General features: G+C 32.9%; 5 protein-coding genes and 3 pseudogenes across 7 annotated transcripts in view; 5 read left to right on the top strand and 3 right to left on the bottom strand.

The window, feature by feature from the left end:
• The window catches only part of LOC11415529 (protein PIN-LIKES 7), a 6,065-nt gene extending 3,234 nt beyond the window's left edge, over nt 1–2,831 (top strand). The window contains exons 3-10 of one of the 2 annotated variants that reach the window (XM_039834117.1): nt 1–78; nt 169–293; nt 459–580; nt 802–1,014; nt 1,193–1,312; nt 1,408–1,508; nt 1,607–1,845; nt 2,178–2,831. The exon at nt 1–78 is cut by the window's left edge and continues 2 nt beyond it. In XM_039834117.1, coding sequence (XP_039690051.1) covers nt 1–78; nt 169–293; nt 459–580; nt 802–1,014; nt 1,193–1,312; nt 1,408–1,508; nt 1,607–1,845; nt 2,178–2,305 — 1,126 coding nt within the window. In that variant the 3' untranslated portion in view covers nt 2,306–2,831. The remainder of the gene's footprint in view (nt 79–168; nt 294–458; nt 581–801; nt 1,015–1,192; nt 1,313–1,407; nt 1,509–1,606; nt 1,846–2,177) is intronic. The other variant, XM_003612354.4, reaches the window with a different exon arrangement.
• Nucleotides 2,832–3,806: 975 nt separating this feature from the next.
• On the bottom strand, nt 3,807–4,207 carry LOC11413465 (histone H3.2-like; annotated as a pseudogene).
• Nucleotides 4,208–19,475: 15,268 nt separating this feature from the next.
• Nucleotides 19,476–28,189, top strand: LOC11405800 (protein PIN-LIKES 7). The gene is made up of 9 exons (XM_024783652.2): nt 19,476–19,792; nt 19,935–20,014; nt 20,105–20,229; nt 20,305–20,426; nt 26,446–26,658; nt 26,827–26,946; nt 27,040–27,140; nt 27,237–27,475; nt 27,676–28,189. Exons 1-9 carry the CDS (start codon nt 19,655–19,657, stop codon nt 27,801–27,803), a joined length of 1,266 nt encoding a protein of 421 aa, XP_024639420.1. The 5' UTR covers nt 19,476–19,654; the 3' UTR covers nt 27,804–28,189.
• A 3,368-nt stretch (nt 28,190–31,557) lies between these two features.
• Nucleotides 31,558–31,975, top strand: LOC11408590 (histone H3.2-like; annotated as a pseudogene).
• Nucleotides 31,976–32,869: 894 nt separating this feature from the next.
• On the bottom strand, nt 32,870–35,586 carry LOC11409909 (protein PIN-LIKES 7-like; annotated as a pseudogene).
• A 1,167-nt stretch (nt 35,587–36,753) lies between these two features.
• On the top strand, nt 36,754–43,438 carry LOC11410940 (serine/threonine-protein kinase/endoribonuclease IRE1a). Its single transcript, XM_003612342.4, has 6 exons — nt 36,754–37,309; nt 38,135–39,600; nt 40,348–40,520; nt 41,048–41,294; nt 42,347–42,650; nt 42,961–43,438. Exons 1-6 carry the CDS (start codon nt 36,929–36,931, stop codon nt 43,102–43,104), a joined length of 2,715 nt encoding a protein of 904 aa, XP_003612390.1. The 5' UTR covers nt 36,754–36,928; the 3' UTR covers nt 43,105–43,438.
• Nucleotides 43,439–43,991: 553 nt separating this feature from the next.
• On the bottom strand, nt 43,992–45,278 carry LOC11409908 (increased DNA methylation 1). The gene has a single exon (XM_003612341.1). The coding sequence runs from the start codon at nt 45,276–45,278 to the stop codon at nt 43,992–43,994; it is 1,287 nt and encodes a 428-aa protein (XP_003612389.1).
• Nucleotides 45,279–59,600: 14,322 nt separating this feature from the next.
• Nucleotides 59,601–71,799, top strand: LOC11426285 (probable LRR receptor-like serine/threonine-protein kinase At3g47570). Of its 2 annotated transcripts, XM_024783291.2 has the most exons (4): nt 59,601–62,443; nt 62,557–62,584; nt 70,952–71,292; nt 71,400–71,799. In XM_024783291.2, exons 1-4 carry the CDS (start codon nt 59,728–59,730, stop codon nt 71,456–71,458), a joined length of 3,144 nt encoding a protein of 1,047 aa, XP_024639059.1. In that variant the 5' UTR covers nt 59,601–59,727; the 3' UTR covers nt 71,459–71,799. The 2 variants fall into 2 exon arrangements, with proteins under 2 accessions (XP_024639059.1, XP_003612385.2); XM_003612337.4 differs by lacking the exons at nt 70,952–71,292; nt 71,400–71,799 and adding an exon at nt 63,033–63,432 and having other exon boundaries at nt 59,607–62,443; nt 62,557–62,925.
• Nucleotides 71,800–72,089: the final 290 nt, after the last annotated feature.

Genomic DNA, 72,089 nt, shown 5'->3' with positions numbered 1-72,089 from the left:
TGTATTCTTTATATTCACTCCTTCTCTTATATTTTCAAGTTTTGCCAAAAGTGTTTCACTTCAAGATATGATATCATGGTACATATGGCTTTTAAGTTTTCGACTCTCAGAAAATAGCTCTGATTTTGCTATCACGGTAATCAATTTGTTTATTTCTGATTGATACAGGTGGTTTATGCCTGTTAATGTTGGACTCACCTTCTTAATTGGAGGGATTTTAGGATGGTTATTAGTAAAATTACTAAGACCTAACTTGAAAGTAGAAGGTCTTATTATTGCTGCTTGTTCATCAGGTATTGTGAGAGATATTTCTAAAATATATTTTTGGAAAGTTGCATTTGTTGAATAGATAAATAATTGTAACTGTTACAATATAACATAATATAGCATTAAAGTTACTGTATGAAAAACTTTATCTAAAATTATCTGATTTCATGAATTATGCTTTAATTAACCAGGAAACATGGGAAACTTGCCAATTGTAATCATCCCAGCAATATGTGATGAGAAAGGAGGTCCATTTGGTGCACGTGATGTTTGTCGCAGTAATGCACTCTCATATGCATCTTTCTCTATGGCAGTAAGGCATCATCATCCTATTCACATTTTTATACTTTACTCTATGAAGCACTGATATAGACACCGGACACGGCACTCACACATCGACACCAATAATAATTTGAGAATATGATTAATTGAATATAATCGCCTGCGTCAGTGTCATGTCGGACACTAGACGTGACTTCTATCAGAAGTATGTGTATCTTATTGTATTGTCTTGTGATAATTTTTCGATTGTAGCTTGGTGGTATTTTCGTATGGACCTATACTTTTCAAACTATAAGAAGCAGCTCATTGAGATTTAAGGCACTTGAGGCTGCTGAGATCCTAAAGGCACCAAACAAAGATCTTGAAGGAAATGTAGAAACTCCCCTTCTAAAGGGAAAAGACGATGAAAACGCCGTGATAGAAGTGTTACCGTCGAGTTATATTGAAGACTCTGAAAGCCAAATTGTAAGACCTTGGGAGCTAAATTATGCTATAATTTTTTTTTGAATTGGCAAATGTAGCTTATTAGTTGTTATGTTAAATTTTTCTATTTCACCAGGTTTGAATCCTGGTCCTTTAATTCCTTTAACTCTTATTTCAGACGGTGATAATTTGAAATGTCCTCAACTATATTGATTTTTAGGTTAATGAACAAGATCAGTCTCATGAGTCGAAGAAGGAGAAACAATCATTTTTTAAAAGAATAATAGAAGTTGTAACTCATCTTCTAGCAGAACTAATATCACCTCCAGCAATTTCTATAGTGAGTTCCCCTTTTTTTATCTTCTTTCTTGCTTGCTTTCTTCTCTGCTTTGTTACATTTGTTTCAAATTTAACATTTACTTATTCCATGATCAGTTTTTCGGTTTCCTCTTTGGAGCGGTTGCATGGTTAAGGAAGTTAATAATTGGAGACAATGCTCCATTTAGAGTAATCCAAAGCACTCTTGAATTACTTGGGTATCTGCCTTAATTTCTTCATAAAAATCAAATAGTCCGTAAAGTCTCTACTTCTTTTTTAACCACACAATTATGTGTTTAAACTTAATTCTTTGCAGGAACGGAACAATTCCTTGCATCACGCTTTTGCTTGGTGGTAACCTCACGGCAGGCTTGAAATCATCAAGTGTAAAACCATTGACACTCATCTGCATCATCATAACCCGGCTTTTCCTGCTACCTGTTATTGGATTGTTTATTGTGAAAGCCGCGGCTAGTTACGGCTTTCTCCCAGTGGATCCTTTGTTTCAGTATACATTGGTGATGCAGTATGCAATGCCACCAGCAATGAATATTAGTAAGTGATTAGATTACATATTTGCATAGAAGTTGTTTTGATTGAAGTACATTAGTTGTTATTTCATTAGCCATAGATACGTTACATGAGATTAATTTTGATGCACCCTAAGTGTAAAACTTTTTACACTGTCAATGGATCACAAACCATCTTTTGTATGAATATAAAGGTATACATATATAACTGAAATCAAATATTTTTTAATGATCCCAAAGTTATGATTGATTGACAGTGTAAAAATCTATATATTAGACTGTCGGTGCATATCAATTAAATCCTATATTATATTGTTGTTCCTAACTTCAAAATTAATTTGATGATACATTATGTAGGTACAATGGCTCAGCTGTTTGATGTAGGAAATGAAGAGTGTTCAGTTATTCTGTTGTGGACATATAGTGCTGCAGCCATAGCTCTCACTGCTTGGTCAACATTTCTCCTGTGGCTGTTATCTTATTGAGTTGCATTCAGCTTCTGACTTTTTATACTCTGCCGCCACCGATGGCGCGCGGCAGAATGAAAAAGATGCAGTCAGCAGTATACTATCAAAAACCACTCTTCAAGAGATCTAAGACTTGTTTGGTGTCATGGTCATTATATGTTGACTGTTAATCACAATAATATCACTTTGTTTTTATTTCCCAGTTTTCTATAGACAACATTGAAAATAATAAAATGTTTATTTCAATGTTTCTATACTAAACTTTGAAAAAGGAAATTTTTTTAAAAACAAGATGATATTATCATATTTAAAAGTGGAAAACAGAAAATATTTGCCACAAGAGCTTAAGTCTCTTTAAGGTTCTGTGGATAATGGCTGTGTGACTAACTACTGAAAACAGTACACAGCATGCAGATTTTGTTAACCTCTTTTGTTCCAATCAAGATAAGAAAATGTACTCATATATATATATAATTTTTTTTTTCATTTTGAATTCTTGTAAAAAAAGTTATCTTGGTTCCTTTTGAATACCATTTTCATGAAAGTCTTTAATTGTATTTATGTTTTATTTTTTTATTAATTTTGCATATTTATGAATGCTAATTTTATGTTAAAATTGATAAGCATGAATGAAAATTAAAATAAGAATCACAGTTAGACGGTTGAATTTTATAAGTTATTATTTAGTTAAAAAAAATTATTAGTGCAAATACTATTCTTTAGAACCAAAAAAAGTGCCTTCCCCTTTGTTTGTATATATAGAATCTAAGATAAAGTTTTGAATTTGATTCTACTTTGTTTGTCGACACTAAAGACGCGTTAGACACACCTTCAATTCAAAGTACCATAGTATTAGTATCACATTGACTTCCACAACTCAAAGCAGCCATTACATTATCAATGATAGTTTCAGGTGGAACTATGAAAACAAATGAATGCACATCAGATAAAATTGATCAGGTCTTGATATCTACATTGGTGTACAGAAGAAATCTATAACTGAATATTGTTGTCCACAATCGACTAAAAGGAAATGAATGCGTAAATTGTGTTTCAATCATCGTAGTACCAACACCTCTCATCAAAAGAATGTCTAATGTCTAACAACAACAAGCCACCAACACATGTGATTACGTTCAAATAATTTATTTTCTCAAATTATTACTGGTGTCCACACGTCACTGTCAATTTCATGTCCATTGTCTACATTTGTGTAATAAGTTTCAATGCGACTTTTCAATCTTAATCATATCCTTGTAGTCCTAGAAAAGTGACAATCATTAACAAATAAGTATCTTACTAAAATAATATTCGACTCATATGCAAAGTTACAGAAACAAAAGACTACAAAACTTTTAATAAATAATCATACCAAATCAAAGCTATGCATAATGATAAAACTATGAAAATTGAAAATCATAGCACTGTTACAAGATAATAACAAGCTAACCATTTAAACAGAATAAAAAACACATAAATCAGAAACCCTAAACCCTAACTTGAAACATCTTAATCAAATCTAAGCCCTCTCGCCTCTGATTCTGCGAGCAAGTTCAATATCCTTGCCATAATAGTAACTCACTTAGCATGAATAGCGCAAATATTAGTATCTTCAAACAAACTAACAAAACAAGCTTCAACAACTTCTTGAACAGCAGAAACAGCACTACTCTGGAACCTCAGACCAGTCTTGAATCCTGAGCAATTTCCCTCACAAGTCTCTGAAACGGAAGCTTCCTTATTAGAAGTGCTCCTCTGGTAATTACGGATCTCACGAAGAGCAACCGTTCCATGACAAAAATGGTGTGGCTTCTTCACTGTTCCGGCTGCCAGAGCTGATTTTCGAGCGGCTTTGGTGGCAAGCTGCTTTCGTGGTGCTTTGCCGCCAGTATTGCGTGCTGTTTGCTTGGTACCTGCCATGGTGATTGATTGTGTTTGGATGGGGGAATGTTTTGAGGGAATGTAATGTTACCAGGGAATTCAAATACTTTGAGGTGAATTCCATTGTTTGGATAATAATTTGAAGAATTTTCAAAATGATGGGAATTTATGAAGTATTTTGTTCAAGTTAAATTCAGAGAAATTCAAATGACACCTAAAAGGTAAGAATTTCAAAATTCTTCATTGTTATAATCTTTCAAATTTTGCATTTTGGTCCTCAATTTTTTCAAAATTTTCAATTTGACCCCAATAAAGAATTTTCAAAATGATGGGAATTTATGAAGTATTTTGTTCAAGTTAAATTTATAGAAATTCAAAATTCTTCATTGTTATAATCTTTCAAATTTTGCATTTTGGTCCTTAATTTTTTCAAAATTTTCAATTTGACCCCAATAAATTTCCAAAAAATTATAAATTGACCTCTCAATTTTTTAAAAATTATAATTTGACCCCTCAAATTTTTTGAAATTTACAAATTGGCCCATAATTTCAATTTTCAAATTTGGCCCAAAAAAAATTAAAATTTATGAAAGTTTCCCAAAAATGATGATGACATTGAAATTTTTTATTACTCCACCCAAACAAAAGTATTGAAAAATGAAAGAAATTTAATTGAATCATTTAAATTGTTTAAAATTTGTCCTCGCGAGCTTAGCTCAGTTGATATAGATAATGCATAAAATATGCAAGGTCTGGGGTTCAAACCCCAGCCACCACAAAAAAAAAAAAATTGCCTAAAATTTTAATTTCTTTAAAATTTCCCAATCCAAACACACACTCTAACGGTTCATGAGAAATAATCTCAACATGTATTTTGATAAAAAAAAATCCCAACATATTTATATTCGAATTTAATTACTAACTTAACTTTTTGCACAAAGAAAAAGTAAGATTTGATTTTTTTTTTTTTTCTGTGGGGAATAATATCGTTAAAAAGGTAACTTCTTACCAAAGAAATTCTCTGGCATGAATGCAGAAACAGTTTGACTGTTTCTTTTCAATAAAATTTAAGTGAGCAACTTTTTTCTTTTGACACAAATTTAAGAGAAAACCCTGTCTGATATGATTTACCAAAAATAATACCATCGTTTAATTATTATAATCAGCCAATATATATATGGTCAAAGTTAATGTTGATTGATTTTATATAAAAAAATTAATGTCTATTGACTAGTTTTTTTATTTTTTATTTAGGGAATATTGACTAGTCTTATTTTCACAAACAAAAGAAGCACAGCCCAAATTTCATATATATAATAGAATGAAATGGTAGAGAAAACAGAAAAAAGCAATTGTCAAAAATCCCTTGTCAACAAAATGTCTATTTCAATTCATAAATCTTTCTCGTTATTACTTGTGATTGTTATGTCTTTCAATAATTCAACTTTTGGTAGTAGAGTCTCTATTCAATCTTATGAACGACCTCCTGCAGAAAAAGTACTTTCCCTCTTTGTTGAAAATGATTTGCCTGAAAATTCAGAAGAGTTACATTTCATCATTGTGAATGAAAAACCTAATTATGTTTTGAAACAAGGAGTACCTTTGAATTTCTTGACCAACTTTTTGCCAAAACAAGGTCAATTGACATGGATACGTAAACAACCATTACATGCAACATTCAACTTGTATGATCCTAACACAGAAGGAGACCATAAAAAAATATTTTGGTCAGTGAGGCAAGATGGTGTATATCATAGCTGGGATAATGTCAATTGGAATAAAAATACAAAATGGAGCACTTGAATACTAGTATGTTATTGATCCTGCTAGTTTCAACAATTAAATAAAGTGTACTTAAAAAACAAACAATTAAATAAAGTGATTTACAAAATACTCCAATATATTTCATGTTTTCAGTTTTTGAAATTTGATGCCATTATATTTTTCCCATCTCATGTCAAGCCAAAAATAAAAGTGTTTTGCGTTTAAAATACAATTATTTTATCTGTAAAATTGTTTTGCCATTATATTATGATTATGATGTGTGTTTTAATTTTATGAAAAATGTATTTCCTTTCTTTTAGTTTTATGACTATGAACGAGAACGATATGCGATCTAAGTTTTTTTTTTGTTGTTGTTGTTCTTGATGATGTGGTTGTTGTAAATTAAATTCAATACAAATAATTGTCAACATTCATTCTCTAATTTCCCTTGATGAGAATAAACGAAATGATATACGAATAGGAACAAATTTCACCACTTGATGAGAAGTAAGAGCCCTTCACAAAGAATCGCAATTCCATACAATCATATCAAGCACAAATAGATGTAATGATTCATCATTAATCACAGCTAAACATGGAAGAACTCATTCTTGTGATTTTAGAAATATTCTCACATTTCAAATCCATTTTAGAAATATTCTCACATTATGATGAATGTTTTGGCGACTTGAGACTTTTCACGATTAGAGACGTTAGGACTAGTGAGAAGTGTAAATTGCAATGATTATAATCATTATTTTTGGTTTTCTTGTTGTAGCTGTATGCTTGAATACATTATTTAGGACTAGTGAGAAGTATAAGTTTTTCTTTCGTTACTCCCTACCAAAGATGCTGTAAGAACTTCCATATTAGCAAAGAACTGGAGGTACTTGTGGGCCTACTTATCTGCCTTTGATTTTGAAACTTTTTGTCGTCTGAATGAGTCAAGCCTCCAAAATCAGAAAAACAGGGAAAATTGCCTCTTAGATCTAGTTGAAAGATTACCGCACAAATCTAATTGCGTAGAAAGGCTTAGTGTTATAATATTTAGAATTGCCTCTTTTATATATCTTTTGATAAATTGTTTTCTTTTTGATTTTACTTTGGTTGTGGGGACATATTGGAGTATTTGGAAGATGTGTATGTTATTATAGAGAGGGGTTGGGATTTTGACCTGAAATTATGCTGAGCTGCTCGTTCGTATATATTTGTTTTCATTGTTTCAGTTCCAGCTATGAATCTGATGAGGATGAAGTGAGTAAGAATACTTTTCATTATAGGGTAAAACTAGTGAACATCTCCTAGTTATTAGTGGCTGTTTCATTGTTAGGTGGAACACCTAGAATGCCTTTGTCTAATTTTCGTCATTGTTTTCAGGCTGCGAATTCTTAGGTGCTTCCTGCTGCAGGTAAGAATGGACATGCTCTGATTGATAAATTGTTTTCTCAATGATTACATCCTCTCCTTATTGTTAGTTCTTTTAATTAAGGACTCAGGCTATAGTGAACCTATTATGCTATTTCCCTTTCTTAATCGAGATATGAGATGTTGTGGATTCTAAAACATGATAAACTCAATCTTCTAATCTCAGAGGCATGTTGGAGGACAAGTTGTGAAAGGACAGATGTTGTGCTATGGCACGTCTCCATGGTTTAGTTGTCTTCGATTATCTTCTGCTACGTTGTTATGTATTATAGCGGATTGAAAAATATATGTTAGTTCTAAGAACATGTGTCGTATCTTTATTTCCGTTGTTACATTTCTTGTAATAAACTCAATTGTTTAGAAGCACCAAATCAATATATGGAGAAGAAGGGATATATCTCAGTAAATGATTTTAATTGAGTTTTTTTTTTTGGCTAGGATAGTGCAAGCGTACACTGATAATCAATGATTGTGAATGAATGACTATTTATCGACATTTTAAGTATATATATTTTTTCACAATTTAGCTTAATCCCTTTTTGATTAGATACTATAAAAAGAAAATTATAATAATATAAATAGCTAGGAGGAAACTACAAAATTGCTAGGAACTTGAGGCTAGAGATTTACTTTAAAATTATTGTGTCAATATCCCAGCCAAATAGTTAGGAAAAATAAATTTTGAATAGTATTAGTTTGAAAATAGCTAGGAATTTCTAAATATTAGTTTCCAGTTAGCTAGGAAATATTTTCTATGTAATTTGCCGCCCAATCCATGCTAGATCATGACAGCTAAATCACAACTAAAAAATGGTAGGTAAATGAGTTTTGCTAGATATTAGCTGCGCGTTAGCTACGATTTAATTCGTAGCAAATCTGTGATTTTCTTGCAGTGAGAACTCATTTTTGTGATTTGAATATTTCATATCTATTTGATCCTATCATTTTAGAAATATTCTCACATTATGGTGAATGTCTGTTTCTTCTGGCTGAATAGATGCAATCACGTTTCCAATACCTATGGTTGAACATTCAAAGGTCCATGGCATAGTAATTAAGCTCAACAAAACTAATAGTATTTTTTTTCCTCAAATAAACAACTAATAGTTATTTTTATTTATTTCCAAATATCTGTTGTAATACTAACGTGTGTTAATAATACTAATGCGATGCCATGACATAAAATGGTTGATTTGTTCTTGGTATCCAACGTAAAAAACTTGACAGAAGTTATTTATAACCAAGAAATGATACAAAAAATAATGTACAACTTCCCTAAAAATTTTTTTTGAACTATATTTGATTGTTTGGTATTTGGTATCCTATAAAACTAAGCTCACACTCCTCTGTAGCATATGTTGATGGAAGATAGCTACTAAGCTTTCAAAGCAACTAAAATCAAATTAGAACAGTTGGAAGTGAAATGTAAAAACTTGACACACTCCAATGGATATTTCGTGAGAAAAGTTTTAGAATATTATATGGCCAAAAACACAACACCTGGTCACATTTATTAGTACTGACCCCATATAATACGTTACATCCACCTTTGACAAAGTAAAAACATAAGTTTCACATGTCAACAAAAAGAAAAAAAGCTTCACAAAATTGTTACACATAAACTCAATAGAGCGAAAAATAATTTCACACACAATCGAGTATGAGGATTTGCCAATTTAATTTCAAACACCTAACTTATAATTAAACATCAAATGTGATTTAAATTTTTTTTTTCTTTTTTTACTGTCAAGCAAACTCAAGACATTTCATTAAAAGGACTGCAAAAAGCATGCGATAAAGCCGTCTTTGTAAGAGCATGAATGTTTCTGTTTGCTTGACGCCTAGTAAACACGTCTAGGGGTGTACATGGGTCGATTTGGGTTGGGTTTGGCCAAACCCGAGACCCGAACCATATAGGGTACTCCGGTTTGGGTTAGGTAAAATATCCACCCGTTAAATTAATGGGTGGGTTTGGGCAAACCCACTAATTTCCGGTTTGGTTTGGGTTGGGTAGTGGGTTACCCTTTTTTTTTTTGTTAGTATGAAATGACTAAACGACGAGTCCTTGTATTTTTTTCATAAAAATTTCTCAACTTTTTATTTTTTTAAAATAATTATGTAACCTATTTTCACTATATTTTAGCATCATAAAATAATAAATTTTAATATTAAATAAAAAATTTAATCATCGAATACTTAAAATAAATTAAAGTTGGATGACGTAAAATTGCTTTAGCATAAAAGTAACTATAAATTGCAACATCATAATTTGTAACTCTAATATTTTTTTATTTTCAATATAGAGGATGTGTTGTGTCAATTTTAGAAATTAAACTAAATTTATGATCAAAACATTTGTTATTCTTCTTCCTCCCTATGAAAATGAAATTAAAATTTGGAAATTATTGGATAAGTTGGTTTATTGGATATGGGTCCGGTTTTACCCAAAACCCATTATTTTTTATGGATTTTTCATTTTTAAAACCATATCCACCCAATCACCCAACCCAACCTACTTTTTTGGGTGGATTTGACGGGATCTTTAAACCACCCAATCACCCCTAAACACGTCTACATGGCTATTTTAAGTATGAAGTATAGTTTTACAATTTTTCACCATTATATCATACTCCAAATGATTCATCTTGTTGGAGTGCATATAATCAAGCAACATCTTCCAGTCTGATTAAAAAATGACCTTTTGATGACCCAAAGTTAAGATCCAATTAAGGCCTTGAAGCAGCCCCAACGTATCACTGTCTAAAGGTGTCATCGAAGTCCTCAAAACATCACTCACCGCCGCTACAAATTGTCCATCACCATCCAGTAAGACTGCTCACATGCTAATTTTCTGATCACCTGTGAAAATTACTGTGTCAACATTACACTTTTAACCAATTTCCAAGGTTGATAATGATGATGATAATAAAGCCCCAATCTTATTTCCAAGGTTGATCTTCAGTTTGAATTGTTTAGAAATCGCATTCCTCATATTTCTTTTCATAAAAAAATTGAACCCTAAACGAGTGTTGTTTCTTGCCTCATATAGGAAATCGTGACCCACCAGTTCAATAACATAACTGCAAAATGTGCAAACCTCCTCTGCACAATGGGCATGAGACAGTGGCATGTCCATGACTTTCTTCGCAGCTTGTATGATGCGTAGCTGAAAGTAGTTGGTTAATTTATTTTCTTCAATTTTTGTCTCATTTCTCTTTACTAATACATCTGTAGTGATTATATCTCAAAAGATCACTTAATACATTTTGTACAAAATACGCCATGATCATAAAGTTGTCTGGTTTGGGTTAATTGATATGGTTTAAAGATCTTTAGTGCAATTCTTTTATTTATTGATCATTTCTTCAAATTAGTACAAAACTTCCCTAAAATAATAAAATACATTCCTAAAAGACTACAAAATTAATCATAAATGACACTAAAATATTTATTATGTCAAGGTGTCATCACTAATTATTAATGTACTAAATAATAGAAGTTTTTTAATGTGGCAACAATGTTAGTATAACCTGTATTTCTATAGTTGTCCATAATCAAGTAAAGAATGAAGGCACATTTTTTTAATGTATTGAAACTCTTCAACTATGATATACGAACGCTTACACAAATTTCGGACATAACACTTGTACGAATACATCGATATGGAAAACAACTAGAAAATAAGTAATCACATGTCTTAGTATTGAACACTAACAAGTATCAAACACCCGAGATACCTACAAACAAAAGTGGCAATGTGTGATTTCTGAATTTCCAACACAAATAAACACAATTTGGTTAGCAAACATATATATATCAAGCAAAGCAGAGAATAATCCAACTGCACAACTTTTGGATTTGGGAAATTTTATAGTGATAAATTGACATGTTTTTGTGGCAGAGATGTGATTACCCATCTTATACACTAGTGCAATAATGAAGTTTGGATGAGATTTTCACAAACATGTTCAACGGAAAAGAAGTGTACTATGAGTACTCAATCTAAAACCTGAAATAAACGTTTATTTTTCATGAAATGTGAGACTCTTCCTCACGCTTATATATAACAACAAGAAGGTATTTCAAATTCATCATCATTACCCAACAAGAATAATCCAACTGCACAACTTTTGGATTTGGGAAATTTTATAGTGATAAATTGACATGTTTTTGTGGCAGAGATGTGATTACCCATCTTATACACTAGTGCAATAATGAAGTTTGGATGAGATTTTCACAAACATGTTCAACGGAAAAGACTCACGCTTATATATAACAACAAGAAGGTATTTCAAATTCATCATCATTACAAAGTAAAAGATGATAGAAAATCTTTTGTAATAAAAGATATCACATAAAAAAAAGGTGATCACATAAGTAACAATATAAAAAAGAGAGGTAGACACAATTAATATATAAGTGATTTTTTGTAACTCACTTAGCATGCAACTAACTCAAACGGCACGGTAGAATATATAATGTTTTGAATGTCGTTCAATCATGTAAACCCAATTTTATAATATAAAAAGTGTTCAATAATTGAAAAAAAGAAAAACCAATATAGGCTAATTATCCATCTACGCTTTCGTCCTCATCTTCATCAACTTCTAGCGCTGTCTGCTTGCAGATTGGACAGACATTCTTCAACTCCAACCATTGTTTGATGCAGTCAAGATGAAAGATATGCACACGATCAAGTCTAATAACTCTCTCAACTTCCACATTGTCCTCCTAATACACATGAAAAAATACGGTTGCGAGACTTGAAATTTCTCATGTTTTTGGATTTTAATATTTAGTTCAACTATTCTTACGAAATCAGCTTGTTAGAATATAAGAGTCACTTCGTCAAAAACAAAAGAATATAAGTGACTTTTAATAATAAAAAAAAAATTATTATTTTTTTCAATGTGGGACTTTGATTTTCTCAATATGATATTTCCCTGGAGAGTTTCATGTGCTATTAGAAAAAGTTAAATCACAAACTACCTAAAGAGTTTCATGTGCTATTACAAAAATCACAAACTAAATTAATTACTAACAAATAAATGTGAAATCAAATTTTGAGGTACTAGAAATGACATTTCAAAAAGAAAGAAACAAAGTAAATCAAAGTTTTTGCATCTGTCACTAAAAAAGAGAAAAACAATCTCTTATACATGCTATTGTAAAAAGTTGAATCACATACAAAAATAAGAAATATCTATAAAATAAAACGAGTCTTTAATTTTACCATGTCTAAACACTTAGGAGTGACAAAATAAGAGATGAATTTTTTTTTAATGAAGTAAATTGTGTTGACCTAATCTTGAAATTTCATGTGTTTGATTACACTCAATTAATTAATGAATGAAACATGCAGTTGGCCTCACCTCACCTAGCATATAGTACAAGTTTGATTATGAGTACTTGTTTCCTCAGGATTGATCTGATAAGTTTCCTGTTGAATGTACCTGAAGATTTCTTGTTCTATCAATCCTGTCTCGACACTTTCCCATTGATCACTCTCAAGTGCCGAAATTGATCACTCTCCCATTGAATGTTCCTCAAGATTGATCAATGGGAGAGTGTCGAGACAGGACTGACAGAACAAGAAATCTTTATGTACATTCAACAGGAAACTTATCGGATAAATCCTGAGGAAACAAGTACTCATAATCAAACATGTATCATATGCTAGGTGAGGCCAACTACATGTTTCATTCATTAATTAATTGAGTGTAACCAAACACATGAAATTTCAAGATTATGTCAACACAATTTACTTCGTAAAAAAAAAAATCCATCTCTTATTTTTGTCATTCCTAAGTGTTTAGACATGGTAAAATTAAAAACTCGTTTTATTTTATAGATATATTTCTTATTTTTGTATCTGTTTCAACTTTTTACAATAGCATGTATAAGAGATTGTTTTTCTCTTTTTTAGTGATAATAGATGGGAAAACATTGATTTACTTGTTTCTTTCTTTTTGAAATGTCATTTCTATTACCTCAAAATTTAATTTCACATTTATTTGTTTGTAATTAATTTAGTTTGTGATTTTTCTAATGGCACATGAAACTCTTTAGGTAGTTTGTGATTTAACTTTTTCTAATAGCACATGAAACTCTTTAGGGAACAATATGATATTGAGAAAATCAAAGTCCCGCGTTGAAATAAAATCTTAATTATTTTTTTTTTATAAAAAGAAACACCTATATTCTTTTGTTTTTGACAAAGTTACTATGATATTCGAACAAGTTTATTTTGTAAGAATAGTTGAACTAAATATTAAAATCCAAAAACATTAGATTGTGCGAGTCTCGTAGTCGTCATTTTTCATGTTTATTAGGAGGACTATGTGGAGGGCGAGAGAGTTGGTAACTTGATTGTGTGCATATCTTTCATCTTGACTGCATCAAACAATGGTTGGAGTTGAAGAATTTATGTCCAATCCGCAAGCAGACAGCGCTAGGAATTGAGGAAGATGAGGACGAAAACGTAGATGGATAATTTCTTACTTTACAAGTTATCTCAAAACTCTTCTGTTATGTGTATTAAGCAGGTCTCTTGGGCTAGTGTTTTTTAGCCTATTTTTGGTTTTTCCTTTTTTTCAATTATAGAACACTTTTTATATTATGCAATTTGGTTTACGTGATTGAACAACATTCAAAACATTATATATTCTACCGTTCCGTTTGAATTAGTTGCATGCTAAGTGAATTACAAAAAATCACTTATATATTAATATTGTTATCTTATGTGATCACCTCTTTTTTTTTTTATGTGATAACTTTTATTACAAAAGTTTTTCGATCATCTTTTACTTTGTAATGAATTTGAAATACCTTCTTGTTGCTATATAAGCGTGAGGAAGAGTCTCACATTTCATGAAAAATAAACGTTTATTGCAGGTTTTAGATTGATTACTCATAGTACACTTCTTTTTCATTGAACATGTTTGTGAAAATACCATCCAAGCTTCATTATTGTCACCAGTGTATAAAATCGGTAATCATAACTTTGCCACAAAAACATGTCAACTTATCACTATAAAATTTCCCGAATCGTAAAGTTGTGCAGTTGGATTATTCTCTGTTTTGCTTGATATATATATATATATATATATATATATATATATATATATATATATATGTTTGCTAACCAAATTGTGTTTATTGTGCTAGAAATTCAGAAATCACGCATGGAGGTTGACCCCACACCTCATTAAAATCTGCAGGAAAGAATCTCCCTGACTTGGTGATGAATCTGTGTTATGAGCTTTCTTTTTGAAAGGTCTTCTAGCAGTAGTAGTTACAGTTGAATTTGAATCACCATCAGTAAGATGCACTTCATAATTGTCATCCTTGTCGTATGAGCCTATACCTTCTACACGTTTTTTTTACAACTTTTACACGTTTTTTGACTACATTTATGGTACTTATAACCTATGTTACCATTCATACCTATAAATACCCCTCCAAACTTCCCCATTTTCTCACACCATCTCACATTCTCACTCTCCTCCTCACTATCTCCCCCTATGAATCTCTTTCTTTTCTTTCTTATTTTAGCTTTATTTTGGTGTATTTTTCTTCTTTTTTTAGTCTTTATTTAGGTGTAAACAGAGGTCAATCTTGGGGTAAAAAAGTTATTGGTGAGCAGCCTTCTTGGGGTAAAACGAAGCAGATTTAGTTTTACCTCAAGGGTAAACCTAAATGTGTAGATTTAGTTTTACCCCAAGAAGGCTGGTTTTCTTGTGGATTTCTTTTAGTTTTACCACAACAAGCTAGGTTTTATGGTGGTTTTTTTTTTAGTTTTACCCCAGATAGGTAGGTTTTCCGGTGGTTTTTTTTCCGCAAATTTAGTTTTACCCCATTGTAAATGTAATAAGAATTATATTAATAAAATGATATTTTATATCTATTATTTTTGTTAATTGTTGCATTTATTTTATGATTGCGTATTCAATAAATAAATTCGAATATAAATTTGAATAAAGTAAATAAATAAATTAGAATAAAGTAAATAAATAAATTAGTATAATGTAAATAAATAAATTAGAATAGCGTGGATAAATAAATTAGAATAACTATGCGCAACTTAACTCATGTTGCGTGACTTAAGTTGCGCAGATTTTAACACTTGCATTAGTTAAGTAACATATGAATATTTTTGATATTTCAATTGGGCGCGAGCAAAATGAGTTAGGAGAAGAGAAGAATTCTTATAAAATTGGGAAAATCAATACGGAGTCATAAATCATCCAAAGTCCAAGGACCAATGTTGCTACCATGTGAAAACTTAAACACAACGGGATCAAAACCAAATATCATGGCTTCAGACGCTCTATCTCTCAATTTAAACAAATTTAATAAATTGAGATATAGTGAGCCCTAAGAAATGAGACTTGATCCCTCAAAAAAAAAAATGAGACTTGATTTTGATCCAGTTGTTGGTAAGTTTCCACATGTTATTAACAGTGCTATTTGGACTTTAGATGGTTTTTGGGCCCTGTATTGATTCTCAATTTTATAATTTATTGTTATGTAGTAGCAATATGTCATATTTTTAGATCTTTTCATCTATTAGAGATCCCAAAATGGAGTAATATATCATCAAATGGTAAAAGGATTTATTGCAAGATTGAGAGTGTAAAGGAATGAAACTCGAGACTAGTGAGATCTTGTGTGTTTCTGTGCATATAACTTTCATATGGATGAGTAATAAATTCAGTAACAATATGATGTGTCTGTATTACCTGCGGATCTCACGAAGTGCAATGATTTTGAGGCTGAAACGATGTTGCATCTTCACTCCTCCGGTTGTCGGATCTAATTTCCAAGCTCCTTTAATGGCTATTTGTTTGCACGGTTCTTTGCCTCCAATGGATTTGCGACTTGTTTCCTTGGTACGTGCCATGGCGGTTGACTGGATTGAAATACGAATGAAATTAGGGTTTGGGATTTGGGATTCATTGAGAGGAAACTGGGACTTGGTGTGATATATAAAGGGTGAGATTATGAAGGTAAGGGTAAACACAGGAATTATGAAAATTTGGAAAATATTTAGGATGGTGAAAAGGGATGATATGAACCGTTGATGTAGATTTTATCGACGGTTGTTTGCATTTGAATGGAACATCATACGGATAGCCAATTCCAAACGAATTTTTGAAATTGTAATAAATTTTTACAACTACAAGATATTTTCTTCTAAATATAACAAATAAATAAATTGAAATAGTTTTTTACTTTCTTAATTGCAGTTTTGATCCTTAATTTTCAATATTTTGCAGTTTTCGTCCCTGTATTTTAAAATTTAACAGTTTTGGCCCCTTCTTATTTTTTAACTAAAAATTGGAGATATGATATGTTTTTAAAAAAAAATAGTTTAGGATTTGAAGATGAGAAAATATCAACACCACATTGAGCTTAAATGATTAATAAGCCTCCACAAAATACAAATTATTCTTAGAAAAAAATACAACTCATTTGGAAGAAAATGATTTCGAATCCTGGCTGGAACAATCTTTAGCCTGACTTAGTTTACCGACCGCCTAAACTCTAGATTACTAAGTGGACATTTCCTTATGAATTATTGGATTAGTAAAAGTAATTTCAAATGATTACTAGAGGAGAACGCTTCGTTCTCTTTCCTTCGATATGGTGTTCTAACTAACGCCGGCGATAGTTACCGGTGTTCGTCAGTGGTTCATACAGTGGTTCTCTACAGTTTTCCAATGTGCCTCCGGATCTTCTTCAAGGTTCTTCTCCTTTGTTGAAGATTCGGTGTTGCTTCTATGGTTTTCCATTCATTCCTTTCTATGAATAGTTACTCATCAGTGCTACAATCGGTTGTCCTTTCTACTTCTCTGGTACGTCTTTCTGCTTACGAAGCTATTTCTTGGTAGATATTGGTGTTCTTATTCTAGAACATTTTGGTTTTCTGAAGTTTTTGTTACATGCTATGTCGCTCGTCAGTGTTGGTATTGGTTTCACACTTTATTTCGTTGTTTATATTGTTGAATCAATTAGCTTAATTTTGCCAATGGAATTTCCTAGCTCCGCCGCGGCCCCAGAGGAAAAAATCCTTTTCTCAGGCAGTTTCAAATACTTGCGATTTGCCTCTATGCCAGCTTCCCCCAAGAACGGTTAAAGGGGGCTCTGTTAGTGTGAAAATGTCCTCTCTATCGCCAAATTTGAAAATGTCCTCTGCCAGTAGAGGATGGTCATTGAAGCTTACACGCTAGGTTAACTCTTCAAAAGGGGGATTCTCCCCTAACCACATGCGATCTCTACAAGAAAATGTCCTCTCTATGGCCAAATTTGAAAAATTCGAATATTGTGCCCCTTTGCAAAGGATTCTTTGCACTTCTATTCAACACAGTTAAAGAGATGCAAAAATTATGGTCTTTAAGGTTGTTGAATCTCAAACTAGGCATCTTGAGGTTTTCGTGTTGGACAAAGGACTTCCATCCTTCCAAGCAAAAACTTTTACATGCACAAGTTTGGATTCAAATTATGAACCTCCCCCAAGAGCATTGGAGACCAACATTTCTTTTTGAAATTACTTCTAGTTTGGGCACCCCTCTCTTTCCATTGATGAATCCACAAAAAAACCGTCTATTTGTCCATTATGCACGTGTTTTGGTTGATATATGCCTCTATGTGGGGATTGTGTTTGAGAAATATCCTTTATACTGTAAAAATTGTGGAGTCATTGGCCCCTCTATTCAGAAATGCAAGAGACTTGCAACTGACCAAGTGGAGGTGAATAAAACTGCTATGAAACTATTGAGGATGCTAAGATAGCAGATGGTTGTAGAGGAAAAGCTACAACAGTTGATTATAGCATTGGAAATGTGACAGACAATATTATGATGATTCAAAGTAATCTTGCGAATATAGCCAATGAACCAATCACTTTCAACTTAAATGATCGTGAACTGTCTGCAATGGCTTCTAGCTCTCTTCTCTCTAAGGATGGGATGAATTCCTATAATTCTGATAATCCCATTTGTTTTACTATCTCTGGTGCTATCCCAAACCAGGATGTCTTGGTCTCTAGTCCTAAGTCAGCTCCTTTTACAAGAAGCTAAAATAGGATCTAATTCATAAGATATTAAAGGAAACTTATCTGCCATGGTGGTGGACCATAACCAAGAGACTTCAATACTACATCCCCCACCCAACTCATATTTAACTCAACAATATAAGCCCGAATTATTGAATTGAAAATAAAATGCATATAACAGGCTAATAAGAGATCATACAATAAAAAAATAATAGTAGTAATTATAATAATAAATAATACAGTTGCAGTACAACTTTAAATCACCTTTGAATTTGGGGGAGGTGGGATTTGATTTGTCTGGGACGTGATAAAGATTGATTCATGTGGACACTGTAGCAACAATTAGACAAAAAAAATTGTGCTAAGAATCACCATGTATATATAAAACTTGTCTCTATTAATTATGCTTAATTGTCCCCATTCCAAGCATTTTTGGACTACTAATTCTTTTGGATTCTCATATAGTACTAAAGTTTCAAACCAATTGTTATTTCTAAATCCACTAATAATGAATAAACCATCAAATTAGAGTACACTAGTTTTATGTGAGTGACTTTAGGTTTATTTTTGAATAATAATAAATCAAATGTCGATAAAAACCAATTGTATTACTTCTTTTAACATAGCAATTTGCAATTGGAAGGATCTTTCGGTGTTTGAAGAATTATAACAATTAATCAATTATTATGTTAAAAAATACGAGTCAAATAGTATTTGAAAATGTGTTTATAAATGTTTTAAACGGTTTCGTAAAAAAAAATAAGTGTTACAAAGTCGATGCAATAATTTTTAATATCAAGTTTTAATATTTTTATCTTTTTTATTTACCTAAGATGCTTTTAGCCGGTAAAATCTAATGAAAAATAATTTTTTTGTTGTTAATAGACCTAAAATGAGAGTTTTAGTAGTCTTACTCTTATGCCGACCCATAACTTATCCAATCTGCTACCATGCCACTTAGATCACACTTCATATATCTAATACTGACTATGAAGGGTATGTTAAAGAATTTCACATGGGGATAAATATAAGATGTAGTGACTATACATTGTCATGCATGTGCCATATTATGTCATGTCACCATTGGTCCTTACCCCTACATCTCAGTAAGTAAGCATTGGTTGTTAATCATTCATCTTTCTCACCTACAGAAATAAATTCAAAGTGTTCAGATTAAGCAGCAACCATATGAAGTGTGTATAGTATAGTTCAGTTGCAGCACAAGAAAATCAAAAGCAAAGATGGGTTTTGTACAACTTTTGGAAGTGGCTTCTATGCCAGTTATTCAAGTCTTACTTGTTAGTGCATTGGGGGCTTTTATGGCTACTCAGTATTTCAACAATCTTCTTTCACCAGATTTTAGGAAATCCTTGAACAAGGTATGTGCTTCAAGGTAAATTAAATATAGTATTAATCAATTTAAATAAATATAAGTAAAACTTATAGTATTATATATGTACATAACACATTTTCAATGTGAAAAGCAAATACTGTTTTGTTTTTTTGGTTTACCTTTTGCAGGTTGCATTCTTTATATTCACTCCTTCACTTATATTTTCAAGTTTTGCTAAAAGTGTTTCACTTCAAGATATGATATCATGGTACATATGGCTTTTAAGTTTTCGACTCTCAGAAAATAACTCTGATTTTGCTATCACGGTAATCAATTTGTTTATTTCTGATTGATACAGGTGGTTTATGCCTGTTAATGTTGGACTCACCTTCTTAATTGGAGGGATTTTAGGATGGTTATTAGTAAAATTACTAAGACCTAACTTGAAAGTAGAAGGTCTTATTATTGCTGCTTGTTCATCAGGTATTGTGAGAGATAAATAATTGTAACTGTTATCTAAAATGGTCTGATTTCATGAATTATGCTTTAATTAACCAGGAAACATGGGAGGCTTGCCAGTTGTAATTATCCCAGCAATATGTAATGAGAAAGGAGGTCCATTTGGTGCACGCGATGTATGCCACAGCAATGCACTCTCATATGCATCTTTCTCTATGGCAGTAAGGCATCATCATCCTATCACATTTTTATACTTTGCTCTATGAAGCACTGACACATAGACACCGAACAAGACACTGACACGTCGACACCAATAATAATTTGAGAATATGAATTAATTGAATGTAATCACTTGTGTCAGTGCCATGTCGGACACTAGACATGTCTTCTATAAGAAGTATATGGTGCTACATAGATTTTGTTATATATCTTGTTTGTTGGGAAGAGGCTGCTGCACTTGAAACCTGAAATGTTTAATGATCATGCATGTAAAACTCAAAGTGTATGGGGTTGCCACACTAACCTTTAGGTTCGATTCGCCCCCACCAATAAATGTATATTGGATGCAATAGGAATGACCGGCGAATCCCCTTCAGGATACTATGAGTTCCTTGACGTGTATTGCACAACCACACCAAGCGTATCTCCTAACAGTATTTTACAGATTTATGGTTCCAGCAATTCACTCATGCATTAGAGAATTGATGGATGATTTAGAATAATAGAATGGTGAAGAATTATGTTGTTAATGTAACAAAATTCTGTCCAAATTGTGTGTAGTTGTGTGGTTTTTGTATATTCAACTAATGCCCAAATGTCAAGCATTTATAGTGCATTATATGACTCTTCACATGAGAGAAAGCACCTATTTAACTTGAATCAATGCCATGATTCATTAAGCACCCTTTTGCCAAAGGTTATAACCATATATACTTGAATCAATGTCATGGTTCATTATTAATAATAAATAATAATGTTCCAATGTATATGAATGGTTCCCATGAAGAGTTACAACTTTTGGTTCTAAAGTGATTCCATTATTTTGGAAATCACCAACAATCCCCCACCATTTTCAAAATACTAAATCACATAAATCCGGAAATTCATGCCTTTAGATAATGGTATCTCGCGATTTGAACCATTACTTAGTAAGTTAAGTTTTCGTTCATTCCCAAATAGTATGGTAGGCAAGCTTTGAACCAACTATCCATTAGAACAAGTGTGCATAACTTACACATAGAATCTCGGTACCATTGATAAAGAGACTTGTAAGATGACACATTAAGAAGGCCTTGTGTCATATATCCCTTTTCATGAGAATTTAAGAGTCAAGCCCTTGAACTCCGTGAAGCGGCCAAACTTCATTCTCACATAGGTAGACTATATCGGGAATGCCCCATAAGTATGCATTCCAGCAAATATATGCTATATGTCCATTAAGAGGAAAACCTCATCCTACCTTTTTTCTTCTTATGGTCCAAGTACTTTTACCTTTGGGATGTATCTATTGTCAAGTACTACAATTACTCTAATAGTGTACTTTCACCATTGAACCCAAGACTTGATGCTACTCAAGTGTGGGTTGAGTTTCCACTATTGGTAATCAATTAGATATGGGCTTGAGTCCCATCCCCAATGATGTCTTCAACACCATATCCTTTGTCAGACCTTTCGTCAAAGGATCTGCAAGATTCTTCTCTGTTCTTACGAACATGATGGAAATTATTCCATTAGAAATCAAGTCTCTTACATAGCTATGTCTTAAACCAATATGCCTTGATTTCCCATTATAAACTTGGCTATAAGCTTTTGATAGTGTGGATTGACTATCACAATGTATGGATACTGGCGCCATTGGCTTTTGCCAAACTGGTATGTCATACAATAAATTTCTTAGCCATTCTGCCTCTTTACTCCCTGCAGCCAATGCAATAAATTCTGCAGCCATGGTGGAGTCGGCAATGCATGTTTGTTTCTTTGAACCCCAAGAAACTGCACCTCCACCAAGGTTGAAGATCCATCCACTTGTGGAAGCATGATCTTCAACATACGTTACCCAACTAGCATCTGTGTATCCTTCCAAAACAGAAGGGTCTCCACTATATGTTAAACAATAATTCATTGTTCCCTTTAAGTATTTTAATACTCTTTTCACAACGTGCCAGTGTTCTTTACTTGGATTGCTAGTATACTGACTTAACCTTCCAACAACATATGCTATGTCAGGTCTAGTACAAGTCATAGCATACATCAAGCATCCGATTACTTTAGAATATTCAAGTTGTGCCACAGGACAACCTTTGTTTGGTTGCAAACTGATAGTTTGGTCAAATGGGGTAGAGATCGATTTACAATCTAAATGATTGAATTTCTGAAGCACCTTTTCTATGTAATGAGATTGGGATAAACCAATATGGTTACCATCTCTTATGATTTTAATTCCTAAAATCACATCAGCTTCTCCTAAATCTTTCATATCAAAATTGTTGGATAAGAAAGCTTTTGTTTCTTCAACCTCATTTATACTTGTACCAAAGATCAACATGTCATCTACATATAAGCAAATCATGACACCTTTTCCATTTTGGAATTTACTGTAAATACACTTGTCAGATTCATTTATGATGTATCCGTTGGCTAACACAACTTGGTCAAACTTTTGGTGCCATTGTTTGGGTGCTTGTTTCAACCCATATAAAGACTTAATTAATTTACACACTTTATCTTCTTGACCTTTGATCACAAACCCTTCCGGTTGTTTCATATATACCTCTTCATCCAACTCTCCATTTAGGAAAGCAGTTTTAACATCCATTTGATGGATTACAAACTTATGGATGGATGTCAGTGCAATTAGCATTCTGATTTATGCAATTCTTGCAACAGGTGCATATGTATCAAAATAATCAATGCCTTCTTTTTGCGTAAACCCTTTAGCAACTAGTCTAGCCTTGAATTTATCAATGGTACCATCCACTTTCATTTTCCTTTTAAATATCCATTTACAGCCTATCGGTTTGGATCCGGGTGGGAGATCTACCACTTTCCAAGTTTTATTACCCATAATTGAATCCATTTCTTCTTGAATAGCTTCTTTCCAAAAAGCTGAATCTTGAGATTTTATAGCCTCTTCATATGTTACCGGATCACTCTCAAGGTTAAAGCAAATTGGTCCATAACTATTTATGGATTTACTTGTTCCTTCTACAAGAAACATGAAGAAATCAGATCCAAAATCTTTCTCTTTCCGGATCCTCTTACTTCTTCTAAGTTCTGAACCATCCAATGTATCTATATCAGATTCATTGTTTTCTAAATTTTGAACATTAGAATGAACAATATCCTTGGGATAAGAAATTGAGTTAAATCTATCTTCTTGAAAAATTGCATCTCTTGACTCAATTACTGTATTAACAGAATATGAGTCATTCGATTCAATAGTCAAGAATCTGTATGCTTTGCTATTTTCTGCATAGCCTAAAAATACACATTCAATTCCTCTTTCACCCAATTTCTTTCTTTTTGGTTCAGGCACTTTCACAATTGCTCTACAACCCCAAACTTTCAAATAATTAAGAGTAAGCTTTCTTTGTTTCCAAAGTTCATATGGGGTTGTTTTGTTCCTTTTGTTTGGAACCCTATTGAGGATGTAACATGCTGTTAGCATTGCTTCACCCCAATATCCTTTAGATAATCCAGAATAGGACAACATGGCATTAACCATTTCTACCAAAGTTCTATTCTTCCTTTCTGCTATTCCATTTTGTTGTGGGGTGTATGGTGCAGTTACTTGTTGCACAATACCAGTGGATTCAAAATAACTCGGATGATAGAACTCTCCTCCTCTATCACTTCTAAAGCATTTAATGAAAGTTTCATGTTGAAGTTCTACTTGTGCTTTAAATATTTTGAATTTATCTAAAACTTCATCTTTTGAATGCATTAAATAAACATAACAAAATCGAGTGCAATCATCAATGAAAGTAACAAAATATTTTTTACCACCAATGGTGGGCCAACCATGTAAATCACATACATCTGAATGAATTAAATCTAGCACCCTAGAACTTCTTTTAACACTTTTAAAAGGTTGTCTTGTAATTTTAGTCAACATGCAAGTAGTACATGAATCAAAAATTTTATCAAAATTAGGAATTAGATTTGATTTCATCATATCCTCCAATTTTCTAAAATTAACATGTCCCAATCGCATATGCCATAAATCACAAGACTCAACAATATAAGCAGAAATCATATTATTATTATTATTATTAATATTTGCAACATTACATTTGAACATATTCCCACACAAATATCCCTTTCCTACAAACACACCCCCCTTTGAGAGGATAAATTTATCTCCCTCAAATACAGATTTGAACCCATTCTTATTAAGTAATGGTACATAAATCAAGTTCTTCCTAACTTCAGGAACATAAAATACATCTTTAAGAGTAAGTGTTTTTCCAGAAGTGAATTCAATCTCTATGGTCCCTTTTCCTTGGACTTGCACAGTTGAATCATTTCCCATGTACAAAACACTCACATCTTTATTGATGGTCTTGAACATTTTCTTGTTTTTGCACACATGGCGAGTAGCACCAGAGTCTATCCACCATGAATCAACATCTTCAATCATGTTGATTTCAGAAATGACCGCAACAAAATCATCATTTGTTGCCCTTGAATTCTTTTCTTTGTTCTTCTTTTTAAAGAACCTGCATTCATTCTTGAAGTGTCCTTCTTTCCCACAAAAGTAACATTCACCTTTCCTTTTCTTTTTGTTGTTATTACCATTGTGGTTATGATGAGACTTATCATTTTCATGATTTCTCTTTTTGGAAGATTTGCTTGAATTTCCTTCTTCCATAACATGAACCTTCTCTTGAGTAACATGATTCTTAATACCTTCTTGTTTTCGGTATTCTTCTTCTAAACGAAGGTGATTGCCAAGTTGCTCAAGAGAAATGTCTTCCTTCTTATGTTTCATGGTTCGTTTGAAATCTTTCCAAGAAGGAGGAAGTTTGTCAATTATGGATGATACAATAATTGTTTCATCCATATTCATGTTATGTTGTTTGTAGTTGTTAAGAATACGTTCAATCTCATATAATTGTTCCATAACAGACTTATTATCTACCATTTTGTAATTATTAAAATGAGAGACAAGGAATTTCTTACTTGTTGCATCTTCACGCATGTATCTGGTTTCCAATTTGTCCCATAAGTCTTTTGCAGAAGGGCTACTCTGGTAGATATCGAACAAAGAGTCAGACATACCATTCAGGATGTGTCCTAAGCAGATGTAATCATCGTTGTCCCATTTCTGTCTGTCTCTTGTCTCAGCAACGGTTTCATCATCCTTCTCCTCAGGCCTTGCCATATTCAGAACGTATGCCACTTTCAATGTTGTAAGAAGAAACTTCATCTTCTTTTGCCACCGGATGAAATTTCCCCCATCAAACTTTTCCAACTTAACAAAGTCAGAAGTCATTTCTTTCAATGAAGCAGCCATAGAAATCGAACCTAAAGATTGTTATATATCTTGTTTGTTGGGAAGAGGCTGCTGCACTTGAAACCTGAAATGTTTAATGATCATGCATGTAAAACTCAAAGTGTATGGGGTTGCCACACTAACCTTTAGGTTCGATTCGCCCCCACCAATAAATGTATATTGGATGCAATAGGAATGACCGGCGAATCCCCTTCAGGATACTATGAGTTCCTTGACGTGTATTGCACAACCACACCAAGCGTATCTCCTAACAGTATTTTACAGATTTATGGTTCCAGCAATTCACTCATGCATTAGAGAATTGATGGATGATTTAGAATAATAGAATTGTGAAGAATTATGTTGTTAATGTAACAAAATTCTGTCCAAATTGTGTGTAGTTGTGTGGTTTTTGTATATTCAACTAATGCCCAAATGTCAAGCATTTATAGTGCATTATATGACTCTTCACATGAGAGAAAGCACCTATTTAACTTGAATCAATGCCATGATTCATTAAGCACCCTTTTGCCAAAGGTTATAACCATATATACTTGAATCAATGTCATGGTTCATTATTAATAATAAATAATAATGTTCCAATGTATATGAATGGTTCCCATGAAGAGTTACAACTTTTGGTTCTAAAGTGATTCCATTATTTTGGAAATCACCAACAGATTTTGCTTATACATAGCATGCAGTGTATCTTATTGTATTGTCTTGTGATAATATTTCGATTGTAGCTTGGTGGTATTTTCTTATGGACCTATACTTATCAAACTATAAGAAGCATCTCATTGAGATTTAAGGCACTTGAGGCTGCTGAGACCATAAAGACACCAAACAAAGATCTTGAAGGAAATGTAGATACTCCCCTTCTAAAGGGAAAAGACGATGAAAACACCGTGATAGAAGTGGCACCGTTGAGTTATATTGAAGACTCTGAAAGCCAAATCGTAAGACCTCGGGAGCCAGATTATGCTATACTTTTTTTTTTTAATTGAAAATGTTAGTATATTAGTTGTGTTAAAATTTTATAATTCATCGGGGTTTGAATCCTAGTCCTTCAACCTTTATTTCAGACAATGATAATTTGAAATGTCCTCAACTATCTTGATTTTCAGGTTAATGAACAAGATCAGTCTCATGAATCGAATAAGGAGAAACAATCATTTTTTAAAAGAATGATAGATGTTCTAACTCATCTTCTAGCGGAATTAATATCACCACCAGCAATTTCTGTAGTGAGTTCCTTTTTCTTCTTTCTTTCTTGATTCATTTCTTCTCTGCTTTGTTACATTTGTTTCAAATTTAACAATTACAAAATCCATAATCAGTTTTTCGGTTTCCTCTTTGGTGCGGTTGCATGGTTAAGGAACTTGATAATTGGAGACAATGCTCCATTTAGAGTAATCCAAAGCACTCTTGAATTACTTGGGTATGTGCCTTAATTTATTCATAAAAACCAAATAATCCAAAGTCTCTACTTCTTTTCTAACCACATAATTATTTGTTTAAACTTAATTCTTTGCAGAAATGGAACAATTCCTTGCATCACACTTTTGCTTGGTGGTAACCTCACTGCAGGCTTGAAATCATCAAGTGTAAAACCATTGACTCTCATCTGCATCATCATAACTCGGCTTTTCGTACTGCCTGTTATTGGATTATTTATTGTGAAAGCTGCGGCTAATTACGGCTTTCTCCCAGTGGATCCTTTGTTTCAATATACATTGGTGATGCAGTATGCAATGCCACCAGCAATGAGTATTAGTAAGTGATTAGATTACACATTTGCATAGAAGTTGTTTTGATTGAAGTACATTTACTTGTTATCTCATTAGCCATAGATACATTACATGAGATTAATTTTGATTGAGTGTGCAAAAATCTATAGACTATCAGTGCTTATCAATTAAATCCTATATTATATTGTTGTTCCTAACTTCAAAATTTGATGATACATTATGTAGGTACAATGGCTCAGGTGTTTGATGTAGGAAATGAAGAATGTTCAGTTATTCTGTTGTGGGCATATAGTGCTGCAGCCATTGCTCTCACCGCTTGGTCAACATTCCTCTTGTGGCTATTATCTTATTGAGTTACATTATACTTTTTAATGAAAACAGAAAATATTTGCTACAAGAGTGTACGTCTTTTAAGGTGCTGTGGATAATGGTTGTGTGACTACTGTCTACTGAAAACAATATCTAATGAAAAACATTCCTCTTGGCATTGTTGGATCTCATATAAATCAACTAATGCCAGAAAACAATGTTAAGAGTCAGGCATAATTGGTTTTCATGTCCCTCCAAAAATGATGACATTCAGAACATGTATCTAGCTAGACATATCCTATTTCCTTCTATAGGAAAAAAGTGCATTATCTATTGAAAAATGTAAAGTGTGTTTTTCATGTAGTAGTCCATTAGTCTTGCACTGGAAACAAAATTTTACTCCTATTATTTTCATTTTGATTTCTTGTAATTTTGTCTTTATTTCTATCCATTTTACAAATAATTTGTATATTATGAATGTTTATTAATTGATATAGATACTGCTCTTGGATGAAATAAATCCCTTCCCCTCTGTGTTTTTTATATTTGTCTTAGAATAGAAATATTTCTTTATAAAATTTCCAAATGGTTGGATGTGTTCCTATAGAACTCCTCCTCACTACGAAATTGTGGATCATAGCACTGTTACAAGTTAACCATCTAAACAGAATAAAAAACACATATAAATCAGAAACCCAACCCTAACTTGGAACATCTTAATCAAATATAAGCCACTGGATTAATATCCTTAGGCATAATAGTAACTCTCTTAGCATGAATAGCGCAAAGATTAATATCTTAAAACAAACCAACAAAATAAGCTTCAACAGCTTCTTGAAGACCATAAACAACAGTGCAATTTCCCTCACAAGTCTCTAAAACGGAAGCTTCCTTATTAGAAGCTCAGTGCTCTTCTGGTACTTACGGATCTCACGAAGAGCAACGGTTCCATGACAGAAACAGTGTGGTTTCTTCACTGCCCCGGTTGCCAGAGCTGATTTTCAAGCAACACTCTCTTTTGCCCCCTTTTTGGTTAGATGGACCTTCATGTGTTTAATTGCACTTTTGCCCCCTGTCTTTTTACCAATTGTGCGATTTTGCACCCCCTCTTCTTTTTTTTTTTAGCGATTTTGCACCCCATCATTTGCCCCCTTTCCCCTCTTTTAACGATGATTTTGAACAAAACACAATTGGCCAAAAAAAAGGGGTGCAAAATCGCTCAAAAAAAAAGTGGGTGCAAAATCGCACAATTAGCAAAATAGGGAGGAAAAGTGCAATTAAACCTTTAAAAAAATGAACATTTAGTCCGGTTCCTAGTATTTTAAAATTATTTTTGAAATAGATCAGCATACTTAGTTGGTTTTATTTTTGGGTTTGATTTATTCATAATAAAATTATAAAGTACGATATGGCAACCACCGAACAACTTGGAAATAGAAAAAAAAATTAAAGGCTTGTAAGATCATGAGAGTAATCCAACAATTACAAACTCCAATGACCTAAAAAAGATGCATACGATTATTATGATCTTCCACATTATACATGTTCATGTGTCAACCTTTTTTAGAGAATATATCAACCAATTTATCTTTTGAAAATATAAACCCAAAATAAAAGGAAAGAAAGAATGAAAGAAAAAAAAGGTGAAAGGAGAAAAGTAGAAGTCATGGAGATAATGGAAGACAAACATGTATATATAACATGGGACAAGACAATTATATTTGTAAAACATGAATCTTAGTAACACTATAAAGTTGAGTAAGAAAAAAAAAAAGTAAAACCATAATAGAAGGTAAATCAAACAATTATTGTAAGTTCATTTCTTGTTAAACAGTTCATTTCTTGTAAATCAAACACTGCTTCTTGTTAAACAGTTTCATTTCCTATCCCTAGACTGGAATGTAGTTTCTAATGACATATTAGTTTAGGTGATAGTTATTTCTAATATAGATTTAGTGAGCTGAAAAAGATATAGAAGATATTCTTTTTTGTAAGATCATGGGAGTCACCAAACAATTACATTACAAACCCAATAGTTCTCATTTGTAGACAAATTTCTTAATAATTGAGTCACATAGATCATTGAAACATGAGATTATCTAAGCATCACCTACCACTATAAAAACAACTTGAAATGAACCCTTAAACAACCTTAATTAGAATACAAATAGATAACAAAATTGATCTAGGAGGGTTTCTATAGTATTTTTATTTTAACCCAATTTTAATAACTTTTGTTTTATTTTTTATTTTGGATTTTCGGCCCATCAGGGTTTTGTTATTTCCCTAGTATTTATTAAACTTAACTGTTGTAGCCTCTTAACTTTTATTCTCATTCAATCATTCCGGAACCCTATTTTCACAAGTTTGTTGCTTGTAAACTTGTTTCTTTTCAATATAGATTTAACATTTGCTAAACTTTGCTTTCATTTGCGTCAATTAATTGGTATCAGAGCAGGTTTTCCTGTTCTTTTTCTAACGTGATCAGCCATGGGAGATCAACCGGTGACAAAAGGATAGCTTGATGGTACATTCATGGCTTTTACCACAACTATCAATGCTTTGACTGCACTGGTGGCAATTTAACAACTCATTTGAGTAACCACGCCAACAACAACAACAGAAGCAATCAGAACAAGGGAGGTGGACCAATTAGGGTTCCACGTGGTAGAAACAATCGAATTATTGACTATTCGAGTTTTTCGAAGTGGAGAAGACTAATGTGGAAAATTTTGAATACATTGATAAAATTGAGGCTGCAGTGAAAAATCAGAAATAGAGAATATATTTTCTGTGAGCAGTTCAGAAGGTTAAAACTACTTGGAGGAATTGCTAAAACACAGATATGAAGAGCAAAAAGTTGAAGAGAAAAATGCCTTGGGCAAAGGGAAGCGAAACTGCACAACATTACTAGGGGAAATTTTGCTCATCTAGAAGGTGTAGGCTCCGACAGCGAGGATGATGACTATGAAGTGGATCTTATTGATGATGATTCAAATTCAATAGGAATATTACTGGTAGAAGACCTTCCAAAAAGAAAGCTCATAACACAGATCCACCGCCTTTAATAGAATGTGATGGAAGATCACTAAAAGTGCTTGGTTATACTCAAAGTCAGACAGCTTCTTTCCTTCAGATATTATGTCATCTCAGTAAGTAAGCATTGGTTGTTAATCATTCATCTTTCTCACCTATACAAATAAATTCAAAGTAAAGTGTTCAGATTAAGCAGCAAACATATGAAGTGTGTATAGTATAGTTCAGTTGCAGCACAAGTAAATTAAAAGCAAAGATGGGTTTTGTACAACTTTTGGAAGTGGCTACTATGCCAGTTATTCAAGTCTTGCTTGTTAGTGCATTGGGAGCTTTTATGGCTACTCAGTATTTCAACAATCTTCTTTCACCAGATTTTAGGAAATCCTTGAACAAGGTATGTGATTCAAGATAAATTAAATATATTAATCAATTTAAATATAATAACACTTATAGTATTATATATGTACATAACACAATTTCAATGTCAAGAGCAAATATTTAACAGGATTGTTAAAATACTGTTTTGTTTTATGGTTTACCTGTTTTGCAGGTTGTATTCTTTATATTCACTCCTTCACTTATATTTTCAAGTTTTGCCAAAAGTGTTTCACTTCAAGCTATGATAACATGGTACATATGGCTTTTATGTTTTTGACTCTCAGAGTTTAACTCTGATTTTGCTATATTATATCACACAAAATCCCAATTCTCTCACAAATCAAAATCAACAAAACCATAATCCCTCTCTCTCATTTCAATCCAATCACCGTGGCATGTACCAAACAAACGGCTCGCAAATCCACCGGCGGTAAAGCACCATGAAAGAAGCTGGCCACAAAAGCTGCTCGGAAATCAGCTCCGGCAACGGGAGGAGTGAAGAAGCCACACCGTTTCCGTCCTGGAACCGTTGCGCTTCGTGAGATCCGTAAGAGTACCAAAAGAGCATTGAGCTTCTTAAGGAAGCTTCCGTTTCAGAGACTGATCTGAGGGAAACGCGAAGGATTTCAAGACTGATCTGAGGTTCTAGAGTAGTGATGTTTCTGCTCTTCAAGAAGCTGCTAAAGACTATCTTGTTGGTTTGTTTGAAGATACTAACCTTTGTGCTATTCATGCTAAGAGAGTTACTATTATGCCTGAGGACATCCAACTCGCTTAAAGAATCAGAGGCCAGAGGGCTTAGATTTCTGATTCAGATGTGTTTTCTATTCTATTTAAATGGTTAACTTTTTAGAGTGTTGAGTTGGATTATTTATGAATGAACAAGGAACCTTTGAATGAGCTAGGAACATTTGAATGATTCCTTCATAGATTTAGTAACTTTGCTACTTCATGAATTTCCTACTTTTAGATTAGAGTGTTTGGTTGCTCCATACTCTTACTGAACATAACTCTTATGTGGATCCTTTGGATCATGAATTTCATGCTAATACCCAACTAGGTGGTAGCTAAATGGCTTTTACTAGGGGTTAGCTACGAATTCGCTACTGTTATTTTCGTAGCAAATCACTGATTTTCTTGTAGTTTTCCTTATTAACGGCCATGTAACTCCATGCACTGCAACAACTAAAAGGATTTGAATCCTTTTCTTCCTTGCTCTTTTATGGAGCTTTGTTTGTTTAACTTTTCTTTGGCTCATGAAGATTCAAATTCAGAGTCTCACTTGTAAAATTCTAAGTGAGGAGTTCTATATGAACACATCCAACCATTTGGAAATTTTATAAAGAACACTTATATTCTAAGACAACTATAAAAAACTACAATAAATTTCAAAAATTTTATCCTAGATTCTACATATATACAAACAGACGGGAAAGGATTTATTTTATCCAAGAGGGGTATTTATATCAATTAATAAACATTCATAATATACAAATTATTTGTTTCCGGTGCATGACTAATAGACTACTACATGAAAAACACACTTTACATTTTTCAATAAATAATACACTTTTTCCTATAGAAGGGGGCAAAATTTAACATTGGTATAAATAAGATGAAGGAAATTTGGAGGGACATGAAAACCAATCTGTCAGACTCTTAATTTTGTTTTCTGGCATTGTTAGTTGAATGCAGTTTAATAAGATAATAGCCACGAGAGAAATGTCGACCAAGCAGTGAGAGCTATGGCTGCAGCACTATATGTCCGTAAGAGAATTACTGAACACTCTTCATTTCCTACATCAAACAGCTGAGCGATAGTACCTGCATAATATATATCATTAAATTTTAGTTACGATAAACAATAATATCAGTATAAAAATTCTTACACTGTCAGTAAATCATGAAAAGTTAAATGAGCGTGTATAAAAGTAGTTATGATCAAAGTCAGCCGTTTTTAAAGATCTGACTGTTATGATTGATTAACGGTGTAATAACAATCTTTATAGTGAAGGTGGAGTATGAATTAAATCCTATGATATAATATATCCATGACTAATGAAATAAAAAGTAATGTACTTCAGTTAAAACTACATACATGCATGGAATCTAATCACTTACTAATATTCATTGCTGGTGGCATTGCATACTGCATCACCAGAGTGTACTGAAACAAAGGATCCACTGGGAGAATGCCGAAGTTCGCTGCGGCTTTCACAATAAACAATCCAATAACAGGTAGTACAAAAAGCCGAGTTATAATGATGCTGATCAGTGTCAATGGTTTTACACTTGATGATTTCAAGCCTGCAGTGAGTTTACCACCAAGCAAAAGGGTGATGCAGGGAATTGTTCCATTCCTGAAAAGAGTTAAGTTTAAACAAATAATTGTTTTGGTTAGAAAAAAAGTAGACACTTTAAGGACTATTTGGTTTTTATGATTGAAGGCACATACCCTAGTAATTCAAGAGTGTCTTGGATAACACTGAATGGAGCATTGTCACCAATTATTAGGTTCCTTAACCATGCAACCGCGCCGAAGAGGAAACCGAAAAACTGCTCAAGGAAGATGGACGAAGATGTGTTGAAACAAATGTAATATGTAACAGAGTATAAGAAAAGTAGTAAGAAAAATGAAACTAACTGTTGCAATTGCTGGTGGTGACATTAGTTCTGCTAGAAGATGACTTAAAACTTCTATCATTCTTTTGAAAAACAATTATTTTTCCTTCTTCAATACAATTGACTGATCTTGTTCATCAATCTGAAAATTCAGATCAATATTCATTTCATAATAATCTAATGTTAGTTGAAGCCATTTCAAAAATTTCACCATCGGAAATAAGAGTTAAAGGAGTTGAAGGACATAAATTCAAATTCATATAAATGAGAAAATACTAAGATAACAACTAATATACAAACATTTTTTTATCGAAAAAAAAGTATAGACACAATCTAGATCAAGAGGTCTTACAATTTGACTTTCAGAGTCTTCAATATAACTCGATGGTGACACTTCAATCGCTGTGTTTTCATCGTCTTTTCCCTTTAGAAGGGGAGTATCTGCATATTCTACACGATCTTTGTTTGGTGCCTTTAGGATCTCAGCAGCCTCAAGTGCCTTAAATTTCAATGATCTGCTTCTTATAGTTTGAAAAGTATAGGTCCATATGAAGATACCACCAAGCTAGGATTGAAGCAAAATGTTTAAAAGTGAGGATTTAATTCATATAGACCGTCAGTGTAAAGAATTTTTACTTTGTCAATCAATTATGACTGTAATACCATTAAAAACGTTTGACTTTAAGCATAACCAACTTTAAAGTAACATATATGATTGACATTGATTTGTTAACATTGTAAAACTAGTTTTACACCGATGATGTACCAAATTTAAACTCTAAATATGAATAGGATGATGATGCCTTACTGCCATGGAGAAAGATGCATACGAGAGTGCATTACTGTGGCAAACATCGCGTGCCCCAAACGGACCTCCTTTCTCATTACATATTGCAGGGATGATTACAATAGGTAGGTTACCCATGTTTCCTGATTAATCAAAGAATAATTCATGAAATCAGATAATTTCAGATAAAGTTTTTCATAATATAGCATCAAACTTTGAATTGATGGTATGATATATACCTGATGAGCATGAAGCAATAATAAGACCTTCTACTTTCAAATTAGGCCTTAGTAATTTAACTAATATCCATCCTAAAATCCCTCCAATTAAGAAGGTGAGTCCAACATTAAATTATGATCTATTAGATTATTATTATTGACAAAGACAGCAAAATCAGAGTTATTTTCTGAGAATAGTGGAAAATGAAAAGTGACATGTACCATGATATCATATCTTGAAGTGAAACACTCTTTGCTAAACTTGCAAACACAAGTGAAGGAGTGAATACAATGAACACAACCTACAAAACAAGAAAATTAAAAACCAAAACAAAAAGTCAATACTTTTCAATTCAAATCGAATTTAAATTCCACACAGTAAACGTGTGACACATTTATTATTGATATTGGCCGTTAAATCTCAAATCAATGGCCGACCATCAGCATCATGCTACAGAATTAGTCCTGATAAATATTTATTCTTCACATTGAACATGTGTTATCTACATATATAAGTGTTACCTTATATTTAAATTGATTAATATATTTAATCTAACTTGAATCCCTTACCTTGTTCAAGGATTTCCTAAAATCTGGTGAAAGAAGATTGTTGAAATACTGAGTAGCCATGAAAGCTCCCAATGCACTAATAAGTAGGACTTGAATAACTGGCATGGAAGCCACTTCCAAAAGTTGTATAAAACCCATCTTTGATTTTGATTTTCTTCTTATGCTTCAAATGAACTCTAAAAATTCAATTTATTTCTGCAATATGAGAGAGATGAATCATTAGCAACCAAGATTATCCCCATACACGTTTCCTTAAATTTGGTAGCAATGTGACATCGTAACACATGTGTATGATCCTCTCCAAAAAAAGTATACAAGTGAATATTTTATATTGATAATTGATTTATCATTTTAAAAATAAACCCAAAGTCACGTAAAAGCTAGTACTATTTAATTCAAGGAAAATCCTAACCAACAACCGTCTCCGAGACATTTTTAAATATATTAAATGATAAGTTTTTTTATGAAAATATATGTATTCAATGAATTAGAAATTAAAATGTTTGATTTTTTAAAAATAATTACTTATATTAAAATGTTTAAAAAGTGTTTTGGGAGTACTCTTAACAATACTATTTACTTGATAGTATTTTTTTAGTTTGTTAAAAATAGTTTACGTGTCGTATATTTTGTCTATTAACTTATCATTACTATGCCAAACATTTTTTAATATGTCTTGAATAAGGGATGAGAGAAATGTAATTTTAACATAAGATGATAGGAGAATGTAATTCAAGCATTTTTCATTGAAGAAGAATATAATTTACTCTATGTATTTTGTTAAAGACATTAAACGATTTTGTTCTATGTAAATTTTATTTGTGAGAGATCCCAATGTTGTGTTCATGTGTCTAGGTTTTGTTTACTTATTAATATTTGTAGAGATATTCTGAAGAGTGATGTAAAATTTTCAATTCAATTATTTGGGGTTAAATATTTGAGTTTGGGTATGCTCCATTTAGGGTAAGTTTCGTTTACTCCATTTAGGGTTTGGATGCAAGATATGTGGCAAAAAAATATTTGAGTTTATCATTTCTTTTAGAGAGGGTTATATTGTGACTTTTTTTTGTCATAGATGTAATTTTAATCCCTCTGTCTTGACATAAATGCAATTATGTTCCCGTCAATTTTCAGTTGGGCAAATTTGGTCTCCATATTAGAAATTTTGGTTCATGATTTTTACCATTTAATTTATATTGTGAGGTGTGCGTTTGTAGGGATATTATATAATTTATGTAGGGGTCGAACACCCTATTTCTCTACATTTAATTGTCTGAATTAGGATATTTTTATTTTTTAAGAAAATATGCTAGGATAATTTATTCAGGGCAAACACTATGTTATTACAAAATAATTTTATGATTTTGTTACGAGTCAACGAAGATGCGTTTGACGGAAACAGGAATTGGTGATTTTCCTTAAGGATTAAACAAAAACATAACATCGCATAATCAACGTTGCAAGATCACATGAAACACCAAAATCTTAAAAACTGAAAAACCAAAACCCATGAATTATGTCTTGATTCCATTTTCCACCAAACCAAACAAAACATAAAATGAATCATTCAGTTTCAATCTTCTTCTTCATCTCAATCTTCATCTTCAGCTGCATCGTTGCAGATGTATCCATCTCCACCACCCAATCCCAACAACTCTCTCTTCTCCACAACGGTTTCTCTCCCTCTCCTCCATCTCTTCCACCGTCATCGTCGCCGTTGGTTTCGAATTCATTGGACAGAAAACCTGTTACGGCACTTGTGGCTGGTTTAGATGGAACTATTTATCTGGTTGAAAGTGCTTCTGGGAGGGTAATTTGGTCTTTTTCATCTGGTTCACCGATCTATCATTCTTCTGCTAATACTCCTCCGTCTTCTGGTCTTATTGAATGTGGTGATGACTGGGAATTAATCTTTCATGATCCCCACTTTGGTAAAACGGTACTATCATTTTAACAGTATGTTTTTTTTTTTTTTTTTACTTTTACTTTGGGTTTTCCAATTTGGTTCTTCGATGACAAAAATTGATTTTTATTGAATTGTTTAGCTAAATTGATTTTAGTTAAAATTTAGTTGGATGTGAAGTGGTTTATGTCTGGATACATTTAGGTCAAAGTTAGTTAGAATGATAAGTTGTATACATTCTCATCAAAAGAGTTGAACAATAAATTTGAGTGTGAATAGCTACCAATTCTAGCTTCAAGTTAGAATCATTTTTAGTCAACATCACCCAAACATTTCTAAATCTGTTTGGATAACTAGTTTAATTAAGTGCTTATAGTATATATGGTTGTCATATAAGTTATTATGTATAAGCTATTTCTAGAACAAATGACAAAATAAAATCAAACCGTTTTCATATAAGCTGTAGACGGTTCAAATGGTGGGGAGGTTGAGGCTTGAGTAGCTCAACTGGTTTGAGCTAAGGGTTAAAGGAGTTGGAGGTCCTGAGTTCAAACTCAGACAAAGGAGTAAATACTAATCTAAAAAAAATAATAATTAGATAAGTTCAAATAAGCCAATCCAACTTATTAACCTTAAGTTACATTTTAAAGTTGTGTAATCAATTTTGATACTCTGAATCCAAACACACTAAGTGAACACATCAAATTCATAATCATGGTGTTATGTACGCTATCCTTTGTAAGTCACCAATTGCAACAACTGAGTTGAGTGAAGAGTCCTCCAAGATAATTTTGATGTCTGGTATGTTGGTTTTTCTTCAATGTATGGTCAATAAGTTGTGTTTAAACTTGAAACCTGCAGAGACTCAAGGAATCTGTTGCTGATTATGTTGCTGTTACGCCTATTGTGTCAAAAGATGGAGCTGTTATTCTTGGATCCAAAAGGAGCACTGTATTTGAAGTGGATGCTAAAACAGGAAAGCTCCTTAGAAGCTATGGTGCTGCTGATTTTCGTAATGTTTCTACTACTGCAATGTGGAGTGGTGACAAGGACAGTGAGGGTGTTACTAACGACTTACGTGCAAATAATAAGGAGCTTGCTGATCCAGCAAAGCTTAATTTACCAGAGTTTTTGCTCCAGATAGTTAGGACTGATTATTTTTTACAATCTGTGGGTCCTGGTTCAGGAATAGTGTTATGGACTATGTCAGTAGCTGAATTTGAGGCTGTATTATTTTGCCAACATAATGAAAATCCTACCTTGACAGCTTCGCTTGATGCAGAAGGTGAGTATGCTTACGATGTTGACAGTGGCTTGGATTTTGCTATGCCGTATGCGTGTCCTGACAGAAAACTCAGAGAAGTCTATCGCCAACGAAAGAATTTTCTGTTTGAACCTGATAAAATTCAAAGATTATCTGATGTTGATGCTTATCAAGAGAAAGGTATGCTCCCAATGCCCGATTTAAAGCTGATGCTTCCATCACAACCTAAGAGTGATAGATTTCTCCCCGGTCATGGTGGTAATATGATGCTGCCTGTGCCTGTGCCAAATTATATGCAGCCGAAAATCACCTATGATAGTAATGGTAATGCAGTTATGCTCCCTCAGCCTCCTATGGAGATCACTGCACCAAGGGAAGTTGATCTGAGCAGGGTGATTGAATTGTCAATGTCATTATTGGTTGTATTATCTGTGGTCTTTCTTTTGATGTTGTACCAAAATCGGTTAAAAAATAATGTTACATCGAAGGTCCAAATCAGTGACTCAGATTTGAAAAGTTCACCTTCTAAAAAAAAGAGAGTACGTAAGTCAGGAAAAAACAACATCATTGTTGAGGAGAATATACGAATTCATAAGGAAGCAGAAAATGAGGCACGGTTGTACTATAATAATGTTAATGGACGCAGGATCGGTAAACTGTGTGTATTAAATAAAGAAATCGCAAAGGGGAGTAATGGCACCATTGTCCTTGAAGGGATATATGAAGGTCGGACAGTTGCTGTCAAACGTCTTGTTCAGGCTCATCATGATGTAGCTCATAAAGAAATCCAAAACCTCATTGCTTCTGACTTTCATCCAAATATTGTTCGATGGTATGGTGTGGAATATGATCACGATTTTGTTTACCTTGCTCTGGAGCGTTGTGCATGCAACTTGGATGATCTGATTACTTTTTATTCAGATTTGTCAGAAAACTCAGTGTTAAGAGAGGATCAAGCTTTTGATTTTTTTAAGAAGGCCCAGATAGAAGCACAGAGGGATGATATGCAGTGTCTTTGGAAATCAAATGGTTATCCATCTCCACTTTTACTAAAGTTGATGAGGTCAGTAAAACAACTTGATTTTTTATTTATTTTATATTGTAATATATCTCTCAGCCAAGACAGAAGAAATGTTGAGTGAAAGCTACTAGAATATTTCAGACTAGTGAGATACATCATGTATGTATGAGTGTTATAGTCCCATCAGTGAAAGGTGTAGTAACTAGCAGCAACTAACCAGTTCAACACACCCTTAATATTTTGACATTAGAAATAAAAGCAAAGGTTTTATATGATTATTCAGTTATGGCTTAAGAAATGTACACCGTACTCTGTTAAGGTTGATGTGTAGGAGCATTGCTGCAATTACGGAGAGACAATTTTTATGAATAACAAGGATGGGTGATAAACAGGGATACTAGATCTAACTTCTAAGTTAGCAGTTTCAATGAAGAGATTATGAGATAACTGACTAGAATAATTTAGGCATTACCTTATAGTTGGAGCATCCACGAGGATGAGAAAGATACATGGACAACATAATGGAGGTAAAAGAGATACGATAGCAAAAGATCGAAGGAGGGTAAACATTGAACCAGATTGAATTGTTAGGAGGAATACACAAAGGGTCCTGTTTTGTTTCCATTTACAGCACCTAATATTTAAGCTAAGTATCGGAGGTTGATAGTTGTCTTCATTTAGTGATAGAACATGAGTCTACACTAACTCCGTGTTTAAATTACACCTATTTTTATTTTATTTTATTTTTGTTGACATCATGTTGACTTTTGCTTTTATATTGCATCACAGGGATGTGGTTTCTGGGCTTGTTCATTTGCATGAACTAGGAATAATACACCGGGATTTGAAACCCCAAAATGTTTTGTTAATCAAGGAAAGGTCATTATGTGCCAAACTTTCTGATATGGGGATTAGTAAACGACTTCTTGAAGACATGTCTTCTTTAGGCCACAGTTCTACTGGTGAGTACAAAAGTTTGTGTTTTTTTAGCACTCACTATTACTAATTAGCAATGTTATTAAACTCAGGACCAGTCGTTGACTTAGTTACTTGTTTTGTTGGTCACTAGTTGAACTGATGAGTCTCTAGTTGAACTACGTGAATCAGTATATATTAAATACTAAAGGGTTATGCTAACAAGTGCCCTAAGGGCACTTGCTAAGGATTCAAAATTAGAAATGATTGATGAAATTTAGGTAGAAAAAGTTCTTTTTGTTGTTTCAATGTGTTAAATGCACAATTTCCCTAAAGGCACTTGTTAGCATTTCCCAATATTAAATATAAATCATTTATATAAGAAATTTTTTAGTATTTATATTCCGCGTACATGGTTAAAAGCTCTCCAACCATATATTCCATATACTTTTCTAAACACTAAATATGCTAATTCAAACATGTAGTTATTTCCTTAGTCTAATCCTCCGTGTTAATCTACGTAACTAGATCATTATTCTTACTCTTACAATAATGTTTAATGACTTATTTGCAGGCTGTGGCAGTTCGGGTTGGCAAGCGCCAGAGCAGCTTCTTCAAGGACGCCAAACACGGGCTGTAGATTTGTTTAGTTTAGGCTGTGTCCTCTTTTTCTGTATGACAGCAGGAAGACATCCATTTGGAGAGCGTCTTGAGCGTGATGTCAACATTGTTAAAAATAAGAAAGATCTTTTCTTAGTAGAGTTCCTTCCTGAAGCTGAGGATCTTATTTCTTGTTTATTAAACCCTGACCCTAATCTAAGGTATGTCATTCTCATACAATGTGATTTTTAGGAGATTGGAATTATATTTTCTCATACTTCCATTCATAGTTTCATTTTGACATGACTTAATTGATATGTAGCATAAATGATGGATTCATATGTGAAATGTCATTTAGTTTGTTAGTTACCATCTATGAATATCCTGTCAATTGAGATCATTCCTCTACTGATTGATATTCTGCATTTTTAGGGTGTGTTTGGATAGAGGGTTTGGCTTTCATTTTTAAGTTACGGACACTATGAAATGTTTTTAAAAAAGTTAACATATTAACATAATAAACGATCATATAATACTTCAATCACACTTGATTTATTTTAGAAAAACATGTTATATAGTCCTTAATTTAAAAAAGAAAACTAAACTCTCCCCTCCTAAACCCTCAATCCAAACACACCCTTATTGTTTTAGAAATTTGGTCATCTGCTGATATCTGTCATAGACTTATTAAATAAATAAATTAATAAATATGACAGGATGGTTCGGCCCTGTTAGATATATAGGCACTCATCCTGAATTGCAAAAAGCAGTTATTCGGCTTGTTTTGGACCAAATGCGACCTTGTTAGTTTTACTGGTAGATATTTACAGCGACCTTCCATGGGAGTTACTGAAAACCTTGATTTAATGCTACACGGATACAACTATCTGTGTTGAACCCGGTAGCATTTAAGACTCTGCAAGATAAGTATTCATGTGAGGATATTCATTTTGGTGCTTTTGAGCCATGGATGAATCCTAAAAGGGTGGAAGGACATTGCAAGATAATAGTTCATTTGTCTTTCACATGCATGGAACTGATGGAAGGATAGGGTGGGAGCAAAATAAGTTATATTCCCAGGAAATTGGCAAATGGATTATGTTGCATGTAATTGTCAAATTGACAAATAGGAGATTTTACTGCTTAAACTATTACAAATGGGTTGTATGATAGCTCATACTAATTAGAGGAACTGGAAGTATATAGATTTGTGTTTGTTTTGTGGTTAGAAGGTAACACTTTCACTAAAGAATTTTTTTCATTTAATTGTCAGGCCAAAGGCGATTGAAGTATTGCATCATCCTCTATTTTGGAGTTCTGAGATGAGACTTTCATTTCTTCGCGACGTTAGTGACAGAGTGGAACTTGAAGATAGAGAGACTAATTCTGTTCTTTTGAATGTATTAGAGAGCACTGCTCCACTGGCTTTAGGTGTAAAATGGGACGAAAAGATGGAACCAGCTTTCATTGCCAACATTGGTCGTTACAGGCGATATAAATTTGACAGCGTCCGAGACTTGTTGAGGGTCATGAGAAACAAGCTAAATCATTTTAGGGAATTGCCTCCAGAAATTCAGGTTTCTTCTTGGACTAGCATTTTTGCATTTTTGTTTTCCTTTTTTATCTGGTCGAAGGTTAGGCTTGTCTAAATAAGTTGAAATCCAGGTTTCTTCTTGGACCAACACTTGAGTAATGATCTTATCTTGCAATGTTCAAATATTTTCTATTTTTCAAAACAACAATCATAAGAATTTCCTGAAGATGATCCTTATTTGATTTGCTGGTGATAACTTTTCATATGAGAGCTCAAAATGCATCTTTATTATCATGTATCCAAGAACATATAGACATGCGTGACTTATAATTTCATTCATGCTGGTTTATCAGGAATTGATAGGACCTGTTCCGGAAGGATTCAATGACTACTTTGCAAGTCGATTTCCTAGGCTCTTGATTGAAGTGTACAAAGTTATCTGCAACTATTGCAAGGATGATGAATGTTTTCAAAGATATTTTAGAGACGTTGATTAATGCATTAGCCTTGATCATATAGATGGCTTGATAATTTATCAAATGGCAAAGAACGGTTGTTGGCATGCACCAGATTATGTTTTCATTCATAACCTCAACCAGTTGCCATTTGCCACTGATTAGTCTAACCCAAAGTTATGATGGAATGCCATCTGTTTAATCCGGTGTTTAGAGGATTCAACTACATGTATATTATTAGTACATAATACATTAGTAGGGATTGTAATCCTCTTGGTGATAAAGGAGCTGTAAAGTTAAATGTATTCAAATTTCATATATATCATATACCAAATTACAAAAGTTATGTAATATCAGTTGCTATTTTACAGGTGGAGATCGAATGCAACAATTTGTTCGTTACCTTGTTTTTAACAAAATAAGAGATGATAACGTCATAAATAGTTCTGCTTGTCAGGTTTTCTTAAGTGACAGATTAAATGAAACCAAACCATCTTGATGGATATCGTGAAACGGATAGGGAGTATAAATCTTGATTACGAGAGACTATAAATCTTGATTAATATAGCTTATACTTGCTGTGTACTGAATCTGGAAATTTGGAAATAATTTATGAACTTACCATATCAACAAAACATAATTTCTCTGCTCTATAACTAACTAAATTGTCAGAGAACTATAACTTTGAGAACTAAATTAGTGATCTAACTCATTCAAATTACTTAACACTATTTATAATTCAACTTCTACATACAAGTATTGATTATAACAGCAAACATGAATGATTTATCTATTTGAAAAATGAAATCAAACTAAAATGTACTTGCAAAGTATATCATTAAAAATCCTTCAAAAAAAAGAGTACATCATTGAAAACATTAAAAAAAAAACATTAAAAACAAATCTAGGACTGTAATATAACTCCAACATCAAGCAATGCAAGACCATATAGGTGTTTTCAGTGCTTTGAGACACATGGTACTATTCTGAAATTCTAAAAAAGTATGATCAATAAACTGACACTTATCTTTACTGGCCATCCTGGCAAAACCAAATGATTTTGTCCAAATGTTCATAGCATCCTCTGAGGAATGCAGAAGTAATTTCTCAACTCCTAAGCGAGTTAACTGTTTCTCAATCTCATCCATCAACAAATGACAGATTCCTTGTCGTCGATATTGTTCCTTGGTGGCCACGAAAACTACCTCTGCAACCTTTTGACCATAAATCCTTACAGTTGCCACTGAAATCACTTCACCCATTTTCTCCAAAATTACATTATAGAAACCACAAAAGTTTAAGCGATTGTGTTCTGATTCTCTGCTAAAAACAACATCTTTAATCAACTCTCTTCCTGATAAAGCATCAAAAGTTGGATTAAAACCCTCATACAATACACCAAGAGCCATATTCAACTTACTCTCCTTTTGATTAAACTCCTTGTCATCAACACTACTCACATTCTTCACCAATGTCCATGTTAAATTATCTGCAACCTTAATTGGTTTTCCTAACAACTTCTTTAGACATAAGAACATGTTCCCACAAACCACACTGCAAAACCAATTCTCCATGTGATTAAATTCAATTCCTACAGCCTTTACGCATCCAAAGTGATATTTTTGCTCACATTGAACACAAACAAGAATATTGTTATCCTTGTGATCTTTACATTCTTGTTTGCATTTGGGTCGATAGCATATTTTGCAACAACAAGTTGGACAGAACCATTCACCAATTGGAACTCGATTGAGACCTAAACAACCGAGGTGGAATGCAGAAGGGCATCGATCACATAGTGCTAAGTCACCTCCAAAACCACAAATAGAACAAACATTATCATTCTTTGCTTCAGAATTTTCTTTGACAACACAATGATTCTTCTTTCGATTTTCTTTGACAATGGAATGATTCTTCTTTTGATTTTCGTTGACAACAGAATGATTCCCTTTATGATCACTCGAACTCAGAGCTTCCCTTTGACAATCCAACAACGATCTTCCATCTTCCAACAAGATACTAGTGGATGGTCTATGTCTTGTACAACCAGCATGAGACTCGAACCCGGTGATAGTAAAGGTAACATGACAACAATCACAAACTATAGCATCAGAAAACAAACTTCCTCTTTTGACAACTTTGTTACTGCCCTGACAGAACACATTAGTCCCTGAAACCAAAACTTGATTCTTTATCAACCAAGAAACAATACCCATCGTTTAACACTTTTTCTCTACGAAACGTAACTTTTTTGAGTTTGCAGAAATATATTTTATAAGGAGAAGTATGATTCAAAACTTTTGTTCACTGCTCTCTCTATATATAGGGCTAAACAGAAATCATATTTTTAACTCATATCTATTTTAATAAGGAACAAATCTTCTTGAAACAAAAAATAACGAACAAATCTTTATGAGATTCTAAACATAAATATAAATTTTAATAAATATAAATTATTAATATTATAAAGATATTTTAATGTTAATATTATAAAGATATTATAAAAAACTACTAAACCGCCCCCTAAGTTTTGCAACTGTATCAGTTTTGGCCCCCAAAGTCAATTTTTGATTAAAAAAATAACACGTGGCACCTCACTTAGGGTGCCACGTCAGCGTAGATCAAGTCAAAATTGGCCTTGGGAGCCAAAACTGCCACAGATGCAAAACTTAGGGGGCGATTTTGTAGTTTTTTTCTTAGGGGGTTAAAACTGTTATTAAACCTATAATAATTTAGTATTTTAAGAAAAAAATATTTTTATGTATGTGTGACCACTGACCAAACACTATTCATTTATACTTGTGCCCCATAGAAGAATGTATCAAAGTTATAATGTTAATTGCTTATCACTAAGCTAGCACCTTATGTTGAACATCCAAAAAAAAAGTAGCACCTTAAGCTAGCATCTCATGTGTGAACAAGATAAATTTTCAAACATATATAAATTCACAAAATTGTGAGTCCAAATTCTGCAAAAAATAATATTTTAATAACATAGGTGTAATGACATAAAAGTTTGTATATTATTACAATATCCTCAATTGACAAAAGTGTTATGGTTTGATGATAGTTGGTGAATATTATCAAGAGTATATAAATTGATTCATATGCATAGCTATGAGAATTAAAAAATCTATGTGAATGATTGAATATTCAAAGTTTATAAAACTTAAAAGGAAAAATCTTGCAATTATTTGATGAAATGATTGACAATGATATAATGTATTCGGGTATGATGTTGAACACATTGAAGACATCATTAGGGATGTAGTACAAACCCAAATTTAACTAATCACTGATGGTCGAAATTCAACCCTTGAGTAGCATCAAGTACTGGGTTCAATGGTGAAAGTACACTATTAGAGTGATTGAAGTACTTGACGATAGATACATCCCAAGGGGTAAAAGTACTTGGATCATAAGAAGAAAATGGGTAGGATGAGGTTTTCCTAATAATAGAAATATAACATATTTTCCTGAAATGCATAATTATGGGGCATTTCTGATATAGTCTACCTATATGAAAATGAGGTGGGGATCTTCATTGAGTTCAAGGGCTTGACTCTTAAATTCTCATGAAAAGGATACATGGACACAAGACTTTAATAAACATGTCATTTCTACAATTCGATCAGTGGTACCGAGATTTCATGTGAGTTATGCACACTTGTTCTAATGAATAGTTGGTTCAAAACTTGTCTACCATTTTATTTGGGGATGAGTGAAAACTTAACTTACTAAGTAAAAGTTAAAATCGTGAGATACCTTTATCTGACATCATGATATTTCCAGAATAATGATGTATTGCTTGACAATTGAAGCAATCTGACCATTCATAAACAAACTCTGTCAAATGGTTATTTCTCTTCACCAAAAGACATAAGTTTCTCTGTAAATAGAGACATTTTGGAGGCAGAAAAGAAGTCAGAAACATGGATAGAAATTCACATTATTGTGAGTCAAAATTCTGCCAAAAATAATACTAAATCAGTCTTTCTTTTCTCTAGTGCACAAGAGAATGTGACAAAACTTTATTCTGTAAAACACCATTGTCGATACGCTTGGTGTGAATGTGCAAATCACATTAAGTATTCCATCGTATCTTGAAGGGGATTCGCCGGTATACCCTTTTGCATTCGGTTGGCTTAACTGGTAGGGAGAATTGAACCTAAATGTTAGTGTGTCCCACACACGCTTTGGAATTTATGTGCACAATTCATCATGTTCATCTTCATCATCTTTTTGATCAAGTTATTGCAGCAGACCTCCTACACATGTTCTAACAGTTGTTTTTCTCATCATAATTCTGCTGCTTATTGTAGCTATCTACTTAATAAGGAAAACAAACAAGAAATCTACTTCATATTCACCAACAGTTGACCAACTAGATATGGTTTCTTACCAAGACTTGTATCAGGCAAGGCAACCAATGGGTTCTCAGCTAGAAACTTGATTGGATTAAGAGGCTTTGGTTCTGTGTATAAAGGAATTCCTGTCAGAGAAGATAAAATTATTTCCATAAAGGTCTTGAACCTTGAAAAAAAAAGGGAGTTCACAAGAGTTTTATTACGGAATGTAATGCCCTCAAAATATTAGACATCGAAATTTGGTTAAGATTTTAACTTCTTGTTCTAGTATCGATTACAAAGGGCATGAATTCAAAAGCTCTAGTTTTTTAGTACATGATAAATGGAAGCTTAGAACAATGGCTTGTCAAATTGGGGCAAACTTGTTTTCTTGGCTGGAGTTCTCCTTCATTGTTCCACCAAATTTATTTATTCATTGGGAATGTTGGAGTGGGGGGGCGAGAAATAAACGGCACTGGAATGGTCTTTGGCTTATTTGGCACACGGCACTTTGGGTTATTTGGAATTCTAGGAATAGCTTAATCTTTATGAATGTGGTAAAGAGGGTGGAGGAATTGGCGGAGGAAGTGAAGGTACTGTCTTGTGTCAAGAATTTGGGGGCCTTGCTCATCCTTAGAAAATTGGTTTCTAAAGTGAGGAGTGCCTTCTCTATATAAACTCTTATCAAGAATCCTATCTATCCAATGTGGGAATAAATCCACCCACCCGAGTGTTGGCTGCTAACACACCCGATGTGTGAATAAATCCTATCTATGAATGGTGTTGGAACCCAAAAGAATGCCTTATGCGATAAGTGGAGTTTTTTCCTCGAGTTTCAGTGAATATTGATAGCGCTATTGCTGTTACATGCCGTGGAGGAGTTTTCTGTGGGTTGGTGGGTGCTGTCAGCTCCTACTGCTGTTTTTATTTTAATATTGTTTTACTTATGCTTCTAGGGAGAGTTGCTGCCATAAGTGATTCTATTTTCAGAGCTGGGGGTGGGGTCTGTGGTTAGCGCCATTTTGGTGTTTCTTCGTTTTTTGGTGTTCCATGATAGCCATGTACTTTTCTGCCTGGAGTTTGGTATTTTTCTTGTATTGTTTATGCTCGTCCACAACTATTACGTCTTGTATGGGTTGTTGGTTTAATAAATAAGCTGTTATCATTATCGATTTTAAAAAAAGATTGAATATCAAAGATTAAAGATTAGAGAATGTAGAGCATCCAACAACATTTGATCTTGATCAAAGATTGAATATCATTATCGATTTTGGCATTGCAAGACTCGTCTCATCTAGGGACGGTGTCTTTTTCAAGGAAACTAAAACAATTGGAATAAAAGGGACTGTTGGATATGCTCCTCCTCAAGGTATGTTATTAAATAATTTTAGTGTTTCTTTGAGTTCTCCTATCTTTCATTGTAGATTTTATACTTGTTATTAACAATTTTTTGCTATATTTTGTCAAGAATAGAGAAATGCTCAGTTTTACTTTTTAGTATTGGACTTTCGAGCCACCGAAAGCAAGAATGAATACAATGGATGTCACTAGAGAGCTAAACATAATCAGAAACACTTTTCTCACTGGTAAGAAAATTGAGATTGTAGTTGCTTACAAAGTAATATTTCATTTTCATCATCCAAGCCGAACTAAATTTCTGCAGTAATTTGAGAAACAGTGTGCAATACGATGCACTGCAAGTTCAACAAGACTCAATATTGCATCACGAAGAAAAACAGAAAGATGAAAATCCTAAAGTGTAATAGTTTGTATGACAAATAACTAACTTAGAATAGTTTAGTTAGTTACAGAGTTATTATCCTATGCTTCTAGGTACATGTTAGTAAGCATGAGGTTATAACAACCTATAAATAACTGTTGTACAAGCAAATACCAGTAATGAGAATCATATCTTCTATTCCATTTCACTTTTCATAATATGGTATCAGTTTTATTTTTCTCTCTCTTAGAGAGAGAATCAGTTACGATTCAGTTACACATTTTCCGCCATTGATGCTTGAGCTTCAAGCTTCAATTTTTCTTCATTTCTTCTTCATTTTTCATCCTTTTCTTCGCGCTTTTCTCTGATTCTTTCAGCTCTTCATATATCTTCTTCTTCTTTGCGTGATCTTTCATTTTTCTTCTACATCACAATGCCTCCTCGTGTTGCTCCTATTGTTCAGATTCAACAAGCTAATCAGGATTCAGTCTATTTTGTTCATGCAAGTGAAGGTCCTAATTCGGTTCTTGTCACTCCGCCGCTCAACGGCACCAATTATCTTGCATGGAGTCGCTCTATGAGACGTGCTTTGGGTGCGAAGAACAAACTTCCCTTCATTGATGGATCTTTACCAGTTCCGGATCTGCTTGATTTAAACCGAAACTCATGGGAACGATGTAACCACCTTATTCATTCTTGGATTATCAACTCTGTTTCTGAACCAATTGCTCAAACTTTGGTTTTTCATGAGTACGTTTTTGATGTATGGGAGGACTTGAAGGAACGATTCTCTAAGGCAGATCGTATCAGAATTGCAGCAATTCATTCACTCAAACAAGGTTCTAAAGGTGTTCTTGAGTATTTCACTGAATTGAAATCTCTTTGGGAAGAATTGAACTCCCACCGACCTATTCCTATGTGTTCTTGTATTCCTCAGTGTAGATGTGAAGCTATGCGTGCTGCTAGGAATCAACGTGTTGAGGACCAGGTTATTCAATTCCTTCAAGGTTTAAATGATTCTTTCTCTGTTGTTAAGAGCCAAGTGCTTCTTATGGATCCTCTTCCCCCTTTGAACAAGGTATATTCTTTGGTTGTGCAAGAAGAAAGCAACAACTCTATTTTACCTGTTCAGGATGATTCTAATGTACTCATTAATGCTTCTGAATCACGCAAATCCTTTGGCCGTGGCAAGAATTCTTATTCCAACAAGAATTCTTCCAGATTATGCACTTTTTGTAACAGAACAAATCACACTGTTGAGTTTTGTTATCAAAAGCATGGGCATCCAAGTTTTAATAAGCAAAGTTCATCTGTAAATGCTTCTCTTGGTGAGAGTTCTGAGGTTGCTCATGGTGGAAATGCAGTGGTGCCTCCTTCTAGTTTGAATCAAGAGCAGTTATCTCAGCTTGTTTTCTTGCTTCAACAGTCAAATTTACTTCCTTCTGCATCTTCACCAAACACCTCAACTTCTCTTCAGCCTACTGCAGAAACTTCTACTACCATTAACACTGTTTCAGGTATATATTCTGTGGCTTCTCTTTTACCTTCTTTGTCTAATGTATGGATCATTGATTCTGGAGCAAATGACCATATTTGTTCTTCTATGCATTATTTTAGTTCATTTTATAAGATCAAACCCACCAGAGTTAGTTTACCTAATGGTCATATTGTTATGGTTGAATATGCTGGTAATGTCACATTTTCTCCCACTTTATACATCTCTCATGTTCTATATTCACCAATGTTTCAAATCAATGTCATATCTGTCTCAAAACTATGTGAATCCCTTTCCTGTTATGTTAAGTTCTCTAATTCTACTTGTATGATTCAGGCCATGAAATGTCCTCAGATGATTGGTTTGGGTGAACTGGTGAATGGACTTTACAGACTAAAAGTACAAGATCCAGCTCATTCCTTTGTTAATTCAGTTTCATCTTCTAGCATTTTCTCAAATTCTTGTAATGATGTAGCATCTGAAACCTACATTCCTATGTCAGCCTTATGGCATTTTAGATTAGGTCACTTGTCAAATAATAGATTGTATCATATGACAAGCTTGTATCCTTCTATTTCATGTGATAATAAATCAGTTTGTGACATTTGTCATTTTGCCAAACAGAGAAAATTGCCTTTTAATATCAGTTTATCTCATGCTACTTCTAAGTTTGAGCTTCTTCATTTTGATATTTGGGGCCCCCTTTCCATTTCTTCTGTTCATGGTCACAAGTATTTTCTTACTATTGTAGATGATTTCAGTAGATATGTTTGGATCATTCTACTCAAAGCTAAGTCTGAAGTATCTCAACATGTTCAAAATTTTATCAATATGATTGAAAATCAATTTCATATAACACCTAAAGTTGTGAGAACTGATAATGGTCCAGAGTTTTTACTTCATTCCTTTTATGCTTCCAAAGGTATTTTGCACCATTTGTCTTGTGTTGAAACCCCTGAACAAAATGGTAGGGTAGAGAGAAAGCACCAACACATTTTAAATGTTGGCAGAGCTTTACTTTATCAGTCAAAATTACCTAAGTGTTTTTGGTCTTATGCTGTTTGTCATGCTACTTTTCTCATAAATAGAGTAACAACTCCCTTACTTCAGAATAAATCCCCATATCAATTACTATATAACACAACTCCTGATATCTCAGTGTTCAAAGTTTTTGGTTCATTATGTTATGCCTCCACTATTCAATCTCATAGAACCAAACTTGACCCTAAAGCTAGAAAGTCTGTTTTCTTAGGATACAAGTCTGGTGTCAAAGGTTTCATTCTATATGATTTAACTTCAAGAGAAATTTTTCTATCTAGAAATGTATCTTTTCATGAACATATTTTACCCTACAAAAGCTCCTCTATGTCCATTACCTCAGATTGGGAATATTTTGAATCTCCTGATGCATCATCTAATGCATCCTCTGCTACACCTTTATCTGTTTCTACTCCTAATACTTCCCCACCATCCAACACTACTCCAGATATTTCTATTTCCACATCTACACATGCACCTGAACATATACCACCTAGAAAATCTTCCAGAAATAAACAATCTCCTACATATTTGCAGGATTTCATTTGTCCTTCTGTTACTAACTGTCTTCAGTCTTCTCATTCTAGTCTTTATCCTATTTCCAATTATTTGTCTTTTACACATTTATCTAACCCTCATTGTCGTTTTGCTTTGACTATTTCCACACAAATTGAGCCCAAAACCTATGCTGAAGCAAGTAAATATGATTGTTGGACTCAAGCCATGCAAGCTGAACTAAATGCTCTTGAGAAGACTGGTACATGGAAAGTTGTTGATTTACCACCAACAGTCACTCCTATTGGTTGTAGGTGGGTATATAAAATCAAACACCATGCAGATGGATCTATTGAAAGATTCAAAGCTAGATTAGTTGCAAAGGGTTATAACCAAATTGAAGGCTTGGATTATTTTGATACCTATTCACCTGTAGCTAAACTAACCACAATCAGATTAATTTTGGCTCTAGCTTCCATCAATAATTGGCATCTACATCAATTAGATGTAAATAATGCCTTTCTGCATGGAGATTTAAAGGAGGATGTTTATATGATGCTCCCTCCTGGCATCACTTCTACCAAACCTAATCAAGTTTGTAAACTTGTTAAGTCACTCTATGGACTCAAACAAGCTAGCAGACAATGGTATGAGAAACTGACCTCTCTATTGCTTCTTCATGGATACATTCAAGCTTCATCCGATCACTCTCTATTTACCAAACAATCAACCTCAACATTTACTGCACTCTTAGTTTATGTTGATGATGTGATTTTAGCTGGCAACTCCTTATCAGAATTTCAATCAATAAAGCAAATTCTACATGACTCATTCCAAATTAAAGATTTAGGTCAGCTGAAATATTTTCTTGGTTTAGAGATTGCACACTCACAGTCTGGTATTTCTATTTGTCAAAGAAAATATTGTTTGGACTTGATCACTGATTCAGGCTTATTGGAATCTAAACCTGTCTCAACACCCTCTGACCCTTCTTCTAAACTTCATCAAGATAACAGTCCACAATATGAGGATATTGCATCATACAGAAGACTGATAGGAAGATTATTGTACTTGAATACAACTAGACCAGATATTACTTTCATTATCCAACAACTCAGTCAGTTTCTCACCAAACCTACACATGCTCACTATTCAACAGCCACAAGAGTCTTAAGATACCTCAAAAGTTGTCCAGGAAAAGGCTTATTCTTTCCTAGAGACTCTCACATGCAACTCTTAGGTTTTTCTGATGCAGATTGGGCAGGATGTATAGACTCAAGGAGATCTGTTTCTGGCCAGTGTTTCTTCCTTGGAAAATCCATGATCTCATGGAGAACTAAGAAACAGTTAACTGTTTCTAGGTCATCATCAGAGGCTGAATATAGAGCCCTTGCAGCAGCAACATGTGAACTTCAGTGGTTATTATACTTGATGCAAGACCTAAAGATTGTTTGTGACAAACTACCAGTTATATACTGTGACAATCAAAGCGCTCTTCATATAGCAGCTAACCCTGTGTTCCATGAACGCACAAAACACTTAGAAATAGATTGTCATATTGTTAGAGAAAAGTTACAAGCCAAAGTGATGAAACTTCTTCCGGTTTCATCAAAGGAACAGCTAGCAGATTTTTTCACTAAGCCTCTATTGCCTCAGCCTTTCAATTTGCTATTATCCAAGTTGGGAATGATTAATATTTACTCACCTCCAACTTGTGGGAGGATATTGCATCACGAAGAAAAACAGAAAGATGAAAATCCTAAAGTGTAATAGTTTGTATGACAAATAACTAACTTAGAATAGTTTAGTGATAAGTGTCGGGAAGTAGTGTTTTAAAGGTTTATTTACGGCACGTTTGTTACTTGTTTTACAAGTTATCTAGGGAAAAGCCGAGAGAAAATGGAATTTTGACCTATTACGCTTTAGTCATCTTACTCTACCCATTTGTGCAGGAATCAAGTGCCAAAACATCAAGCAAGAGTCAAAAACAACAAAAAAGTGAAAAAGGCATTTCGCCTGGCGACCCAATGGCGAGCCAAATGGCGAGCAACTCCAGGGAGCTCCATGGTCCTTTGCCACAAGGATGGCCAGGGCGAATTATTTCGCCTGGCGAAGTAATGGCGAGATGAATGGCGAGAAGTTCCAGGGAGCTAGAAAAACAGGGCAAGAGCAATTCGCCATGGCGAGAAATATTCTCGCCTGGCGAAATAAGGCGGTTTCATCTGATCCGGTGACGTGGCAGAAACCCACTGGCAAAGAAAGCTCAGTTCGCCATGGCGAGCCAGGTTTCGCCTGGCGAAAGTGCATTTTGTCAGCTCAAGTATAAAAGCTCACTTCTCTCAATTGAGACATATCTTGTATCTTATTTAGAGAGAGAATAGGGCGAAAATACACTGGATATACTGGGCAATAGTGATTGAGTGTGGATTCATCAAGATTCTTGGAGAAATCAAGTTCCTTGCATGGATTCTCAACTTTTCTTCCACTTTTGTAATGTTCTCATGACAATGATGAACTAAATCTCTGTAGTTGGGATTAGAGGTACTTGATTGAGCTTAGAATGTAATCTTTTAATCTTGTAATATATGATTCTAGCAATTTACATGATATTGAAGTTATTCTTGCAATTCATTTCTATCTTTGATTTAATTGTTATTGAAAAGTACTTTTGAATCTAGGTTTAGAATAAATTATCTATCAAAACAATAATTCTAGACATAGGATTGATGTTTTGATAATCACACAAGGTATCGGTACATAAAGCTTTCGGATCGTTGAATAGATTGAGAAATCGTCGATTAAACTATCCGATCGATAATTGGATTGTTCAACAGTTTGAGAAATCAACTATTGAACAATGCAATGGATTTCACACGAGTATTTGGACACGAATAATCTTGTTGAGCGATACGTGATAATATCGGTAAAACGCTAGAATCCATATATGTGATTATTAGATTATATTTGATGCTTGATCAAGGAACTCTAATTCCAATGTTTTTACGCCCTATTACTCTCAACTTTCACTTTTATATTTGGTTACTAAAACAAACAATCAACTATCGTTTAACTTAGAATGATATTTGGTGTCGAACGGTCCGCAATATCGCACTAGTCCCTGAGGAGACGATATAAATACTTACTATTGTTTGATGCAAAAAAAATACTACATCATTTAGTTAGTTACAGAGTTATTATCCTATGCTTCTAGGTACATGTTAGTAAGCATGAGGTTATAACAACCTATAAATAACTGTTGTACAAGCAAATACCAGTAATGAGAATCATATCTTCTATTCCATTTCACTTTTCATAATACTCAAGTCACAAGTGTAAAATTGTTTGATAAATTTTCCTCTTGTTTTACCATTTGAATGCATCAATCCATCATTCATGTAATATCAAGCATATATTTAATGAATGCAATAGTGGACTTATTATATTATCAATATTTTTGTTCACAACCTCTAAGGCTAGGATCCATTTTTGGAGGAATCGATGGATCACTAAATAAAACTGCAAGTTCAGACCCAGTTGGGATGGCCTGATATTGACTTGGGACTTGGGAGTGTGCTCCTCCTCGAGGTCTCGGGTTCAAATCTCTCCGATGATAATTTAGATAGGCTAATTTAACTTCTTAAAAAAAATAAAAATAAAAACTGCAAGTTCAAGATTACCTCTAAGGCAACTTGTGCAGAATCCACTTAAGAATAAGATAAAATGACACATTGGCAAAATTTTGAGAATTTCTCAAATTTTATTAAACATCAAGTCTGATCTCATGAGGGCAAAACAAATATAAATAAACAGTTGTGTTATATGGTGCAACAAGCACCACATGAATTGCACGAGAGAATGGCTGACCCCACCATCCAATTTCCTTTTTATATTATTTTTTTGATAATAACATTAAAATGAATAAATAAATAAATATATGGAAGAGACAATCACGGCACACGTTTTGATTTTGGACAATCACTGCACAAACTTCCTTCTCCATAACCTTATGTTCTGATTTTGTTCAACAACACAAACTCACAGTTACCAACATTCACCGCCGTCCTTGTTGTCTCTGTTCCGCAATCGTTGTCGTCATTCTCGTTGTGGTTGTCATCGCACAACTATCTCTGCATATCAACCTGCTACTGCCTCTGCTTATCAGCATTGCTACTCTAGCCTCAACGATCAATTGAAATCTGATTTTCCCTATTTTAGCATCCAGTTCAAGAGACAATAGTAACTCTAATTTATCTATTTATTTATTGTTTTAGAATTAACCCTATTGCCTTTACTTTTAATTCAGTTCATTAATTTAAGTTTCTTTTTTTAAAAAATTTGTTGCATTAGTGGAGAAAAGATTTACATCTTGTGAAGATTTACAAAACTAACTACATTAGTTAATCCAATTTCCTATACACGCTAGTTACATTCCAATTTCCTTGAATTTCTTCACTAAGCTGTAAACACAACATCAGTTGAAGTACATAATACAAGTAAATCCTAAATAGTTTATTCACACTAATTTCATTAAGTTAAAGATGAAAAATTTCTAAAAGCCATGACAATTGCAACAGAAATATAGCTTGCTTACAAGTCTTCAATTCACATTTCTAATCTTTTAACAATCATCTGCAACTGTTTCTGGACCTCCATCTGCAGTCATAGAGCTTCTGTGATCTCAATACCACTGTCAACAATTGAATTGTAAACTGACCAATTTTATTCTGTGGGTAACATTTAACTACGGAGAATCGAGTGTAAATCTATATGATTTGCCCATTTTCCGCAAAACAAATCAAATAGAGAATGAGAATGATTATCAGTGCGGAAATTGAAAGTTGAAACCAAAAACAAATATGCAGAACAAGGAGAAAGAGGTGACGGTGGAAATAAAAAATCAAGCTTCTTTTCACAGAAGAACAAAACGTGAGATGTATAAGGTAATTTTGCGATGCGGATATCTAATTCAGGGTTACTAGTAGTTTAACAAATAAAACAGGGGTAAATTGGACATTTTATGTCATTCGCGGACGTTCAGCATTTTCCATAAATAAATAGTGTTAACAAAACCCAAATGATGAAACAAAACGAACAAAATTACAAAAATATCCCAAAATTCTAATAAAATTAAAAACTGCTATCGGCTTTTTTCATTGCATCAACTATTTCATATAATCCCACAAGTGGTGAAACCCTACTCAAGTTTACACACGCATGTTTTTCTTCTACCCATCCCGCACACCATAACATCCGCAGGCCTAAGTGTCGATCTTCTATCTAGTAGGTAAGTCAGGAAGTTCATATGTGCCTCCACCTGAATATATCAAAAAGGACATGTCTAACAAAGTCATGTATGTACTTAAAAGCCGGGACGCTCTTACAATGAACATATGAAAAAGGATAATTTTGGAATTTTGAAATCATCAAATGGGGGGGGGGGGGGGGGGGGGGGGGGGGGGGGGGGGGGGGGGGTATTGTCTAGAAATCTTGTGGTATTCAATCAAAACTTTTTAGAACTTTAAAAAAGTCTCATGATATTCAAAAAAATTCTGATTTCGACGGATTGTTAAAAAAATAGGATTTCACAAGACTTTGATGGACTTTTCAGTGATTTTTTAGCTTTAAAAAGTCTTTACCAACATCATGAGATTTCTATGGATTCTCATTTTTTTATTTCTTTTATAATTTTACATCTCCCTTATCTTCTTTCCCATTCTCGAATGTATCTGTATCTCTGTATGTTTCTTATGTATCTTCATCTCTTCCATTTTCACATTTTGCTATACCACGCATATTTCTCTTGCTGCAAAAAACAAAATGTGATAGACAAACTCTCAAGCTATAACTTCTGACACTTTGATAACACTGTCTCATGCATGCCAATTATTTATGAATGAAGAACAGTATCATCACGATTTATGTCACTCTATGAAATCCTTGCAATCTACAATTAAATTTCTTTTAAAAAAAAAAGCTAATAAACACCATATATGTTTGAGTTATAGCAGACACTCATTTGCAACATTCTATATGCTACCAAGCATCTTCTCAAAAAAATAAAAAGACCAAGCATATAAATGATTGATTTTTCATTAAGCTGCTGAGTAATTAACACCAAATGATTTTTCAATGGTAGAATTGATTTATTTGTAGTAGAATTGATTTATTTATAGTAGAATTGATTTATTTATTTTTTGAAATAAGTTGCATTTTAACAAATAAGAGCATGTTGAGAATGAGTGTGTTTTAAAATGGTTCTTTTAATGATTGTTTAAAATTTAAAGAATCTTTTGAAATCTTATAAATCCCACAAAGTCATTCCAAATCCTATAAAATCTTCAGATGTAAATCCTTTAAAATCCCAATTACAAATCTTAACAATCTTTTAAAATCTTAAAAGTCATTCAAATCTTTCAAAGTTTTTTAAAATCCACAAGACTTTTTTATACAAAAATTGTCTTTTAAAATCCAAATTAAATACACCTCTAAGTCTGCAATTACCGTTAAAATGTGAACCAGCACCCCCAAAACACAATAAATAACGGGCATCAGGCATAAAAAAATATGATGCATACAAGTATGACCGATGTGTTACGGATCACTTTTTTTCTTCTTCTCTAACTAGTGTCTAACACGTGTTAGTGTCTGACACCGACACATGTGGACATTTTGTTCAATTATTTATATTTTCTAAAATTATTACGTACCAACATCTCCGTATCAGTGTTAATGTCATGTTTGGTGTTTGTGTGGCATACTACTTATGACTATTAGTAATTTGATTTATTTTGCAGAAATACATGAAGATGAGAAATACTTACATTCATCTACTGGTTGAGTTAACAGAGGTAACGACTTTTTCGAAGATGGTTTAAAGACAAAAGACACTATTGTTTTGGATAGTCTCCCAAATATCTTTGTTTTGGTTGGCCAGCAGTTTGACCTCAAATGCAAGCTCACACAAATGGTACAGTAAAAATGCTTTTGCTACTAGCGTAATTTAGTGCATAGTCTTTTCAGAATCCATAATAATGTTAGCTACTCTGAAGTTCATGGAAATTGAGTTAGTGGATTTGCAATTATCTGCTTCCATCATCATACATGTTGAAAATTGAGTTGGTACTTGGTGGAAACAAGGTCCATATGTAGATACAATACTTATCATTCCCTTGAACGATATACATGTAAAGTTCATGGAAATTGAGTTAGTGGATTTGGAATTGTGGATCCATTATTATACATGTTGGTATTGACCAAGACTAATAAAAAAATAGTTGAGTTTTGTTGACCAAGTTTAATAAACAATATATATATAAAGTCCATGGAAATTGAGTTAGTGGATTTGGAATTGAAGAAAGAAAGTAAAAAAGGAAGGCTGCCATAGCAGGACCATATTTTCTCCCACTTTCTTTGTTTGTGCAATGATTTTCACTCCACTTTTTATCAGCACTATCTCTTGCTACCAATATTTAAATCCATTAGAAACATAGGAAACAAAACATGCTTCTTATACATTCCTACCTAAGTATAAGCAAACCAACGAATCTATTAGCCTCTTGTTCCTTAACCAAATGAAGCATTTTTCTTTCTTCTTACCTATATTTTGGTATTTATACCTTCATCTCCTTCTTCTAGTTCTTCCTTTGAACTTAACTTGGTTTTGCCCAAACAGAACTGTAGCAATAGCAGAGGCCTTGGCATTAGGAAACCAAACTGATCATCTTGCATTGCTCCAATTCAAAGAATCAATATCCAGTGACCCAAATGGAGTCTTAGATTCTTGGAATTCTTCTATCCACTTCTGCAACTGGCATGGAATCACATGCAACCCCATGCATCAAAGAGTTACAAAATTGAACTTACAAGGATACAAGTTGCATGGATCCATGTCACCTTACATTGGCAATCTCTCTCGTATAAGAAACATCAACCTTAAAAACAATACCTTCTTTGGAAAAATTCCACAGGAACTCGGTCGGTTGTTACATCTGCATCAACTTTTGCTCGACAATAACTTGTTTTCAGGAGAAATTCCTATAAACTTGACAAGTTGTTCGAATCTTAAAGTTTTGCACTTATTTGGAAACAATCTAACTGGCAAAATACCAGCTGAAATTGGTTCTCTTCAAAAACTTATTATAGTGAACATTGGAAAAAACAATTTAACAGGAGGAATCTCGCCATTCATAGGTAACCTTTCTTCCTTGATAAGTTTTGGGGTTGTTTATAATAATTTAGAGGGAGATATTCCACGAGAAATATGTCGCCTAAAAAACTTGATAATAATAACAGTGACTGACAACAAACTATCAGGTACATTTCCACCTTGTCTCTACAATATGTCATCTCTTACATTGATCTCAACAGCAGATAATCACTTTAGTGGCTCTCTTCCATCAAATATGTTCCAAACTCTCCCTAATCTCCGATCTTTTGAAATAGGAGGGAATAAAATCTTAGGTTCAATCCCAACTTCCATTGTAAATGCTTCTACTTTGACATCATTTGACATTAGTGGAAACCATTTTGTTGGACAAGTTCCAAGTCTAGGGAAGCTACAAGATCTTAATTTGCTAAATCTTGAAATGAACATTCTAGGTGACAATTCAACTAAGGATTTAGGGTTTTTGAAAACTATGACAAATTGTAGTAACTTACAAGTGCTTAGTTTAGCTGCTAATAATTTTGGAGGTTGCCTGCCAAATTCCGTGGGCAATTTATCCTTCCAACTTAGTGAACTATACCTTGGGGGTAATGAGATATCAGGAAAAATTCCAGAAGAGTTAGGAAATCTAGTAAACTTAACTCTCTTGAGCATGGGACATAACCACTTTGAAGGAATTATCCCGGCTAATTTTGGAAAGTTCCAAAGCATGCAAAGGTTAGATTTGCGTCAAAACAAGTTATCAGGAGATATACCATATTTCATAGGCAACCTCAGTCAGCTGTTTGATTTGCATATGGAAGAAAACATGTTAGAAGGAAATATTCCTTTGAGTATTGGGGAATGCCAAATGTTACAATATCTAAACCTTTCGCAAAACAACCTTCAAGGAGCCATACCCTTAGAAATTTTTAGTATTTTTTCCTTAACAACGGGATTGGACTTATCACAAAATTCATTGAGTGGTAGTTTACCTGATGAAGTGGGTTTGCTAAAAAATATTCATAAGCTAGATGTCTCTGAAAATCATCTGTCGGGTGACATTCCAATAACAATTGGTGAATGCATAAGTTTAGAATACCTTCACTTACAGGGGAACTCTCTTCACGGAACCATACCTTCCACTTTGGCATCTCTCAAAGTTCTTCAATATTTAGACATGTCTAGAAATCAGTTGTCTGGATCAATTCCTGAAGGTCTCCAAAATATTGTTTTCCTAGAATACTTCAATGCATCTTTCAACATGTTGGAAGGTGAGGTTCCAATCAATGGTGTCTTTAAAAATGCAAGCGGTTTATCAGTGACTGGAAACAACAAGCTCTGTGGAGGAATTTTAGAGCTGCATCTATCTCCGTGCCCTGTCAACTTTATAAAACCTACACAACACCACAATTTTAGGTTGATAGCAGTATTAATTAGTGTGATTTCTTTCCTTCTTATACTGATGTTTATTCTAATCATGTACTGTGTGAGGAAAAGGAATAGGAAATCATCTTCTGATACAGGAACGACTGACCACCTAACTAAGGTTTCATACCAAGAACTACATCATGGAACTGATGAGTTCTCAGATAGAAATTTGATTGGATCAGGAAGTTTTGGTACCGTATACAAAGGAAATATTGTATCACAAGATAAAGTTGTTGCTATAAAGGTTCTGAACCTCAAAAAGAAGGGAGCTCATAAGAGTTTTATTGCTGAATGTAATGCACTCAAAAATATTAGACATCGAAATTTGGTCAAGGTTATAACATGTTGTTCTAGTATTGATTATAAAGGTGGAGAATTTAAAGCTTTAGTTTTTGATTACATGAAAAATGGAAGCTTAGAACAATGGCTTTATCCCTGGACAGTGGATTCAGAGTATCCTAGAACATTGAACCTTGTTCAAAGACTAAATATCTCCATTGATATTGCTTCTGCATTACATTATCTTCATTGTGAATGTGAGCAAGTGGTCATTCATTGTGATATCAAGCCAAGCAACATCCTTCTCGATGATAACATGGTTGCTCACGTGAGTGATTTTGGCATAGCAAGACTTATCTCAGCCATTGACGGTACCTCTCATAAGGAAACTAGTACAACTACAATATCAGGGACCATTGGCTATGCTCCCCCAGGTATATTATGAATTCTCGAGTCATTTAATGTTCCTTGAATTCTCCTATATTTTTACACTAATGATTTTATTAGTTACAACATGATATTAACAATTTGTTGACAAATGTTTTAGAGTATGGAATGGGTTCTGAAGCATCAACATATGGTGACATGTATAGCTTTGGGATGCTCGTGTTGGAAATGATTACTGGAAGAAGACCTACAGATGAAAGATTTGAGGATGGTCAAAATCTACGTACGTTTGCTGAAAGTTCATTAGCTGGTAATCTTTCACAGATTTTGGACCAACATTTTGTACCAAGAGATGAAGAAGCAGCAATAGAAGATGGAAATAGTGAGAATCTTATTCCAGCTGTAAAGAATTGCTTAGTTTCAGTTTTAAGGATTGGACTTGCCTGTTCAAGAGAATCACCAAAAGAAAGAATGAACATAGTAGATGTTACTAGAGAGCTAAATTTAATCCGAACAATCTTTCTTGAAGGTGAGACAAACTAAGGTTTTACATTTATCTTTTCATTTATCCTCCTATAAATTTCAAATTTCCTGAACTGAAATATACAAAGTAATGAGCTACTTCTCTAATTTCAGGTGTTCATGCCTCGCGAGTAATTAAACCAGAAATAAATTTCCGCCATCATTTGGAATAGAGACGTGTATGCAGTATGTTGCACTTTGTTGTGTTATAAAATTTCATTTAGACGATAGGCCGATCTAAGTCTTCCATGTTGGTTCGAGGGGAAGTAAGCCATAATTTTGAAACCTGCAAGCTCTAAGCAAGCAAATAAGAAATTTAGAGATAGAGCGCAAGATAGACATAAAGCTTTGGAGAGCTTAGGCAAGTTTGCAAAATTGTTCAAAAGTTTGGTTCTGGTTCAAGCCATTTGAACGCATCAATATCCATCCTTCTGTAACATCTTCATAAATGAATGTAATTTTCCAAATTTTAATGCAAAAGCATCAAATGCTACAAAAGAAATATGTTTCCAAATTTGCACATGCTCGTTCTTTTTTTTTTTGTCAAGTAGCCTAGTGGCTAGAGCTCACACAATTTAATTGTGGAGAAGTGGAGTGTCCGGGGTTCGAACCCCGGCTCCTGCATATAATATGCAATATCCCTACCAACTGAGCTAAGCTCACGGGGATCACATGCTCGTTCTATTAAATGGAATTTTTTTTCTGTTATAGTTTTTTCTCAGATTCATGGACAAGTAAGAGATTAGTAATCGGAACTTACCGATCTAATACATAATGAAAAAACAAGTCTAGGCACAACTATTTTTATTCATTGTGCATGTTTTACATATACATGTATTATCTAATAAAAAATTTATTTATTTTGCATTTACATATACAACCTTTACTTTTATATATGTTTAAATTTGTTTTAGTCTTAGTTATTCATTCAAAGCATTTTAGGCGGAGGCTAATTTACCCTTACATTCAAGAGCACGATACTTTCTGGGGCTTGTTAGTGAAGGTACTTATAGGATCACCAACTCTTTTTCGAATAGCATAACCGATGAGATTCAGAGCCAAATATTTCCATATACATTCTAGGTTGTTAGATACTTAAATATTTCCAATATATATTATGAGTGATCCATATGAATGCTATTATTACCTGAATGTGTGGTCGTTCCTTACGGACGATCGATTAAGTTATATTACACACGAGACAATTTTTCTTTGGTACCTAAAGTCTTTCAAGCCACCTCGTTATACTTTTATTATCCTATGTGAAACCACTTTGAGCCTTCAGACAAAAGATTATTTTTTTATTAGTTACGAATCATGTCACATTCCTACAATTTAAATGCACCCTGTTTGATTTCACTTGGAGTTAGATAGGTATTATTATGACTGCACATGCTTTGAAACTAAGTTTGGGGTTGCTCTTTGAAATTAGCAACATTTTAAGTTTGGGGTGTGGTAAGAGTATAACACATTTGTCAGAAAAATAAAATAAAAAAATGTAGATGACCATGGATCTACACACAAAAAAAAAATAGAAAAAGAAAAAAAATCAATAGCCAAAAAAAAAATGGTCTCTTAAAAAAATGTATGTTTTCGTCAAAAATAAAAAGACAAATAGTTCTATTGTTTTAAATATATTATTTTGTATAATACATACAAAATTGTTCATGCAATTTGGTTTTATAATAATTAGTCGTTTACTTTGTGTACATTATTCTTTTAATATTTGTAAGTAGAAAAAAATCTCATAATTGTATTTTTAAGGGTTTTTTTAACCTATACAATATTGCATAGGATAAGGTGCAATAAATATACCCCTTTTTTCAACAAAAATTATCATATTAATTATCCTTTTCTTAAAAAATTATAGTTTTCTCTATCATATTAATCATTCACTATTTTATTTTTATAGCTATTTTTTTAAGTGCATGGAAATTATCTATGAATTAAATGGAGTGCATAGAAGAAAATTTATTTAGTTATAAGCCAAAAAAAAAAAAATTAACGCAAAAAATTATGAAAGCCTCAAACTATCCTCCAAAACATAGTATAAACACAGGGAGGTTTTTACTCTACTCAAACACCAAGGTGAAAACATTAACATATAAATACTTCCTTGTTATAAGTAAAGCGTTTCACAAACCCATTTATACTCTCAGGAGACCATAATTTGTTGCTATCTAAGTCCTTCTATAATTTGTTGTTTTCATAATTTAGTGCGTTAAAAAAAAAAAAAAATCTGGCTTCTATATCCAAATAAATTTTCTTCTATGCACTTATCGTTCCATTTAATTCATGGATAATTTCCATGCACTTAAAAAAAATAGTTATAAAAATAAAATAGTGAATGATTAATATGATAGAGAAAATTATCATTTTTCAAGAAAAAGCTAATTAATATGATAGTTTTTGTTGAAAAAAGAGGTACATTTATTCCACCTCATCCTATGCAATGTTGCATAGGTTAGAAAAACCCTATTTTTAATGTATATATACATTGAATTATGAACATAAATAGGTTACTAACTAAATGTATCCCATAGAAAATTAGGATTTTATTACATTCTAAGTTTAGAGGATACAATTCAAAATAAGTCCAACATTATTTTAAAGAAAAAAAAAGTATATTTTAATATTGGTGACAAGATGTGAACACATTTAATTAATAAAAAAAGGTGTGAACACATTTAATTAGTAAAATTACATTCTAAGTTTAGAGGATAAAATTCAAAATAAGACTAACACTTTTTTGGAAAAAAAAATATATATATTAATATTTGTGACAAGATGTGAACACATTTAATGAGTAAAAAAGAATATGTGAACACATTTATTGTTTTTTATTTATTATTATGTAAATGTTGATTTCTAATTTAAACAAATTTTTCAAAGAATACAGAATTATTTTTATGCAATTTTTTTATGCATTTTATTATTTACCTGTTTGGCTTAAAGATATTCAAATGGCCCCTTTGTTTGGTTTGACTTTTAAGACTTTTAAAATTGTAAATAGGAAACTATAAATTTTGGTTTTCAAAAATTCACCATTCTCCCTTCTTATAAAGTTGTCCAAAATGTTATTGTTATACAGTTTTGGATGCAACAATTAAGCCTTTTCAAACTAATCATTTTTCAAAAAAAAATAAAAATATTCATCCTTCTAAGTTTAGCTTCTACCCCAATGAAGGTGAGGGAAGATTGCGTCCTTTCACTAGGTTGAGATAGTGCAGTCAATTTTCTCGTATTTTCATCAACATCTTTTGTTTTTTAACCAAATGATTGGCCTTTTGCGAATCAACTTCACTGGGTGGCACCACGAATAACATAAACTCCATTTCAAGTAGATCTCTCATCCATGGCAACATATTCGAATTCAAAAGCTTTATTTGTATCGAGAAGGTAAATAATAGAGTTCAATTGTTTGATTTTTTTTCAATAATCTACTCTTATGTATATTTATTGAGTTTTTTCGTTTGATTTATCCATTGTCAACATTTGCACTTGAATGATATGTGTTCTAATATGTGATTTATTTTCAGCAATGAAACTCAACTATGCATGTCTTTTTTGCTCAATCCAATTATATAGTTATGTAAAACATGTTAGATCTTTTATCCATGATAAATTAGATTGAAATTTAAAATATGAAAATATATTCAATGTTCTTTTCTAGATAAAGGTACCATGTATTTCCAATTCACATTGATCACCAAATATCTTTTCTTGATTTAATTATAAAGACTAAAGGTTAGTAAGTTGTGTATACCTTTGACTTTGCTATTTTAAACTCATAAAGTGGGAGAAAATATATATATCCTTGCCTTTATTTTAAAAAAGAATTGATTATAATGAATACTCAAAAAAGTATATAATCTTATTTTCATTTTCCATAAACAGCAAACAATGAGAATGGTTTTGGTTTTTATCTACATTCTATATTTTCAAATAACCTAGTTAAATATACAAATGCTTCAAATCATACGGGAGAACAAATTAATGAAGTATTTATATTTCATAATTTTAATTTTATTTCTATTTGCTAGAAATGGCCTCATGATTTGGTTTGGCTGTAATATTGTTATAAATCATTTCTAAAACTATGACATATTAAATCTTTAATTAATAGATGTGTGCAAATAGATAGGTCAAGGTTGCTAACATAGTTTGACTATGTTTCCTTTATTACCATCAATATCATAACTCTAATGAATAAATATTTATATTAAATAAATATTCTATGTAAAACTAGATTTTCTACTTAATAAAACAAATCAGATAGACATGCACTGGAAAGTTTAACTATATTATTGTTTTGTGTTATACTATATGTGAATTCAGGAAAGCGATAAAAAGTGTGGATAAGGGTAACAATGATCATGGTGACGATGATAATAAAAATCCTACATATAATTATGATGGTGTCATCATCATTGCTCAAAAAAGAAGGTAAATTATATTTTATTTCGTATATTATTTTTTGCTTAAATAATTTCCTCACTTCACTTTTTTGGAATTTTATTAATACATTATTCACTAAAGTGATGTTCAGATTGTAAATAATGATGTCTCGAAACAAAGATAAACGGATTGACCATTTGGGATGTTAAAGAACGAATGCAAAACAACAAAATTATAATTGAAAAGTTATGTGGTCAAATTTAATATGAACATTCTTTTATTACTTTTATCTTGCAATATGAAAAACGAACAATCATGAGTGTATTTTTCCTAAAACCTGAGAATGAATTTACGAAATATTGTTTATATCTTCTTCGTAGTTATTTATTAAAGTAATAAAAATAATTATGTTTATCCACTTGAATAATAGGTAAAGTGAATCATAGTATCAAGTTTTACTTTAGAAAATATTATTTTTAATTTGATAAGTTGAACAATATGGGGTGGTAAAGTGGTTTTGTTTTCTTTAATGATTTTTAAAATTTTTAATATCAGCTGCAATCATAAGAATTCATGTTTTAGCGATAAGAAAATCTATTATGGTCTGTTAAATTTTCAGTTTTCCTCTCAATCATATATATAAATATTTCAATGGGTATAATGAAGAACATTAATATACTCAGTTCCCTTTCTGGGATGCATGCATGTCCCATAATTTATGATGAAAACTATCCTCAGAAATAGGTTTGGCCATCCACGGTGTGAGTGTATGTCCAGGTTCATTAGTTTGTTTGAACATGAAAAAAACAATAAACCTAAAGCCGCAATGCTAAACCTCTTCTTGAACCTTGACAACGCACTTTACTTCCGACGTAGATGGCCAAACCTCTGTCTGAGAATATTTTTTATCATAGATTATTGCACATGCATCTATCCCACTAACGGTACTGAGTTCATTCATCTTCTTAATTATACCTTTTGAAAATATATATAATTGAGCGAAACACTGAAAAAAAATTAAAAATCATAATAGATTTTTTATTTGATATGAATAATTAAAGCATTAATTTTTATGATTACAAAGCTGATATTAAAAGTTTTACAAAAGAAAAACTAATCCACTTGCCTCAATTTTTGTTTTTTTAACAAATTAGTAATAAAAAAAGAGATCAACTAAATTATCAAACATGTGTAATTTTTTTTATTACACAATTAAAGTAAGTTACAACGAACCCAACATCTAACAAAAAATACAAAAGACAAAATTACTCTCGTCGTCCCGTAACTTAATTTCAGGTAACAATTTCTCCCTTTATCCTTGTTTCACTTCATTTTCATCATTTTGATCAATTTGCATGTGAATTTTTAAGATTCAAATTTATGATTATATTTCAATATGAACTTTTGGTGCTCAAACATATGATCATTCACTCATGTTATCATATAAATTTTAGATTTGATGATTGAAAATTCACTTGCAAATGGACCAAAATGATAAAAATGATGTGAAAAGAATAAAAGATAAAATTGTTATTTGAAATTAATTTAAACAACGACGACGATGTAATTTTTCTAATAAAAAATCAGCAAACTTGTGGATGATAGCCACATTTTTACTTTTCGATTTTTTAATATAAACTTGTTACTGCCATTAACGTCTTCGATTGTTTTAAATGGATAAGGCAATGAGTAGTCGTTATGTTATATGACGCCTTAAATCCCAATTTAAAATAACAAAATAAATGTCCAATGTCAGTTAACACAAATAACAAATCATCTTAAACACAATATTCATTAATCTAGGAGATATGACATTGTTATACATGATCTTTTGCACTTCAAGTAGAATGTCAACGGTATCTGTGTTAAGGTAGTCAAAAGTGTCAAATATAAATGGTATAAAAGCATGTTGATTGTCAAAACACATTTTATCATGTTAGCCACTTTGCTTACGCAACTTTTAGGGCTATCTATCTTACTATAAAAGATCCGACTCCTAATCTTACAAGTGGTGAAACCGCAGTCAAAATAAGGAATAGTACATATGAAAAGGAGAATCTTGGAATTTTGGAACCAGCCCCCCGAAAACACAATAAAGCAAGCTTGTGGACGATGGCCACAACTTTACTTTTCTATATTTTAATGGAAGCTTGTTACTGTAATTAATGACTTCAATTTTTTTTTAAATGGACAAAGCAATGTGCAGCCGTTGTGTGACACCCTAAATCTCAATTTGAAATATATAACAAAATACAGTAGTTCTAAATAAAATAAGAACCAATTTAAAATAGAGTATCAAAATTATTTACAAATGCGAGGCTAAAAAAATTCACATTCTACACTTTCACATTAAAATCCTATAAATTAAAAATATCTTGCAAACAAAGTTACCAATGTTTGTTAAACATGCATTCTTAACATCAACACATTCATAAAACTAAGACACAACTGGTTTTTGTCTTCGACATTTATATAATTTACAAAATAGTGTTTTCCAATTATTTTGCAAAATGAAAATTAGTTTAGGACTCCATAAAACCAATAAAAACATGGATCACCGACCGACAATCTGAAACAACTTTTCGCAATTACTTTGTGAGAAATATAGTACTCCCTCCGTCCCTAATTATAAGACCCTTTTGTTAAAATCACGGGAATTAAGAAAGCGGATATTTGTATTAAAGTTGTTTGTAATCACTATTGTTTTTACAATTTTATCCTTAAGAGAGAGAGTTAGTTTATGTTTTCCATATGCTACTTATTGCTGATTGAAGAAAAATATGTATAATAAATAGGGGCATGTATGTAAAGAAATAATTAATGTAGTTGGAAATAACAAAGGGGTCTTATAAAAAGGGACAAAAAAAATTCTCAAAAGGGTCTTATAATTAGGGACGGAGGGAGTACTACTTTTGTGCATATGGAAGTTCCTAATGTGTAAGGCAAGAGAATTGTTCTTCTCCTATCAGTTTTTGCTCATTTCCGCTCTACGTGATTTAACTCACGCTGAAAAATACACCTACGTGAGTTAACTCATCTGAAAATACACTTGTGTGGGTTAACTCACGCTCTACTATTTGACGGGAATGAGCAAAACCAGATGGGAGAAGAGCAATTATCGTAAGGCAAATGTTTGGGAAAGTCCACTTTGGTTGGACTACTTATGGCCCTGTTTGTGTTCTCAAGGCTCGGTTTAGGTGAACTTGATCGCTATTTCAACAAATTTATGAAAATTGTTCTTCTCCCATCAAGATTCGATCACTCCCAACGAAACTTCCGAAAATACCTTTATCGTTAGTTAAGTCACGCATGTGTATAACGCAGCGTGCGGGAATCAACGCATGCGTGAGATATGTCACGGATAACACTTGTGTACCATAATGGTATATACCATTGGTACACCCTTAAAAAAGATATATCAAATAAAATATTTATAAAGTAATATTGGTAGGTGGTACACTCTAATTGACTAAAGGTATATACCATTGGTACCTTAATGGTACACAAGTGGAATCCAATATGTCACAATGGGTCTGTGTCCACTAACAGAACATTAGAAACTCAATTTTCCTTAATTTTCTTCATTCATTCATACATCCATTCATTCAATTAAATCCATTTTTTGGAGCATCAACATATGGTGACATGTATAGCTTTGGGATGCTCGTGTTGGAAATGATTACTGGAAGAAGACCTACAGATGAAAGATTTGAGGATGGTCAAAATCTACGTACGTTTGCTGAAAGTTCATTAGCTGATAATCTTTCACAGATTTTGAACCAACATTTTGTACCAAGAGATGAAGAAGCAGCAATAGAAGATGGAAATAGTGAGAATCTTATTCCAGCTGTAAAGAATTGCTTAGTTTCAGTTTTAAGGATTGGACTTGCCTGTTCAAGAGAATCACCAAAAGAAAGAATGAACATAGTAGATGTTACTAGAGAGCTAAATTTAATCCGAACAATCTTTCTTGAAGGTGAGACAAACTAAGGTTTTACATTTATCTTTTCATTTATCTTCCTATAAATTTCAAATTTCCTGAACTGAAATATACAAAGTAATGGGCTACTTCTCTAATTTCAGGTGTTCATGCCTCGCGAGTAATTAAACCAGAAATAAATTTCCGCCATCATTTGGAATAGAGACGTGTATGCAGTATGTTGCACTTTGTTGTGTTATAATATTTCATTTAGACGATAGGCCGATCTAAGTCTTCCATGTTGGTTCGAGGGGAAGTAAGCCATAATTTTGAAACCTGCAAGCTCTAAGCAAGCAAATAAGAAATTTAGAGATAAAGCGCAAGATAGACATAAAGCTTTGGAGAGCTTAGGCAAGTTTGCATAATTGTTCAAAAGTTTTGTTCTGGTTCAAGCCATTTGAATTCATCAATATCCATCCTTCTGTAACATCTTCATATATGAATGTAATTTTCCAAATTTTAATGCAAAAGCATCAAATGCTACAAAAGAAATATGTTTCCAAATTTGCACATGCTCGTTCTATTAAATGGAATTTTTTTTCTGTTATAGTTTTTTCTCAGATTCATGGACAAGTAAAGAGATAAGTAATCGGAACTTAACGATCTAATACATAATGAAAAAACAAGTCTAGGCACAACTATTTTTATTCATTGACCATGTTTTACATATACATGTATTATCTAATAAAAATTTATTTATTTTGCATTACATATACAACCTTTATTTTATGTTTAAATTTATTTTAGTCTTAGTTATTTATTTAAAGCATTTTAGGTGGAGGCTAGTTTACCCT

This window comes from Medicago truncatula, chromosome 5 (assembly GCF_003473485.1).
Source record: "Medicago truncatula cultivar Jemalong A17 chromosome 5, MtrunA17r5.0-ANR, whole genome shotgun sequence".
Taxonomy (NCBI): domain Eukaryota; kingdom Viridiplantae; phylum Streptophyta; class Magnoliopsida; order Fabales; family Fabaceae; genus Medicago; species Medicago truncatula.
This window is presented reverse-complemented; position numbering and strand designations above follow the sequence as displayed.

Bases quoted from the DNA above. Each gene is read 5' to 3' on its own strand.
- LOC11405800 (XM_024783652.2), top strand. From the start codon at position 19,655: ATGGGTTTTGTACAACTTTTGGAAGTGGCTTCTATGCCAGTTATTCAA. The intron at 26,659-26,826 runs GTAAGACCTCGG...CTTGATTTTCAG, and splicing joins AAGACTCTGAAAGCCAAATC to GTTAATGAACAAGATCAGTC. The intron at 26,947-27,039 runs GTGAGTTCCTTT...ATCCATAATCAG, and splicing joins CACCACCAGCAATTTCTGTA to TTTTTCGGTTTCCTCTTTGG.
- LOC11409908 (XM_003612341.1), bottom strand. From the start codon at position 45,278: ATGGGTATTGTTTCTTGGTTGATAAAGAATCAAGTTTTGGTTTCAGGG.
- LOC11426285 (XM_024783291.2), top strand. From the start codon at position 59,728: ATGAAGCATTTTTCTTTCTTCTTACCTATATTTTGGTATTTATACCTT. The intron at 62,444-62,556 runs GTATATTATGAA...CAAATGTTTTAG, and splicing joins CATTGGCTATGCTCCCCCAG to AGTATGGAATGGGTTCTGAA. The intron at 62,585-70,951 runs ATATGGTGACAT...TGGAGCATCAAC, and splicing joins ATGGGTTCTGAAGCATCAAC to ATATGGTGACATGTATAGCT.
- LOC11410940 (XM_003612342.4), top strand. From the start codon at position 36,929: ATGAATCATTCAGTTTCAATCTTCTTCTTCATCTCAATCTTCATCTTC. The intron at 37,310-38,134 runs GTACTATCATTT...TGAAACCTGCAG, and splicing joins ATCCCCACTTTGGTAAAACG to AGACTCAAGGAATCTGTTGC. The intron at 41,295-42,346 runs GTATGTCATTCT...TTTAATTGTCAG, and splicing joins AACCCTGACCCTAATCTAAG to GCCAAAGGCGATTGAAGTAT.